This window comes from Oreochromis niloticus, linkage group LG4 (assembly GCF_001858045.2).
Source record: "Oreochromis niloticus isolate F11D_XX linkage group LG4, O_niloticus_UMD_NMBU, whole genome shotgun sequence".
In the NCBI taxonomy this organism is placed as follows: Eukaryota; Metazoa; Chordata; class Actinopteri; order Cichliformes; family Cichlidae; genus Oreochromis; species Oreochromis niloticus.
This window is the reverse complement of record NC_031969.2, coordinates 5,011,749-5,083,837: the sequence shown is the minus strand read 5'-3', so window position 1 is coordinate 5,083,837 and position 72,089 is coordinate 5,011,749. Positions and strand designations below refer to the sequence as shown.

At 39.4% G+C, this 72,089-nt stretch overlaps 1 protein-coding gene across 1 annotated transcript; it reads right to left on the bottom strand.

The window, feature by feature from the left end:
- Positions 1-31,263: 31,263 nt before the first annotated feature.
- Positions 31,264-55,445, bottom strand: LOC100695743 (beta-1,4 N-acetylgalactosaminyltransferase 2-like). The gene is made up of 12 exons (XM_019358257.2): positions 55,355-55,445; positions 52,080-52,219; positions 50,973-51,143; positions 50,695-50,801; positions 49,621-49,658; positions 47,103-47,169; positions 41,569-41,682; positions 41,260-41,346; positions 32,894-33,075; positions 32,594-32,737; positions 31,885-32,113; positions 31,264-31,799 (listed from the first exon to the last, which is right to left on the bottom strand). The coding sequence occupies exons 2-12, from the start codon at positions 52,217-52,219 to the stop codon at positions 31,606-31,608; spliced, it is 1,473 nt and encodes a 490-aa protein (XP_019213802.1). The 5' UTR covers positions 55,355-55,445; the 3' UTR covers positions 31,264-31,605.
- Between the last annotated feature and the right edge of the window lie 16,644 nt (positions 55,446-72,089).

Genomic DNA, 72,089 nt, shown 5'->3' with positions numbered 1-72,089 from the left:
GCTCTGGCCCCAGATCTCAGCCTAATATGTACCTTAATCAAGCCATGTAATAACAACATGTGCTGGAACATAATAGTGCAAAAGTAACATGATAAAACTCTGTTCAGACAGTGAATGGATTGATTCTTATATAGCGCTCTTTTACTCTGCCCTATACAACATGCCATATTCACCCAATCACACTTTCTCTAATCTGAGTGCATTCATACACATTCACACGCTTGACATGCAGACTGGAGGAGCCAGGGATCAAACCACTAACCTTCCAATCATTAGGTGACCTGCTCTACCTCCTGAGTTACAGCCACCCAATGGTAAACATGAGTAAACCCTCACTAGGTTTTGGATAGAGTGTACACTCACAAACCTGCCAAACCTGCATTTGAAACATTGACTATCATAGCAGTATAGTATTGCAACATGGCATTTGGGTCCTCTAACTAGAGCATTTCTGAAGGTATCAAAGCGATCACTATCACAGGTTCCAGAGCCAATCCCAACTCCTTCTAACAGTCTTCATGCACTGTCTACCTCTTCTGTTCGAGGAAGCAAGGCACGAATGTCCCCAGTGGCAAGTGTCTCCCCTGCTGTGTTGTCTTCAAAAGCCGAAATCCATGCTGGGGCTCCAGCAGGCAAAGGTGGTAATTTTCCCACCAGTCCTTCTATATCTCTGTGCGTAATCTGGAGATAAACTTATTCTCATGTTGTTGCCATATGAACAGCCATTCCAAGTGGCTTATGTCACTTCTTTGCCTGTAGTCTGGTCCAGTGCACACAGCTACGTATCCTGACAGATGCAGATAATTCTTGATAATCTATTTCATCCCCCCATGTCATCTTTATCCCTCTGGCTTCTCAATGTGACTGGTAAGCCATGTGCTTCTTTGAGCTCTAATTCTGATCCAGTTGTGTCCTCTTTTTGTCTCTTTGTCCCACTTTCTTAGCATTTAAGAGGCCAGTCTTTGTCTTTTTTACTTTTTGTTCTGTTTTGGAGCCGCAGTCTCCTCCTGGTCATTATCTGTGTCTTCTTCTTGATTCCCAGAATCGGAGTGACTCATCCTCTCCTTTCTTCTGATCTGCTGCATACCTACTAGAAACTCCTGATTTGTCGTTGGAGGAATTGTTATGGAATTTCCTTGTAGCTTGTCTGAAGGAAGGGAGGGACTATGGGAGTAGGAGGAGGGATTCCCTTCAGATCAGGGCCCCAACAAATGTTTCCCCATGTATTTCTACTTAACCTGATCATCGCCTGTGTGTATTTAGTCTGCTTGTTTTCATTCAGTCTTTGTCCGTTTGTCTGTGTTCCTTACGTCCACATCATGCTAGGATTTATTCTTTCATGATTCTGCTCAGGTTATGTTCATGTTCATGTTTCTTGTTCACGTTCCCTCCTCATAGTTTCATGCATACACCTGTTCAGAATCATGTTCATGTCACTGTTAATCATAGTTTCTCCCAGTCTAGGTTTCAGTTTGGTTTTTCCCTTGTTGTGCCTTGTATTCTGTCTCATGTTTTTCAGCCTCAATAAATGGCTTGCCTTTGTTGAAACTTCTGCATTTGGGTCCTCCTTTTCACTCCCACACAGTCTGCTTCTGCAGGCTGTGACAAGGTCCTTCTTCAATCTCATGGCAAGGTTGTGTAGATATCTGTGGGAAATAGGACCCAAATGCAGGACCCTTTGATATGAATACTGTGTGTTTATTTACAGTGCAATCACAACAATAGTCAGATTGTTGCAGATGAATTCTGTGCATTCTCCAAATGAGTGTGTGTCCCCGACTCCCTCCCACGACAATCTGTTACTGAAAGGCACCAGACAAGTGATCCCTACTGCTATGGACCACTCTGTCCTCATTGCCCTACATGAGGGACGGCACATGAAGCCGTCCTGATAACCTTCTCCCACCAACGATGTGGAGATCCAACTTTTTTAGATCCAATTAAAATCTAGGCACTCAAAAAGATGCTCTGGAAAAGAGAAGAATTCTTGGAACAGAGTTTAATACACTGAATCATATGAACAGCAGCAAAAAAATCATACAGACATTTAGCAACAGAATTACATAGCAGAAAGCAAACAAAGCAAAAACCCCGGGGTGTACAGCCTTAAGCACAGACAGCAGAGTAACACAGAGACGGACAGAAAGTGGAAGCAGGAAAAAAGAGAAGGTGCTGGGGTGTCCCCTGGTCCCCTAAGATATAGGGACCAGTATCCTCGCTTTTCCCACCCGTCCTCCAGCCAAAGCTGCAGGGTCAGGTTGTCAGGGCTCTGTGTGCGGGCAGGTGGAGATGTGGATCCAAGTGCAGGACTCTGAGACAGAAATGTAACTGAAAACCACAGCTTTATTGCTGGCACCAACAAAACATGAAGAGAACACTGAATACGGAGAACAGAAACACACAGGCATAATCTGATGATACAACGCAACACCGAACACGGGAAAACACAGGGCTTATATACACAGGGTGGTAATCAGGGAATGGGCAACAGGAGGGAGACACAGCTGGGAGAGATCAGGGCTAATGAGACGGGGGGAGCAAAGCTACACATACTAACATAAGACAAAGACTTTCACAATGAAATAAAACAGGACACAAGAAACCACTAAACAAAGATGCAGACACGACACTGAGAGACAGACTAGACACTGAACAGAAACTGCAATACACATGAGAACCCAAAACCTGAGAACTGATCCCTCACCAAGAATAACTGAAACAGATCTATAATGATAATAATAATAAACAAAGCACCAGAACATCAGAGAATAATCCATAATGCAAAAATAAACCAAAACATAACAACTCAAAATACTGGGTCAAACTGACCCAGAACCGTGACACAGGTAGTGGCCAAGGTACTGGCCAGAGGTCAGTCAGGACTCCGGCTACCCTTTGGCTTTGGCTTTTCACAATAGGTCATGACACGGTCAAACATCGGACATTAATCCTAATTATTAAATCTTACACAGCAAGTGGCACAATCTTATAATATACAATCTTATAACTACATATGTTACATGCTTAACATGCTGATTCTCATATATAAAAACACTTTGGTGTAGGTTCATAGTGACTGTGTGTGTGTGATTATATCATATGATATTTTATCATGATGTGTCCAGGATCTCTGTTACAATGTGACTGTTTTGGTTGTGCTGCATGAAAGACGTTTAATGTGTATTGGGGGAGGTTAGTTACTAAAGCGGGATGTAGACAGTCAGCAAAAACATTGTATTGATCTCCCTCGGTAAATAAAAGAGTCTGAACTTCACCATCAGCACTTCAATATCCGCACAATAGTGTTTCTGCAACACCTGAGTCTCCACACACACCATCTGTTGTTAATGTAAACGCATACACCGCCCCCTTTGTTTTTACCCAAGGCAGATATGTGATTTCCACGATACACGGAGTGTGACTCTAGCTAAATGGTTGAGTTTGGCACACTTGCCGTAGTCCAAGTTTCCATAAAAATCAGAGCACAGCGCTCTCTGATCTCACGTTGAGACGTTATCCTGGTTCTCAGTCCATTTATCTTGTTTTTGAGAGAGACGATGTTAGCTAACAAAAGGCTAGGCAGTGGTGGTCATGTGGCTTTAGCCTTTAATTTAGCATATAGCCCACCTCTCTTCCCGTGCTTCTGTTTTGGGTGTGCTGGTCAACAGCCACAGTACTTAAGCCCAGGGGTGTTGCAGCCTGCCTGCTGGAGTTGGTAGGATCCAAACACAGAAGAAGGCTGCAGTCCAATAGTAGTGATGTGCGATACCACTGATTTCCTTTCCGATCCGATACCAAGTAAAATTCAGGGTGATATTGACGATACTGATACGATACCGATAGTCTGTACAAAAACTTAATGTTTCATTGTATCTCATAATACAATATATAATCATATTATGTAATTGTAATAATAATATAATAATATAGCATCATAATGATTACAGGACATCAGACTACTTGTTCTTATTGCTTAATAATACAGAATTATCATATAGAAATAAAAAACCTGAAGTTGTGCACTATTTGAGCATGTTGCAGCAGTAAAGGACTCCGCAAGAGACATCTGTCTCGCCCTAGCAGCACCTGTCCCTCTCCTCCTCTTCAGTTCGCCTCAATATAAGCTCATCATATTCTGTGATATGATTTACTCTGAGGTGTTTGACAAGGTTAGCGGTGTTGCCACAACACCTCACTGTCTTGCCACATGTATCGCAAACTGGGTCTTGGCTGTTTGTGGAGGTAAAATACGTCCACACATCACTCCGTGCATGCTCAGCCATTGTTGTGAGTGTGCACGCCAGGGGCTGCGACACATTTATGCAGCCGTATTTCGCATATGACTATGAAAGGCGTAAGAGGAAGTAGTTCCTTCCAATTTAGATGATCCGAATGATATTGTTTCTTTCCACTGTGTTCCTGTTAATGAAAAACTACAAATTTACCCCAAAGTACTAAAATATTGATATTTTAATATGAGAATCGAATCTAGAACATAAATTACTGGTATTGGAAGAATCGATATTTCAATATCGATCCGCACACCACTATCCAATAGGTCTGGACTGAGCCCATGGTGAAGTTCTCCGATATTTGATGATTTGATTTGATGAAGCCTTTTTTTGTCACTTGCAGTTGCCTGCAGCGAAATTGGACCTCTTCCAACCATACATACATTACACAAACATCGCATTAGGGAGACAGGTCAGAACAGGTAGCATAAAGAAAAGCAAGGAAATGTACAACACAATAGAGCAGTGGAGGAGAAAAAAGAGAACTCTACTCAGACTGAGTTCCTGATAGGGGATCAGTATGAGAACAGAAAACAAAAACTTCTTAGCAAAAAAGCACATAAATCTTCACACAGTAACACCATGAAAACACGTGACAACCAACAGGGCTGGGTGAGTAGGGCTTGAGTAAGCCAATGTAGACAGCAGCATCTCTGCACAGTCCAGCTGACCCACTGTCTGCATCGGCTAGGGGGCAAGCAACAGAAGCATTTGGAATGCGGGAGGGGAGTGAGTGTGCATCTGTGTCAGTGCATATGCATATGTGTCCGTGTGTGTATCCTGTGTTCAACTTGAAAGAGAATGTCCTTTCATCCGGTTAAGCAAAAGTCAACAGTCCTTCAGCCAACGCAGGTGTCCTTGAAGGATAGAGTCAGAGACAGTAAACATAGTCCTGTTATCAGGGACAAGAATTTGTTGTTCCGGAGCCGTATAAGTGAGGGAGATGATTGTTTGGGTTAGTGCAGACAACCGCACCAATTTTGCAGTTGCTCTTAAGGTCCATCACTGCTCACCAGGTCTATCTATTTCCCGTTGCGAAGCCGTGAGCTTCTCCAAGATCTTCCCATATGGCGTTCAATAAACACAGTCTGAGTACTCACGGCTTGCCAATCGTCAATCATGTAGGTGAGCCTAGTGGGGGTTTTGAACAGCTGTAAGGGCTTTCTTTGTTCTTCAATGAGCCAGGTCTGAGGCAGCTCCGATCAGCCTGTTATCAAGAGTGTTACAGGCACACAATGCAACCAACTATCAGCAAAGAGTAGAGTTTTAATTTCGTTAAGTCAGTCATTAGCACAAGAATAAACAACAAATAAAGATAACATCCCTGGTAGTGTGCTGAAAGACTGCGCAGAGGAGCTGAAGGATGTCTTCACAGACATCTTTAACATCTCCCTGAGGCAAGCCACTGTCCCATCATGCTTCAAGACTGCCACCATCATACCTGTGCCAAAGAAACCATCCCCAGCCTGTTTCAACGACTACCGCCCCGTGGCACTGACACCCATTATTATGAAGTGCTTTGAACGACTAGTCATGTCACACATCAAATCCACCCTGCCTCCCACCCTGGACCCATACCAGTTCGCATACAGAGCGAAACGATCCACAGAAGATGCAATCTGCTCTGCCCTCCACCCAGCCCTAACTCACCTGGACAAGAAAGACTCATATGTGAGAATGCTATTCATAGACTTCAGCTCAGCATTCAACACCATAATACCACAACAACTCATCTGTAAACTGGACAGACTGGGCCTTAGCACCTCCCTCTGCAACTGGCTGCTGGATTTCCTCAGCCAGAGGCCTCAAGCGGTGCGTGTGGGCAACAAGGTCTCAAACAGCATCACCCTGAGCACGGGGGCTCCACAAGGCTGTGTGCTCAGTTCTCTGCTCTTCACCCTGCTGACACATGACTGCACAACAACCTACAGCTCTAACCACCTTGTGAAGTTTGCGGACGACACAACGCTGGTGGGGCTCATCACCAAGGGCGATGAGACCCACTACAGGAAAGAGGTTGAGCTCCTGACCACGTGGTGCAGAGACAACAACCTCCTGCTAAATGTTAGCAAGACCAAGGAGGTTATTGTCAACTTCCAGAGAGGCCCCACCTGTCACCCCCCATTGACCATCGACGGCGCTGCGGTGGAGAGGGTGAGCAGCACCAAGTTCCTGGGGGTGCACATCAGTGAGGACCTCTCCTGGACCACCAACACAGCATCACTGGCCAAGAAAGCACAACAGCGCCTCTACTTCCTGCGCAAACTCAAGCGGGCAAGTGCTCCACCACCCATCCTGACCACATTCTACAGAGGAACCATTGAAAGCATCCTTTCCAGCTGCATCACTGTGTGGGGCGGTAGCTGCACTGACTATAACAGAAAAGCTCTACAGCGCATTGTGAGAACAGCTGAGAGGATAGTTGGTGTACCACTCCCCTCCCTGCAAGACATCTACACCACCCGCCTTACCCGCAAAGCCATCACAATTGTCAACGATGCAACCCACCCCGCGCACTGTCTGTTCAGCCTCCTGCCCTCCGGAAAAAGATACAGAAGTCTCCGCTCCCGCACTACCAGGCTCACCAACAGCTTCATCCACCAGGCTGTGAGACTGCTGAACTCTCTCCCCTCCCGGCTCCCAGCCAGCAGAACCACCAGACTGGCAGGAGTATAGGAAGACAGACTGGACCCTACCCCCCCCACACGCACACACACACACACTCCACAACAAGGAAACACTCTCCACATTCCTGACTGGAAACGACTACCTCTGCATTACAATTGCACACACCTGCTGCTATATATTTTTAGCATTTTTAGTATTTTCTTTAGCACTATTTATATTATTTATATTACTATTACTGCTGCTACAGTCTTATGCTGCATTAAAACAAAAACACTTACCAACCACAACCTGGGACTACGTCAAGTAGACTAGTACACTACTTTCCAGGGCGCACTGTGGAACACTTTATTATATGTTATGTGTAGGTCCTGTCTTGTTATATCCTGTATGTTACCTAAATGTTGTGCATCTGCACTTTATTGTTGTCTATGTCTACGCATGGGACAGTGTGAAACGTAATTTCAATTCCTTTGTATGGCAAGTACATCTGAAGAAATTGACAAATAAAACTGACTTTGACTAAAGTTGGTGTCGGGAGGGTGTCGCAGACAGGTCTGCCACGAGGGGCGCCATGTAAGTCTGGATGCAATTTGCTAATTGTTGTGTGATTGTATGATGCAATGTAATGCATATAAATGCTAGACTACATGTCATTTAAAATTAATAAAAGTCAAAAATTAACATGTTTAGCTGTTTTCCTTATCTGTATGTTCAAATAAAGAAGTCTTGGAGCATGTTCAGTCTTCCATGAAAGAAAATTCTGGAAAGTTGATTCTGTTCATCTGGATATTTTGTCACTCATCCAAATGACTTCTTCAGTCAAGTGACCAGATTTCCCCAACCTTATAAATAGTAAATTTGCACAATGACTGAAACTAGCACTATGGCGGGTGTATTTTGTGGCTCAGCTATAGTGGAGAGGCAGAGCAATGGGTTAAGGGTGTGTAGGTGGGTGGAGCAACAACAGTAGCCGGAAAGCTGCGTCCAGCAATCTTCTACAATGGCTTGTTTATTAACAAAAGAATGAATTTGAAAGTCTGATGGTTATCCTTTTCTACCCTGGCTGGAAAACCAGTTTTATTTGTTATCTATCATCCACCTGGGCCTTACATAAAGTTTCTGTCTGACTTCTCAAACTTTTTATCTGATTTAGTGCTCTGCTCAGATAAAACCATTATTGTGGGTGATTTTAACATCCATGTAGATGGTATAGCTCTCAAACATGCACCTTAAAGCAGATAACTCATAAGCTGAAAAGGAAATGGCATCTCTGATCTTTTTGAGTTAACTTCAGTAAAGAAAGAGGGCATTTTCTACTAAATTGTCTTCTCTTCATTGGATCCCTGTTAAATCCAGAATTTAATTTAAAATCCTGCTCCTCACATACAAGGTCTTAAATAATCAGGCCCCATCTTATCTTAATGACCTTGTAGTACCATATCACCCTATTAGAGCGCTTCGCTCTCACACTGCAGGCTTACCTGTTGTTCCTCGAGTATTTAAAAGTAGAATGGGAGGGAGAGCCTTCAGTTTTCAGGCTCCTCTTCTATGGAACAAGCTTCCAGTTTGGATTCAGAAGACAGACACTATCTCTACTTTTATTAAGATTAGACTTCAAAATTAGCTTTTTGTTAAATCATATAGTTAGGCCTGGATCGGGTGACCATGAATCCTCCCTTAGCTATGCTGCATAAGGTCTAGGCTGCTGGGGGATAATATTTGTTTTGGACGTGCATGTCCAATGTAGGTACATACAATACTAAGCTGGACACGCATGTGAGGTAAAGTGCCTAATGTATAGAGTCTAAAGCATTGTATGAATTTGTGAAGTGCTTAGAGTACTTAGTAAGATTAGAAAAAAGCACTTTATAAATGTGGATATACATTGTTTGCCTTACCAGATCTTCTTGCTCTGCGAAGTTTAGTATTGTTGAAAAGTCTAAATTTGAGCAAATTATGTGTCTTTTCATTAAAGATTGTTTTCATTTCACCTTTAGGGCTGCATGCAGAAAAAAGAAACAGTTGCAAGGTTGGTATGACATCACAGATGAGTTTGGGATGCAACTATGAAAGCTTTTTTCCACCACTGAAAAACAAACAAAATTAAAAGTAATACACAAACACAACCAACCAACCAACCAACCAAACAAACAAACAAACAAAACTGCCATCTTATCATTTCTTCTCATCTTAAAGAGAAATACACTGTTTCCCTCTATCATTTTTTAAATTTCTGATTACTCTTTTTGTCTGTAAATCTGCTTTCTCTGGTTGTGTCTTTTTAACACCTGTTAAACTGTGAAGTTTAGTATTTATTAATCACAATACACTCAAAAATTATTTCTTCTGGCTGTTAATGTATAACAAAATCAAAAACCTTTGTATTTCTTTGCATTTATGCCTGATCCACTCTACTAACTACTTACACAAACATAGATAGCTCAGTGTTGTATCTGCACAGAAAGACTGTCCACAGACAGAGAAAGTTTGGGGTGAAAGGTTTAAACATTCTAAACAGTTTAAACAGAAGTATTATGGCATATAGTTGTGAGAAAAAGTGATTGTCCTCTTCCTGATTTTCTAGTGTTTTACATATTTGCCACACTTACATGTTTCAGATCATCAAACAAATTTCAATAATATAACAAAAACTACCAAAGTAAATAATGAATGCAGTTTTTAAATGATGATTTTTAAATGTTTTTAAAAATTACCCCAAAAGTAACTGGTCCTGTGTGAAAAATAATTGCCCCTTTTGTTAATTATCAGTTATTTGTGATTAACCACATTTTTTGGAAAGCTGAGTTCAATGTCACTAAAAACACTCAGGCTGAAATATTGGTAGGCCTGTTTAATCAAAAAATCACTTAAATAGAACCTGTCCAAGGATATTCCAAGAGCATATTGATGACTCATCCAGGAGGTCACAAAAGAACCCAGAACAAAATTAAACAACTGCAGGCGTCACGTGTTGTTAAGGTCAGTGTTCTTAATTGAACAATAAGAAAGAGACTAGAGATGGACCTATCCGATATTACGTATCGGTATCGGTCCGATACTGACGTAAATTACTGGATCGGATATCGGTGAGAAATTAAAAATGTAATCCGATACATTAAATATAAAAAAAAAACACCTCACAAAACTTGCGACACGGTGTAATTCGGCTCATAACCGTAGCACGTCGGAGCAGTGTGCTCACGTGATAGAGCGGCTGTGTGTATTTGTAGCCTCGCTAGCAATCCAGCAGTTCATCTCCGAGGAAGTTATCCCAGAGAGAAGTAAAGCAAGTGTGTAAGTTCATCTCTGAATGTTTGTAAAGCGTTCCCACGTTAAGCTTAACAACCGATATATGGAGCGAGTGCCTCTTCTCCCTCCCTCACCTTCCTGCGGCTACTTCAATCGTGAAACTCCTTAATGATCAGCTGATCGGCTTTTCTGTCGCGAGTCCGTGTCTCTTCTTTGTTTTTGGCCCACTTTGCACCAGAAAGAGGAAACCAGCGGCTGAACAACAGCAGCACGTTTAAGCTTGATAAGCTGTTGTTAGAATTTATTTAATATTACTTTCTACACCAGGATCCTTTTCTACGTAGCTGACAGTTGGTAACTGTGCAGGGGCGGATCTAGCAAAGTTTAGCCAGGGGGCCCGATAGGGCATTAACAGGGAAAAGGGGGCACAAAGACATACTTTTCTTTCTTATTCTCATTTAAAATGTCTAGCTTTTAATAAATAATTATCTGAATCTTACACCCAAAGTTTTAATCTGATGTAAAATGTATAGAAGTCCATTACTGTATATAGTAACTGTTAAGTCTAATATACCCTAGTAAGCTATAGTACTTTTTCCTTTGGGAAAGTACCATCTGTGCAGTCTGCAATTCTGTTGAAGAAAGATGTTGAATCTATTTAATTATTCTTGAAAAATAATTTAATTCTGTGCATTTTTTTTCACCCTGCATCAAATTAAAGTTGATTACATCGATTAAGCATCATGGGGTGGAGGGTGGGGGGTGGTTCCCTATTTTTTTTTTGCTGGGAGTTTGCAACCCTATTAGTTAGGTTGCTTAATATTTCTGCTAAGTACTCTTTAAAATACCAGAATAGGAAGGATGGAGCAGGTTTAAGTTTATTAGATTGATCAGTGTTGCTGAACTATGAAATATTTTGGGTGCAGTGTATTTTTTACATACAGGTATAACAGAATAGCTTTAGTGTTGTTGTTTATTTAAACTTGAGTATGAACTTATACAAAATGCAGCAAGATATTAAAAAAACAGTTTTATTGATTAAAAGACACACTATATCGGATTCATATCGGTATCGGCAGATATCCAAATTTATGATATCGGTATCGGTATCGGACATAAAAAAGTGGTATCGTGCCATCTCTAAAAGAGACTGGGCAAAAATAACATCCATGGGAGATTTGAGGGAGAAAACCACTACTGACCCAAAAGAACACAAAGGCTCCTCTCACATTTGGCAAAAAACATCTTGATGATCCCGAGAATTTTGAGAAAATATTCTGTGGACTGATGAGCCAACAGAATTTCACAAAAGGAACATCATGCGAACAATAAAATATGGTGGTGACAGTGTGACGATCTGGGGCTGCTATCCTGCCTCAGGACCTGGACGAGTCTCTGTGGTAAATGAAACCATGAATTCTGCTGTCTGCAAAAAACATCCTGAAGGATTTCACAAACAAATGAGTTCACATTTGTTTGTGAACTCAAGCTGAGGCACACTTTGGTTCTGAGCAGGACAATGATCCAAAACACACCAGCAAGTCCACCTCTGAATGGAGTAAGAAAAACGAAATGAAAACCTAGTAGTGGCCTTGTCAAAGTCCTGACCTGAATCCCATTGGAATGCTGTAGCATGACCTTAAAAAGGCGATCCATGCTCGAACACCCTCCAATGCGTCTGAATGACAACAATTCTACAAAGTTGAGTGGGCCAAAATTCATTAATAAAGAAAGACTCAGTTATTACAAATGCTTGATTGTAGTTGTTGCAGCTAAGGGTGGTCCAGGCAGTTATTAGGTTTAAGGGGGAATCACTTTTTCATACAGGGCTTTGCAGGTTTGGATTTTTTCCCCCTTAATAATAAACACCTTTATTTAGAAGCTGCATTTTGTGTTGTTTTATCTTTGTCTAATGTCTAAATTTGTTTGATGATCTGAAATGTCTTTTTTTTTCTGGTCAGTTGCTGTATTTTTGTTCTGGCATTTTGAGCCTGGTGACACTGGGTTTGCTGCTGTGTTTTTGATATAGTTTTTTCTTTCACAAAAGCCTGAATATTTTCCCTCATGGTAGAGATGAGTAAATTAGGCGACACACTCTCAGTGCAGTTTTATCTTTATCCACTTGGTAGAGCCCTAGATCTACTATGTATACACTTGTAGAAGCAGGAAGTTGTTTTCAGTCCTAAAAACATGACCTGCTCTGAACTAATCATAATAAAGCATTTAAATTCTGTAAAGACCATTTAGTAAAGACCAAAACCACAGCTTAAAGAAAGTGAGGGCATTCACATGGACAGAATCACACCTCCAGTTATAGATACTGGAAAGAACGGCCTACATAATCCAGCAAGAGTTAACCATTATAACAACAGCCTACATGATGAAGTGTTACACTTTCTGGAATTAAAAAATTGTGCTTGTGTAACTTTATACAGCGTGCACAAGGAACTAATGTTTCACAAAGATGTCCTACATAATTCTCCCTCTTTTCTTTTTCTTTTTGCTAATACCACAAAGATTCAAGTCCTCAACCAGGAGAATCAGCTGCAGTATGGAAACCGAAGGTACAGTCTGCAACTGTGTTGTTAGAAAAATGAGTGTGTGAGTGCATGGCACATACTTTTCAAGATATGGCTCATATAAGTAAGACTGAAAGGGGTTACTGTTTTTTCTTTAAAATGATGTTAAACCACTTCAAGCAGGTACACCCCTTAAGTGAAGCTCCCAAATGAAGAGAAAACACCCATTTGCTTTTCCCAATGACACACTCACATCTGGATATACACACACTATTTGGCTTTTGTTGGAATGTATGTTTTTGTTTTTACACATTTGTGCATTTTGTAGGGTTTGGAGCAGAATCCATGCACATGTGCAGTCAGAAGGAGAGCCTGGGCACTCTGGCATGAAAGAATCAATCCCAGTAGAAAATGATACCATATTAGTTTTGGGGAGAGAACATGATTGCTGTGGTGTCATACATTACACTAAGAGCAGTTACAGTTTAAATGGAAAATTGACTGGTTCTTATTTAACATTTACATTTGACCCATTTTAATGGAGATATGTGCAAATGAGCAACATTTCATCTTTTAAAGACACTTAAAAAAACAAATAAGCATGAAATCAAAGAAAGCCATCATATTCACATGAATAAAAGTTGACCTGTTCCTGTCTGAAAATGAGCAAATGCTCATCATATATATCTGTTTTCATTGTACAAATATACACATTTATCTACACACAGTCTGTTGTCATATTAAAATATACTTCCATATAAATGGATCTATATTATTTACCTACAGCTATCCAAAAGTGTTGCTTTTTAGAATATGTAAAGTACAACCATATCAATATTCGACATCTGTCAATACTGCTTTATGAATTGCTTTATAAACATAATTTAAAAAATTGATTTATATTTGTATATCATTTCAGATTTTCCTCCATATTATTCCACAATTCACTTTCTTTAAAATTCAGCTCTCCCGACAGCTCATAACCTGTTGTCTATTTGTGAACATTTTCTGGTAACAGATAATTTTTTGCACTGTACATTTGACCAAGTTTAAAACATTTTCAGATCCATAGGGAGTGTTTGTAATTTTAAAGCAAAAAAGTTGCTAATATTTCCAATAACTTTGTTACATTGTTAGATGGAAATTTGCAAAATTACTCTGTCATGTGTTGGTTGTATAGCTGGCAGAAAGGACCCAAAAGCAGGACTCAGCAGACTGACTTAACTGAAGCCTTTATTAGCTATATTAGCTGGCAAAAGCCTGATTACACAAAACACAAGGCAGAGATACGCTAGCGCAAACAGACTGAAGAAAACTAGCATGCTCACACTACATGGAGTGATGTATAACATGGACACAACAAGGAACTGAAGATCAGTTAAATACCAGTGTTGGGACTAACGCGTTATTAAGTAACGCGTTACAGTAACTACGTTATTATTGTGGTAACGAGCACGGTAACTAGTTATTATGCCAAAACCAGGAACGCGTTACTCGTTACTGGGATTTAGATAGGCTCGTTACTCGTTACTTCGTGTGGTGGATATCGCGGAGCTTCCACAGATTCAATAACATTAGCAAGTGGTGGAAGCCAGCAGGTGGATGACGGAAAAGGGAGGCAAGAGGAGAGACCCGAAGCGGCCGCCGGTCCGCGTGTCAGGTGAACTGAACTTCAGGTAAGAAGTTATGACCTGCAGTCTATCGGAGTCAGATATAAACCAAGTTTAGGTGGAGTTTATTTTCGGTATGCTGACATTTTCGTACTGCGTGCTAGCTAGCATGACGGAGTTTCTACTGTATACAGCTGTGTGGGTGCTATGTTACTGATGTTGACCTTTATTTTGTTCATACGGTTAATTATTAGAGTTGCCAACCGTCCCGTAAAAAACAGAATCGTCTGGTATTCAGAGAAAATATTACGCGTTTCGTACTGAGGTGAAAAGGAACACAGTTTGTCCCGGACTTCAGCTACAATGAAAAAGACACAAAGCTGAAGCTGCACAGCTGCCTCTTCTTCTCTCATTCTCTCCTGTTTCTACTTCAATCACGAAACTGATCAATGATCAGCTGATCGGCTTTTCTCTCTTGTTTATTTATCGCCCACTTTGCGCCAGAAAGAGGAAACCAGCGGATGTCGCGCTAAACAACAGCAGCACGTTTAAGCTTGATCAGCTGTTGTTAGAATTTATTTAATATTAATTTCTAGTATCAGCTGATGTTTGCTGGAGCCACAGCTGTAAAGCTGCTGGTCATGATATCCGTTTGGTTATCTGGTGAGAGGGAAACATGCAGATGAAACCAGGAGATGTCCTTACTGAATCATCAGAGCTGAACAGGTGATGTAGAAACAGGTTTACCTTTTAGGTGACATGGATGAGTTGAAGGGAAGTTATGAGCTGTTTCTGAGAGACAAATAACACCAGCATCCTTTTCTACGTAGCTGACAGCTGGTAACTGTGCAGGGGCGGGTCTAGCAAAGTTTTGCCAGGGGGCCATGTAGGGCATTAACAGGGAAAGGGGGGGACAAGGAAATACTTTTCTTTCTTATTCTCATTTAAAATGTCTCGCTTTTAAAAAAATAATTATCTGAGTCTTACAACAAACAATTGATAGATTGATACATATATACCATCAGAACAGTGTACATCACTGTCACAACAGTGTTTATTTTCATTCAAAGGCTTTATGATTTTTCCTATAATGGTGGGCCGGTCTCTAGTCAAAATGCCCCGGACGATTTTTTTGTCCCAGTCCAGCTCTGTATGCAGCTCATCTGCAGTCTGGTGTTACCTACATCTTCCTATTCAGAAAGCAGAATTTCCAAGTTCTGAGTACAATCAAAAGCACCACGACTGCAGTTTTTGTGTTGGATGTAAAAAGCAGGCTAGAATCATGGCGGCGGTCAACGACGGTCCAGGCGTGGGATTTCTCTCGTGGAAATGTGCACATTATTTTTTCCTTTCTATTGGTAGGTGGCACAGTGCACTTGTGGCAAGTAAGCAAGCTAGAAGACTGGCAATCTTGCTGGGTATCCAGTTACGGAAGCAACACATTAACAAGAGAATTCTGAGTAAAACCAAGTTACTTTCCCTAGTAACTAGTTACTTTGAAAGTAACGAGTAACTTGAAGTAACTGAGTTACTTTTTTAGAGAAGTAACTAGTAATGTAACTAAGTTACCAATTTAAAGTAACTTACCCAACACTGTTAAATACACACATGAAGTATTTATGGAGATGGAACACAGGTAACTAAAGACATAGGGGAAGCAAAACTAAACCTAATTCACACAGGACAAGAGAATACTAAGGTAAAACAGGAAATAACACTAACACACGCACATGACGGACTAGGGAGATAAAGGGACAAAACACAGAGAAATATGGGAACAGGAAAGGAAAAAAAATACCCAAACCTAGACTACAGATACATTAACTATACAAGATAGAGAATACAGACAGCCAGAGGGACAGAACACAGAGACCAGACAGCCACAGGGATACGACTGGGGAGAGGGGGACCATAAAAGGTATTAACAAAACCCAAGGAACCAGGAGCCAGAAACATGCATTAGAGTGCTGCGAAATAGTACTGCTTGAAGGATGAAACAATATAGAACTAGAACATAAATAACACAAAACCACTAAAAAAAAAAACCACTGGGTCATCAATCCAGGAACCATGACACATTCAATAAAGTCTGTTGTTGAAACCCTGTAAAACACCTATTGCTACATTTTGGAGATACCCAGCATGAAATATTTACTTGATTTTTTTTTTACATTTTGTGTTTTATATGACCTTTACCTTGGAATATGCTTTGTAGTGCATATATATTTTGAAACATGTCTCAGTTTTATTCTACTTATATAGCATTTTATTCTATTTTATACGATATGTTATTTTATTTTATATAGTCTGTTATTCTATTTTATCTTATTCTATTGTTATCTATTCTATTGTTAACCTTAATTTTATCTGCTTGTAACTTTGTACTGTTCACTTTCTGCTATGGTCCAACAAACGTCTCACGTGTGCTCATGGGAGGAGATACAAATGCTGTTGGGGCACTGTCAGTAAGGGAATCAAGTGTAAAGATTTGCCAAATCAAACATGCAGAGTGACCCCTTGTCAATATAAAGATGTGAAAGAGCTTTCTCATGAAAGCCATTCCCTCAGATGAATACCAATGTCCAGTATTTTGGTCGTCTTGTAAAATACAGGTAAAGATAGTAGAGGAGACAGTTGGGTTGGTTTGAAATCTTAAAACAAACATAGATTTTGTGAAGTTCGTTATTCTTTGGTGTCATGATTCAGCCATGTGTTAGGCAAGATGAAGACCAACAGGACTAAGAAACCAGGAATGAACTCAAGTCAAGTGGCTTTATTCTACAGTACACAGTGAAACGAGACAACGTTCCTCCAAGACCAGGGTGCTACATATAACATATGACAGACAATCAACAAAGGACTACATAAAGTGCAAGTGAAAAAATTGCAAAAAAACCAAAAAACAAAACAAAGACAGTGCAACACCAGACAGAAGAGAATGATACAGACACAAGACAGTGCAGAGACAAAAGGTGCAATAGAAAAGTGCAACAATGGCAGTGGGTTGTGCAAAAGACTGGGCATTGTGCAAAAAGTAACTTGGGTGAAGAGTGTGTGTGAAGGGTATTTGGGGTCCTCCATAATGCTGGTGGCTTCACAGATGCAGCGGGTGCGGTAGGTGTCTGTGATGGAGGAAAGAGATGCTCCAATGATCTTCTCAGCTGTTCTCACTATTAAAAAAAAAATCCGATTTAAATCGATTTTAGCTTGAATAAAGCAATATTGATTTTTGAGTCCTGAATCGATTTTTAAAGATAAATGTATCTTACAGAAATGCCAGAATCTCAGGTTAAAGCTCACAAAACGATTTCAACAACCACCAAACAGCAAAAACAGCAAATGAGAGCAAATGAACGGATTCCGCACAAAGATTTAAACACAAAGCTCGGATTGTTCACCTGACAGCACGAATGCGGACATACCATTGGGTGCTAAAAGCCACCATCTCACAGATTATGAAGCTGCAGTTTTCATTTCATTATGAAGATCAAAACAGCGCTTCACATTTGATAAACATCGTCATTATTTCACTCTTACTTTTGCCGTTTTGCTTCCACCATGATAAAATCACACTTCCTACAAAGCTCTCTCTGTCTCTCTCAAGAACAGTTTCCCATCTCAAATCTCTTCTGGGTTTTTTTCCATTACAGTGGTCCGTCGTTTATCGCAGTAGTTACATTCTACAATTTTTTTTACAATTATTATATATGTTTTAAGGCTGTAAAACCCCTCACTACACACTTTATACACTTTTCTCAAACAGACATGAACATTTTCACACTTTTCTCTCTTGTTTAAACATTGACGCGAAGCATACGTTAGTCGGGGATGATGCTAGGACTTTGGCTAACGCGTCACCCAGCTTGCGAAAAACCAATCGCGGAGCATCGGGGACTCAGTAAGTCTACCTCGGACATATTGACTGACACAATTGCCAAGTGGATTGCAACAAACTGCAGACCTGTTAATATCGTTGAGAACACGCGCTTTACACAGCTTTGGTTCCTCATCTCAAGGACTTGAAATGCCTCCCCAAGAGTGACAGAGAGAGTGGATACATGTTTACAGAGTTTTTTGTTAACATGAATGTTCAAGATGTTCAATAAACATGTTAACTGCGTATATTTTCCCTTTTTTTCGAGTCTGTTTGCTAATGCAAATGAAACGCGATTAATATAGAATGAAAATGAATGATATTTAATCGTGATTAATCAAAATTAATCCATAGTAACCCTGTGATGAATCTGATTAAACATTTTAATTGTTTGACAGCATTAATATATATTGTATATTAGTGTATTCTTACCTATTAGTATATAGGTTTTTTAAAAAGTTGAATTTCACAGGAGAGAATCTGTGCTAAAAGACTGAAGAAAACTATTCAAATTTTCTTTGAATTTAAGCGCACATTCTTTGTGTTTGTTCTCCATTTACTTCATTATATTGCATAAATGTCTGTTACAAGCTGAAATATAAAGTTGAAAAAATTTAATTGCAACCAGGCTATTGATCAATTAATTGCAATTATTGCGATTAATTACAGAAAATTGTGAGATGAATTTGTTTTTTTAAGTTTTTCTTTAGTGTTTTTAATCTATTGACAGCACTAGCACATAAGCAATTAACAGTCTTTAGTGCTGTCTGTAGCCTCGTCTATTTGTAAGACAAAATAGACGAGCGCATCAATGAGTTGATCTTCAATGTCACATGAAATATCACATATGCACCTGTGTCATTGGAGAGAGGGATGGCCTTTAATTTTGCAGCATTCGTCTTATAGAGCATAGTTGACACTGTATCTTAAGCTGTGGTGAGTATGAGGTCCTTATGAGACTTATTTCTTGTCTTATTATCTGCAGTTCCCTCATTTGTCTCAGATGCAATCCATGTCTTTTTTTATCGTAACTGTCAAATATCTCTCCGTTTTGATGACCATTCAAACCTGGGACAGCATCGGATGTGCATATTATTAACGTTGTTGTTGTTGTTGTTCTGTCGTAAAAGTGATTCCGATGTTAAACATTAGGTCGCGTGACTTTTCTGCAAGGTAACTTGCGCCCCACCAGTCATATCTCTACGCCCCACCAATGAGACACGCCACACACTGGCTGCACTTCCTCCCATTGTAAAAAATAATGCCAAAATTTCCTGTTTCTGGAAGCTGCATGTTGCACTTTTGGAGTCAGAGTCTGCACAGTAGTGATTTGAGGTGGAGTGATTGTGTCACACTCCCGCCCACACACCCGCTGGACATGACCGCAAACACGCCCCCTCTACACTTTTTACGTAGCCTGGCTGCTCCAGTTTATTTGCTGACGGGTTACCGCGACTGACGACTCGTTCAATTAAGGTAAATATAACCACGTCACTGTTATGAAAAAGACAGACAGCTTTTCATCTTATAGTTCTACAACATCTAAAATCACTCTGTTGTTAATTCGTTTGCTAGATTAGCTGTTATTATACAGACTGTATTAGAGGATTTTTGCTAGCTAGTTAGAGATGCTACACGCAGGTTACTCTCTTGTCTGCATGTTTGAATGACTCAACACTCTGTAATTTTCATTTCATCCATTTTTAGACAGAGAGTACATCAGTTGCACACTGCACAGAGGCCCAGAGCTACTGTTAATATCAGAAATGTCTAAAAATGTAATCTTGTCCTTTGACATTTTAACATAAGCCAGAGAATAATATAAAACTGGAGATTTGAACAGTTTTAGATAGAGATATATATAGATATATTACACTCACAGAGCACTCTAGAGCCTGGTAACATGTAAAGCCTGAACTTTAAATAAAAGCAGCAGCAGTCAACATTATTATCAACAGCTACATCCACCCTGGGGGTAAACTAGTGAGGGAGACCATGAGGACCAAGCTGGGTTTCCTGTAGGGCTGCCACAAACGATTATTTTGATAGTCGACTAATCAGATCATGCGTCCATTGGACGTAAAACGTACAGCTTATTGCACCATTAGCTTACATATTTAAGTGTTTACGGTATGTGCTAACTAAAAAATAAAGACAAGATGATAGTTTATTAAATTTTAATGAAATTTGCAGATTGTTTCGGTGGAGTTTAATAAACTCAGCCGTCTGCTCCTTGCTATCTAAAATATAACAGGACACCGGAGTATATTCTCAAGCATCTGACACTTATGATAATCAGTTGTCTGCTTGACGTTTAATCAGCTGTGTAAAAACTATAACTTTAATCTCAGCCAAACCGATTTACTCAGGAACAAATAAAACACTGAAAAAAGCCAAACAATAACATTTTTAAGTTATCTAAGCGACTTATATACAGTGTTGGGACTAACGCGTTATTAAGTAACGTGTTACAGTAACTACGTTATTATTGTGGTAACGAGCACGGTAACTAGTTATTATGCCAAAATCAGGAACACATTACTCGTTACTGGGATTTAGATAGGCTCGTTACTCGTTACTTCGTGTGGTGGATATCGCGGAGCTTCCACAGATTCAGTAACATTAGCAAGTGGTGGAAGCCAGCAGGTGGATGAGAGAAAGGGGAGGCAAGAGGAGAGACCCGAAGCGGCCGCCCGTCCGAGTGTCAGGTGAACTGAAATTCAGGTAAGAAGTTATGACCTGCAGTCTATCGGAGTCAGATATAAACCAAGTTTAGGTGGAGTTTATTTTCGTTATGCTGACTTTTTCGTACTGCGTGCTAGCTAGCATTTCTATACAGCTGGGTGGGTGCTGTGTTACTGATGTTGAACTTTATTTTGTTCATAAGGTTAATTATTAGAGTTGCCAACCGTCCAGTAAAAAACAGAATCGTCTGGTATTCAGAGAAAATATTATGCGTTTTGTATTGAGGTGAAAAGAAACACAGTTTGTCCCGGACTTCAGCTAGAATGAAAAAGACACAGAGCTGAAGCTGCACAGCTGCCTCTTCTTCTCTCATTCTCTCCCCTCCCTCTCCTGTTTCTACTTCAATCATGAAACTGATCAATGATCAGCTGATCGGCTTTTGTCTCTTGTTTGTTTATCGCCCACTTCGCGCCAGAAAGAGGAAACCAGCGGATGTTGCGTTAAACAACAGCAGCACGTTTGATCAGCTGTTGTTAGAATTTATTTAATATTAATTTCTAGTATCAGCTGATGTTTGCTGGAGCCACAGCTGTAAAAACTGCTGGTCATGATATTGGTTTGGTTATCTGGTGAGTGGGAAACATGAAGATGAAACTAGGAGATGTCCTGACTTGGATGGCTTACTGTAATTGATGGAACCATGTATTCTGCTCTGTACCAGAAAAACCTGAAGGAGAATGTTCAGCTATCAGTTCATGTCCGGAAGCTGAGTTTATTAGTTTTGTAATTAATGCAGTTTTTGTGCACCAGGTGGACACCAATTGCGTCAGAGTACTTTAAAACAGGAAGGTTAAGTTTATTCAAACTGTTGCAAACCAGGAGGTTTTTTGATTATGGTAATAAGGAAACCTGACTTAAAACAAATATAAATTAGACTTGTTTGTCCAGCACATCCCACAGATACTCGATTGGATTGAGATCTGGGAAAGGCTAAGTCAAGGATTGAGGCACAGACTGTCACGGGACAGGTAAGCGGCTGGTACGTTCTACTGTGTTGGCCCCTGGGCAGAGCTGTCATCTCCTTACCTGTCCAACTCACCTGGAGGTAATCCGGTGCAATCCACAGAGGGTCTCAACTTACCTTCACTGGTAACAAGTTCACACTCCCCATGTTCTATGATCAAGTTTATGTACTTACCTCGTTCTCTATGTGTTACAGCTCTCTTGTCACACCACTGCTCCACTCCTCAGCAGCCAGAGTCAGAGAGCCATTATTTCTATATATCTGTCAGTTTATGTAAGTTTATTTTTGAATTCAGAAGTTCATTACAAAATGAGAGAGAATGTTATGCTTAATTTGGTATACCTGTTTAACAGCTTTTTGAGGCAACTATGGTAAATGAATTGGGTTTTTTACAATGCTATTTACTCTACCTGGGCACTCAAAGTTGTAAAACGTGCCTCATTCACCCATTCATACAAGCACTTTTTTTAAGTGCTTTCTATCTAGCATTCACATAAATTCATACTCTAATGGAGTAGATGAGATGAACAACCATTTGATTAGTTGATGACCTGCCCTACAGCCACCCCTTAATTACCCCTTAACTATCTGATTAGGCACGTAGACATGCTCTAAACAATCTCCATGCAAACTATAGATGATTATGACTATCTGCTAGAATCGGAAGCACTGAGAAGGATTTTTTTTGCACAACCTTCTCTGCAACTGATTTCACCTGGCAACAGCCAGCAACTCACCAAACAGTTAGAAAATACACATTTTTCCCTAGTGACCAAAGGTTGCCTTATGGGCTCTATGGGCTCTATGACCTCTCTGACCGACCAGTGCATCACATGTCCGTCATTTTTGCTATTTTTTAAATTTTGTTTTACAACTATTTTGCTTACTCTCTAAACTTTAAGTAAAAATCTTGATTTGAATGTAAGTGTGGACATATTTTGAGAGAGAAACATTAGAGAAAATCCTAATGTGTTATCATAAAGCAAGTAAAGTACTGGAAAACAAAGTATCTTTGGGTATTAGTACCAATTTAGATGTAATGGCAAAGGTACCGGTGATTTTTCAAATGTCACAGGCACCTGGCCCAAAAACTAAAACAAGAGAGATATATTAAAGATAAAAGAAATAGAGGAGAAAACAGAACAATAAAACACAATAAAAGTTCAATATACTAGATTAACGAACCCTAACCCTATCAACAATATCCCACATAGCAGACAGGTCTGACCTGGATCTGGTGTCAAGCCGGCACTGCTGGCTGACTTCTGGCATGGTAAGTGATATGTCATCCAGATACGGGCCAGATGGCACTGTTTATGTGATGGCATGCCATATCTGGCCCGATTATGGTTTGGTTTATGTGGCCCAGGCTCATAGAAAACAGGTCTTCCCCGAATCCGGCATCAAGCTGGCACTTCTGACTGACTGGTGTCATGGCAGGGTGTATGTCAACCAGATGTGGGCCAGGTCTGGCAATGATGGCACTATTTATGTTCCCAATTTTCTATTTTACTTAGAAGACCCAAATGCCATGTTGCAATACTATATGCTATGGTAGCCAACATTTCAAATGCAGGTTTGACAGGTTTGTGAATGTACATTGATAGGTTTGTAGCTTGAACCTATTCGCTGGAACGTTGAAGACAATGTAATTACACAGCAAGCAAGACACGAAGTAGGCAAAGTTCTTTATGTTTCACGTGCACGGGAGAGAACTGAACAAACGCCGTTCCTTCGCTTGACCCCAGTTGCTCTCGTCCGCTCTCCCGTAACACTGCTCTTTTATTGTGGTTACATGAATATGCATAGGTTCATTAACATATGACATCTTACATAGGTATACATGTGAACAAAGAATACCGTGTGTGTGTGTGTGTGTGTATGTGTATGTGTGTATCTGTGTGTGGGGGGTCAAACTGTGACCCCAGGAAGACTCCCCAGAGCCGTCCATCTAAACAAAAGGCACTTAGACTAAAACAGTTTATCCTACCATAAAACAATAAGACAAGGTACGACCTCTCCCATGCTCCTAAAATGTGGGTGTGAAAGTCAGAGAGCTCTGGAATGCACACAAAGCCTTTTACAGCCTACTAAAGATCACACATCCTATCACTACACAATCGATTATACACCTCTAAGCATATATGGGTAGATATTTCTAAGCATAAATGACAATCACAATACAAAACCTAACATTCCCCCCTTTGACAGTTATGCTAGAAAAGTCCCCAGTTACGAATACCTCATGTCTGACAGTGTCAATGCAACCATTTTTATACTCAGCATATGTAAACGTATACAGTTTGACAAACATATTGGCAGTTATCCAAGTTCTCATTGATCTCTTTCAATGGTAAACTGCATCCTACAAGTGAACAAATGAATTGTTAATGGTCAAAATAAGAAATTAAAATTTTAAGATCACTCCAGCTTGGTGGTGCTCCTCTACAAGACATGTAAATCACACGTCTCTCTGCAGAGTGGTTTGAGTTCTGGAGGGCGTCATAAATGTCTCTCCCAATTGTTTCCATCACTGTCCATAGGACCAGAGTCCAAATGTATGTAGAATAGACATTCAAACATACCAGTTGAGTTTGTTGTTTGTCAACATGGGTCTCAGCTATCGTGAAAGCTGCAGGCCTCGTCAGTACTCTAGTTTTATGGCCTCTACCAACCCCCATCACCTCACTTCAGGCCTCCTTGTCCTGTGGGGGATACATATCCTCCACTGTCCATCCTCTGCAGGAAAACCCTCTGTGGAAAGGGTGCTGGATCCAGTTATCTTACTGCTGTTATGATCCCAGCACTCTTCAGAGTGTCATCGTATGCACAGTACAGTGACACAGCATTAGGTGATGTTCATAGGAAACTGCTGTCATCACCACCATAGCTTCTGGTTCCTGTGCTTCTCACAGAATCATGATGCCATCCTTGGACTCCCCCTGCGCTGTCGATGGAGCTTGGCACGCTCCCCTCATCCTTCAGGTGCCCATCTGTCATCCACAATCTCCTCTGTTGGCCTCTGGAAAGCCCCCTTGGCACAGCTCTCATTCCAACGCAGCTTCATGGTCCTTGCTGTGGCTCTGAAATCTGATCTCATGATGGGCCCCAAACAGCTCGATCTTTGACCTCAACCACTGCCCGGGCTGTCAGCTATGCCTGGAATGGGTTCTCGCTTCTCACTGGGCCTCTGAAGATTTCTCAGGAGATTCCTTTCAGCAATACTCTGACTGCTACACCTGTATTTCCTTGCTAGGAGGAAAAACCTCTATTTGGAAAGCATGTAAACCATCATCACACCACATTCTTTAGTTCAGTGAGTTTCACTTATGGACCATCAAAGCCTCATCTAAACATGGATGCACCACTTGCATAGGTTTAATACCCGTAAATGAACTGTTAATCACACAAATCACTGCAACAATCATAAAAGCATTGTTTAGAAAACATAGAAAACATAGTTTCATGTAATTCATGTAATTCTGGACCCCTCCTCTTGACGCATGGACACTCCCATGAGTCAACTCATCAAACCTAGATACCTGTCTTAAAGAAAAGGGTTAGCTACATCATGTCCCAGGCAACATCAGGGCGTCTCCTCTGGAGCAGCACCACCCCGGACCTACAAACCTGCAATAAAAGATGTTAGTGTGTTTTGCATATCAAGTTTGCTTAAAACCCTTGCTCTGCCTGGAGCCTAAATACACACCATCATGGCCTGGAAAACAAGATCTGGAAGTGAAATCAAACTTCACACTTATAAAGAATTGTATCATAAGAGTAATAAAGCACTCAGCATCAACAGGACAAGTATCATGTGCAGGTTTTCTCAAATTAGAAAAATACAATTATTGCCATAATTTGCCTCAGACATGGATCATCCCATGTACTCAGTTAACATTAATGTAATCGGTGACTTCCCTTAAGCAAAGTCACTCCATGTATTTAACACTAGGAGCTCAGTAGTGGCCAGCTAATGAGCCCCATATTAAACTATTCCATAAACACTGCATCATCCATAGCTGCGGAAAGAAGTGACACTAGTTTCAACAGAGGGAATGTTTTACATGTTATTCACATCGTTCAAGTAACCTTCACATTTCCCCAACAACACAGTGTAACAGCATCACCAACTCATAACCTGTAAACAGTTTTCTTCACACATAACCCCAGAAATCCTGTCATAGAAAAACATCAACCAGTTGTCCTGGTATAAATCACATAATCAACTCACATGAAGAACTGTAATGCTGTAGAAAAGAAAATGCAAATGTTAGCGCTGCGCAGGTGTATACACACTTTCTCACAGTTACCTCTGTGGGCAACACAAGGTAGTGAATAACACCCCTGATAGTTGCACAGACACAGAAAGTGGCATTTAAAAGGTTAAATCGGTACAGCCAAAGCTCACGCAACCTAAGATGTCGCTGTCATCTTTCTGCTCCTGTAAAAAGAAACACACATAGATTCATCTGCACCTTTGTCAGGTGGGGGTTAACTTCGCACAGTGATATCAGTCAGTCTGTCAGCTTCTGTCAGCTTTTACTAGTCGGTCAGTTTTATTTTCTCTCACTCATTTTTCATTCTTTCTTTCATTCATTCTTTCTTTGCTGATAGTGGAACCTATCGTCGCATTTAGTTTCCACGCTCAGCAAAATGACGTCATTTCAAAAAGAAAAGAATTTAGACTGGATTTCCTCGTTGAATCCTTTTGGACAGGAACTTACTTTCTAATTGTCCCAGATAAGTGACTGTCTCCTGAGCCCATTTTAATTTTAGGAGAAACTCACTTGCAACAGTTTTCTTAACAATGTGTCATATAGCGCTTCTGTTGTAATCGTGCAGATCTGCTCCAAACGAGATCATCAAACAAAACTTTCAGTGCACTGTGAAAGTATCAAAATAAAAAGGCCTCGTTAAGTCATGACACACGCTCCTCATCTCAGGAGGGTAAATCATACCATTAGCATGATTTATCATACCATCATACTAATTGGCAGGCTCAACTTCACAACAAAAGAAAAATCATCAGCTAGATTAATTCAAAACCAACCATCAGCCACACAACACACAACATAGGCCTAATGTCTTATTAGCTATGAATTTTAATCCCCAGGTCTGTACTTTTCACTCATTTGGGCCACAGATTTTATTTAGTTTTCCTCTTTCCCTGTCATCATAAAACATGTGACATGTTGTCATGTACTTCACAAAAGAAGTTTGTTCTTACGTATTCAGAGTTGTGTATCTGGGTGCAGGATTCACTCGCACATCACAACAGGAAACTCAGTGTTTTAGAGTCTCCACTCCAACACATCCCATTCACTCGTACTAGAATTCAATCACCTTTCATTAATCTAAGAACGACCAACTAATTTGCATATCAGCTATTAACCCACCAAGTTGACAGGACAACAGAAATGCATGTTCAAAATATTATCACAAAAATAGAATTTCCCCCATACAGTAAATTACTTGTGCTGCATCAATGAAGTAGAAAGCATCTCCCAATTTACTATATTAACAACTAAATTTATTGTCTGATCATTGGTTGTTCAAACCAGAATCTCTTTTCCCACAAAAATTAAACTGTTGTCCTGCAACCTAGAGAGTTAATTGTCAGCGTTGGATAAATTCAGCATTTGATAACAAGCGTCTGCTAAATTTACACTATTTTAACACTGATGAGAGATAACAAGCTGATCTTCATTGCATGTGTGTTTGTTATTAGGCAGGTTTAATGGATGTTTGTGGAGCTGCATCTCCAGCAGGACATGTTCTTAAAGCTGCCTTTCCTACACACTTCTCTGCTATTATTTGATCATTTTGTAACTGATGTGCTATGAGTCCACTGGTCTTTGCATCACACGAGGTGACTTGGACAAGATGATAAACAGACTCACATGCTCAAGATGTTATCTAATCTTCATGGGCTCTCTTGTGTTTGTGTTAGTAGGGTTAATGCATGTTCTGCTTGTGTGTGGTTTTGTATATGTTTCTTTTTTCAGTGTTTCAGACTCTTGCACAATTTTCCAACTTAAGCAGTCAGTTTTCTGTTTCCCAGGTTTGCTAACCCAAATTTTGATTTCCCACATTAAACAACAGCACTCTCTGTGTTCTTACCTCCTCTCACTCTGTTGTCCTCTCCCACTTCAACAGTCCAAGAGCTGGCAGTTCTTCTTCAGCTTTGTCCTGTGTTCCACTGTCTCTTCTTGCCATTTTACTCCGAAAGTGGCAAATGTCAAACTCCAACAGTCTCCCCAGTTCTCCTCAAACGTTCTTTTCACAAGCACAGTGACTTTGCAGCTTGTTGGAAACACAGTGCCATTCATCCAGTCAGGATGATGGTTTGCTCTTCTTCTCCGATGCTGTTTGTCCACACTGCTGCTGCTTGCTGGGTCTCTTTGCTCAGGACTTTGCTGCTGTCTCTTTATCTCCCATGTTATTGCTCTTTGGAACTGCATTCCTTGTCTTCAGGGAGGAGTGAGAGCTCGCTTGTGAGGTTGAGGGACACATGGTGCTGTAAATAAGTTAGCCAGAAACTTGGCCTGAACGTTTCCAATGATGTTAAACTATAACTTTCTTCCGACTGCTGCATGTGGAAAATTGATCCAGGTCTGCTTTTCATCTGAAAGTGACAAAACTAAGACATTTTCATTATTATTATCACTGCTTAACCGACACACATCTCTCTCTGTTTTTTGAACTCTCCTTTCTTAAAAGCAGAAAATGAGATTGTAATTGTTCTTGGCTAATAAACACAAAACCTTTTTCCTCTTATTTTCCATCTACAATGTAGATTCTGTCTCTTTTTTACTCTTTTTTTCTTTACACTAGCTGGTGACCTGCAGAATCACCGCTCTCACAATTTGTGACAATTACGTTTACACAATGCACACACACACTGCGATGTCAGGCACATTCACACTCACTTTTTTTTCATCTGCGTAAGAAACTATATGGCTGATGATATGTGCCATGGTGATCCATAAGTATGATCACAAGTTTATTTAATTATTTTTCAACCCAACAAAACAAATAAACACAAACATGATGCTGATGCTATGAACACTCTACACACATGAATCAAGATACAGGAAAACTGCTGCGCATCTGAAAGACGAAGCTGAACTCACGGATACGCTACATACTCGAGTTATCATAGTTCTGTTTCTCTCTCTTTGATGAGTTCTCAGCCAGCTCCCGATCTGATAATATGTAGCTTGCTCATCAGCTCAGAAGAGACCGCAACGCAACCTCACACAGTGGTTGCGTGCTTTGCCCCACAGTGGCAAAGACTTGCACTTTCATATTCAATTCAGCTTCTCCATCATGTAGTTTTCAGCTGTTTCATACAGGGTTCAGCATATTACTTGTATTCATAGGTGTGCTCTATATCTCAACAATGGCTCATAATAAGACAACAGTCTTTCAAACAGGTCAAGTGCCTCTATGCACTTCATTAGTTTAAATATTTGCCTATTTTACTTCATCTCATATGTCATTGTACAGAATTTGAGCAACCCTAAGCTTAATGCAGATTACTTTTAACAATTGGTTAAATTAATGGTCTGGAGCACAGGCTGTTGTTGATCAGGGAAATCTAAAGAATCATCTAAACATTTTGTGTCAGCAAGGGGTGGGGGAAGCCATTCACCAGAGCATATCTTAACTGCTGCTGATGTGGGCTGGCCTTCTCCACATGCTCTTCGAGGCTGCTGTTTTCCTGAAACCTTCTAACATTTGAATCTCTTCCATTTATAAGCCTGCGATTAACCGCACGGCTCAGGTCCGCATGAAACCCGCGCGACCGTGCTCGCGTGAACCCGCGCAGCTAAGGAGCCGTCACTCTTTTTTTTAAAATACTTTGCGCTCCCAGGAGCGAAGTCCAGCATAAACGTCTGTCACCCTCGGACGCACTCTTGGTTGCTTAGGAACCCAGGATAACAACAACAACCGTGTCCCAGACCACGCCTTCTCCGCAGTCATTAACACAAACACAGCAACACTCTTTTGGGACCCTAACCCAGTCGCGCGACTCAAAACCCAGTGAAGGGACGCTCGGGACACAAACCCAGGGCGATTTCAAAACCGGACACTCACCGGACGCTTGGGCCCTTGGGCGATTTTACCAAAACCTCTCTTTCGGGACCCTAACCCAGTTTTGCGGCTATAGAGTCGCTCTCTCAACTTACTCGGCGTTGCTTAGCCTTATCAGCCTCGGATCCCGCCGATCGTCATTCGTCGAGGAGAGAAAACAGACAGCTAATCCACCGGCCCGATGACAAATTCTCACGTCCCGCTGATGTTAGGGTTCTCTCCTCGGTGAATGCCGACTCCAGGGATCCGGCTCGAAGGACCAATTAATGATAGGTTTGTAGCTTGAACCTATTCGCTGGGACGTTGAAGACAATGTAATTACACAGCAAGCAAGACACGAAGTAGGCAAAGTTCTTTATGTTTCATGTGCATGGGAGAGAACTGAACAAACGCCGTTCCTTCGCTTGACCCCAGTTGCTCTCGTCCGCTCTCCCGTAACACTGCTCTTTTATTGTGGTTACATGAATATGCATAGGTTCATTAACATATGACATCTTACATAGGTATGCATGTGAACAAAGAATACCGTGTGTGTGTGTGTGTGTGTGTATGTGTATGTGTGTATCTGTGTGTGGGGGGTCAAACTGTGACCCCAGGAAGACTCCCCAGAGCCGTCCATCTAAACAAAAGGCACTTAGACTAAAACAGTTTATCCTACCATAAAACAATAAGACAAGGTACGACCTCTCCCTTGCTCCTAAAATGTGGGTGTGAAAGTCAGAGAGCTCTGGAATGCACACAAAGCCTTTTACAGCCTACTAAAGATCACACATCCTATCACTACACAATCGATTATACACCTCTAAGCATATATGGGTAGATATTTCTAAGCATAAATGACAATCAACATTACAAAAACCTAACATACATTTTATCCAAAACCTAGTGAGTGTTTACTCATGTTTACCACTGCGTGGCTGTAGCTCAGGAGGTAGATGAGGTCACCTACTGATCAAAAGGTTAGTGGTTCGATCCCTGGCTCCTCCAGTCAAAAGTGTTAATGTGTATGAATGTAGTTTGGAAGCACTCAGTTTGGAGAAAGTGTGTGAATGTGTCATGTTGTATAGAGCACTTTGAGTAATCAGGAGAGTAGAATGACACTGTATAAGAGTCAGTCCATTCACTGTCTGAACAGAATTTCGTCATGTTACTTTTGCACTATTATGTCCCGGCACATGTTGTTATTACATGGCTTGATTAAGGTACATATTAGGCTGACATCTGGGGCCAGAGCTGAAACTGTGCCAGCAGTGTGTCTGCAACTGGCCTTGTGCTGGCCCATGTGTGGGCCACCTCTGCCAAACAAGATCTAGGCCACGAAAGGGCCGTCATTCTTTGCGGTATGTGGGCCATGTGTAAGCACATTGTGTGGGCCAGATCCAGGCCATACTAATTTTGCTATGTCGGTAGCATAAGAAATCAAACTTTCTATAGAACAATAAAGAAATCAAATAAGGAACAATAAAACCCAACAGAAAGCAAAAAATAGCTATATTCACTGAGAATCCCAAGTTTTGTCATTCCTGGAGGAATAACAAAACAATAAAAATGAAAGAGAAGAAAATGTTCAGATCAAGTGCAATATGTATGACAACAAGTGACCCTTATGTTTGTTCATGGTTTTCTATCCATATCTAATGCACTTAAGGTAGTTTTTGAAAAAATGAAGCTGCAGTTTGAATTCTCCATCATTTCTTCCAGGGCTTCTGAATTTGTTGTAGGTAGGATTATGGTTTTCGGCTGTTTTAGGTTGATGGTCAATTGTCACATCACCACATGAGGCAACCATCAAAGAGCCCAGGCCATCCATGAAGAACTCTAGAGTCAGAAACAGACATTTGCCTTTTAACAAAATCATCTTAGTGCCATTTTCAATCTAAACTCTTTTGAGATCTGGATTTACCTGAATGCGCTACTCGCTGGAGCTTAGGGTCAAATCTCACCCTCTGCATGGCATCTGTACGAGCCAGGAAGAAGTTGACCACTCCACTGGCCAAATGGCATTGTGGGTAACTAGGAAGGGGGTGGAATTTCCCACCAGACTTCCTGTATAGGCAGCCACCTTCGTTTTCATCTCCTTCCTCATATAGAATAGAAAAGTGAAACGTGTCCCCTTGTACTGACCCACCAACCTAATTAGAGAAAAAACAAACAACTCATTATAAATCAACCCTAAACAGATGTAACCAAGGTTCAAAACTGGTGATTGACAAAAATAATCTTGAATTACTTTTGAAAACAAAAGACCATTTTAGTTTGTAGGATACTCAGCTCTCTGTCCTATGTGTATTTTCTACTCAGATTAAGTGCACAACATTCCTCTTTTCCCCTTCCTTTTTAACTCACTGTAGTGTAAGGTATCACCTGTGAAAATACCATCCCAACCCCTTCACCCTAACTCTTGCCTGTACTTTTTTGGGGGGGAAAAATGGAAATAGTTTTTCTGTGTGTTGGCTAGAATTGTTAGTTTATGCCATCTGAATACAAAAACCTGGGAGAAGAACAAAGGCTACATATTCTAAAAGTACAACGTTAGGGTCATAGCTGTTAGAGTTCTATTTAAAGCAGTTAAAACAAACTTAATGATCCAGCACAAGCTATTTTATTCTTACCACATCTAGTTCAGGGACTGCCTCCATCACCTCCACAAGTTTCTCTATCTTCGTCTTCTCTGAAAACAAAAAGTCGTCATCCACCCACAAGAAGTACTTGGTGGTAACCTGGGAGACAGCCAGATTTCTGCCTGCAAACCAGCCCTGAGAAAAGAAACACCCCAAATTCATATATCGGAATAGCACCTGGTTTAACTGAAATTGTACTTGATAAATCTTCCAAAAATTGAATCGACAATTGCATGTCTTATATTATATCTATATTATATATAAAATCTGAAAATTATTGCATGTGCATACCTGTGCTGGAGGCATGATGTAATGCTGGATGTTTTCTCCAGTAACGCTCTCTGGTTCTAAGCTGTCATCTGCAATAATCACTTTTATGTTACTATAGAATTTCCGGATGCTGTCCAATAACACCCTCAGTTGTTTGTAGCGCAGGAAGGTCTTTGTGACAATGGTGACTTGAGAGCTGATATCTAAGAGACAGAAGTATACAGAGAATATTCTTTTTAAAAGATGGATTGTTAGACAGAGTAGCATTAGATTTCTGCATCATTCAAACTAAGTAAAATGTGCATTCCTTCTAATTGCCAGCAGTGGGTGCATTCTCTGGTTTACAAAAAAAAAATCCTAATGTATTGAACAGTGTTGCAGAGTATCGGAATACATGTACCGCCGTTACTTATTTAAAATACAAAATATGAGTAAATGTATTCCGTTACAGTTACCATTTAAAAAGGTAGTATTCACAATACAGTTACTTTGCTGAAATAAATGGATTACACGGCGGTCTTTTCCTGTTTCATATGTTAGGCTATGCCCTCTCTACTTTTGGTAATTCCATGCCAGTGGAAACCCAAACAAAAGACGCATTAAGAGGCTCTAATGCCTGTGTCTCAGTCTTGCAGCCTATGTCACCTCTACTTGCGGTCCACATAATAATGTGAAGAAATATTTTTAAAAAATTAGAAAACTATGGCAGTCCATTCTATGTGTCTGTGAGCGCGAGGGAAGGAGAAAAAGGAGTCGAAAAGTACGAGTTGTCATCGACCAGAAACGGGAGATGGAAGCATGTAAATATAATAATAACCACTGCAGCCAAAAAGAGTGCCTGATGAGCCCAGTTGTAAGTAAGCTGTTAAGACTCGACTGTACACTGTGTTCGTGTTTTCCTCCGAAACAATAAGTTCTGTTGGAGCAGCCTTTCAACACCTCTCTCTGTCACTCGCTAGCAAAGTTGACCGAGACAACAAAGTAAAGCTACTTTTCGGTTATGAGCCCGACACGAACCCGACGTATTAGCCAGAGGTCCCTTTACTACAATTCGGAGCCACAGACCTGTTTTATATATGCACAGAATAGTTTTCTATACAAGATCGCTGCAAAAACTGCAGCCTTACCTAATGTCCACCCTACTGTTACTCATTTTATATTAAGATTTAAAAATCTTGTTGGTATTGTTATGGTGAGTAACCTTCAGTAGTAGTAATAAATCACACAGCAATAGCACATTCATGTAGTTGTAAAAAGCATAACAATATATTAAGTAATCCAAAGTATTCAGAATACGTTACTCACATTGCGTAATGTAACAGAATATGTTACAAAATACATTTTGGAGCATGTATTCTGTAATCTGTAGTAGTGATGGTAAATTCGATTCTTTTTACTGAATCGAGTTTTAATGAGTCACTCACCAAATTGAATCGGGTTTCTTGAGTCATTTGAGTCACTGAGTCAGTTGACCAGAGAGTGCAAAAATGTATATTTTCACTCAAACTTAATTTGTTTCTCTTTTAATGTAAATCCTACTGCTAAGATGAATGATTGTAAAAGAAAACAATTTTTTTAGAGCAAAAAAGAGCAAAAAAAAATTCTAAAGGGAACATTTATTTATTTTTATTTTATTTTATTGGTATTTTCCTTAAATGTGTCAAATATATCTCATCTAAATGTCCACTGAGCTGTGAGCCAGGGGGCGGTAAAGCGCCTTAACATTGGTTGCCAACCAAGAAGAAGAAGAAGCTGTGAGCCAGGAGGGAGGGGGTGAGTGAGTGAGTGATTCGTTCAACTCCTTTGAGCTGTGAGCCAGGAGGGAGGGGGTGAGCGAGTCCTGAGTGATTTGCTAACCCTACGATTCAGCACAGCAAGGGAGTGGGTGAGTAACTCAAATGTGCTGTTAGCATGCTAGCTGAGCGATGCTACTGTGAACCGAGGAGCTATTGTCTTGATGTGAGCTTCTACTCAGGGTTTTTTCTTCCAGTTCAGAGCAGAAATGTTTTTGTTAAGAAACTGGCTGTTGTTTTTTTCCCCACAATTTTAATTATAAGCTAGATATATTTCTACTAATGGAATTAGCTTGCTAACAGCAACAGGGATGAGTCAGTGAGTCAGTTGCACTTGTGAATCATGATTCACGAGTCAGTAAAGTGATTCCCGAGTATTGAGCGATTCGTTCACGAATCGAACGTCACTAATCTGTAGTGGAATACATTTGAAAAGTAACCTTCCCAACACTGGTATTAAAGTCTCAAAACATTACCGTTATGCTCACTTGATTTATAACCTCAGTAAACATTTCCCTTGAAGTTTATCATTTTCTTTTAGTCTTATACAACTCTAGGTTCTTTTCATTAATTATGATACAATTCTTTGTCATAGGAACACTGTAACTGAAAGACTTTCTCAAACCCTATGGTGAGTTTATTTTGTATTTTTGATTCCTTATGTTATATTGGAAATATGTTAAGTTCTTGTGTTTTTATAATTAGTTAGGTTTTAGTTGAGTTTTATTCTGGGTTTTGTGTCATTTGTGTCTCTTTTGTTATGTATCATGTTTCCTGTCCAGTCTGTCATGTGATTTATGTCTGTGCCCACGTCAAGCTTGTGTGTCATATCTATGTCTCTCAATGTATCCTGTTTTATTTCTAGTCTAGTGCTTCCATGTTAAATGTGTTTTGTTTTACTTTCCCCTGTGGCATCATATCAATATAAAACCAAGTAGAATAACAATTGATACAGCTACATTGATAGATAATATATTCACAAATAAAATTGACTATGAAATAGTAGGTGGACTTCTTATAACTGATATAAGCGATCATCTTCCTGTTTTTGCAATTTTTCAAAATTATTTTGGGATTAAAACTAAACAAAAGAATCAAACATTTGATATGATACAACATAGAATAACAAGAGCCATTGCTGCCCTCCAGGTGGACTTAAAGGAACACAATTGGAATGAGGTTTTTGCAAATGAAGATTCAAATAGTGCATATGATGCATTTCTATCAACTGTATTTTCACTGTATGAAAAACATTGTCCTTTAATGAAAATCGCTATAAAGCATCACAGATCAAATAAGCCATGGATCACAAAGGGGATAGAAGATGCATGTAAAAAGAAAAATAATCTATATAAGACATTCATAAAACAGAGGACAAAAGATGCTGAAATAAAGTACAAGTTATATAAAAATAGATTAGTAAATATTATAAGAACAAGTAAGAAAGAATATTACCACACATTATTGGAGCAAAGTAGAAGTAACACACAAGAAACATGGAGGATATTAAATAGTATAATCAAAAAGGGCTCAAAATTTTAAAAAAGATAAAGATATTGTGCTTGATAAAACTAAAGACATTGCAAATGAATTTAATGATTTCTTTGTAAATGTTGGCTTTAATTTAGCAAAAGAAATTCCAGAGTCAAGAAATAATAACGACCTAAATAAACATATTACTCAGAATGTGTCCTCCATATTTATTGGTGCTGTAACTCATAGAGAAATAATTAACATTGTGAAAACATTTAAAAATAAAAAGTCCACTGACTGTTTTGGTATTGACATGATATTAATTAAAAGTATTATAGAATATATAGTGAAACCTTTCGCATATATTTGTAATCTGTCCTTTCGAACTGGTGTGTTTCCCTCACAAATGAAAATATCAAAAGTTATTCCAATCCATAAAAACGGAGAGAGATGTCAATTTACCAATTACAGGCCAATATCACTACTCCCACAGTTCTCAAAAATTTTAGAAAAGTTATTTGTTAATAGACTTGATAAATATATTGAGAAGTATAATCTCCTAAGTGATAACCAATATGGCTTTAGAGCGAAAAGATCCACTTCGATGGCAGTGATGGAACTTGTAGAAGGGATATCTAATGCAATAGATAATAAGGAATATACCGTTGGTGTTTTTATAGACTTAAAAAAGGCGTTTGATACAATTGATCATTCTATATTAATGAATAAACTAGAGAGATATGGCATAAGAGGGATAGCATACAAGTGGATGAAAAGTTACCTGGATGACAGATGTCAATATGTCGAAATCAATAATGTAAAATCTAAGCAGTTGAAGGTAACTTGTGGTGTTCCTCAGGGCTCTGTGCTGGGCCCTAAATTATTCATATTATATATAAATGACATATGTAGTGTTTCCAAATTGTTAAAATGTGTATTGTTCGCTGATGATACCACTCTGTATTGCTCAGGTAAAAACCTAGAACAGCTTCTGACTACAGTGGAAAAGGAGTTAAATATATTAAAAAACTGGTTTGATATAAATAAGTTATCGTTAAATATAAAGAAAACAAAATTGATTATTTTTGGCACTAGACAAATGAAAAATGTATCTAAAATCAGGGTTATTGGAATTGAAATTGAAAGAGTGTTCGAAAATAAATTTCTTGGAGTGATAATTGATGATAAGCTGAGTTGGAAGTCTCATATAAACCATGTGAAAACAAAAATGTCAAAAACCATTGCTATTCTCTACAAAACAAAGCATGTCCTGAACAAGAAATCATTATACACAATTTATTATACTCTGTTGCTTCCATATATGACTTATTGTCTGGAGATATGGGGTAATGCATATAAAACAAATACTCTTCATATTTTCAAGTTACAAAAAAGAGCTATAAGAATTATACATCAATCAAACTACATAGAACCAACTAACATTTTGTTTATTAATCTGAATACCCTGAAATTTTATGATTTAGTTGAATATAAAATGGCACAGATAATGTATAAAGCACAAAATAACTTGCTTTGCCGCAGTACTCAGAAGCTGTTTGAAGTCAGAGAGAGTCAATATGACTTAAGGGGAACAGATTTCTTTAAAAAAAAACAAGATAAGGACAAATATAAAGCAGAGATGTGTTTCTGTTAGAGGAGTTAACCTGTGGAATAGTTATGACAGTGATTTAAAAAGGTGTAGTTCATTTTCCTTGTTTAAAAACATGTTTAAAAATAGAGTATTAGAAAAATATATAAATCAAGAATGAAAAGAGCAAAAAAAATAATACTGAAACTCTTGATTGTTTTGCTTTGATGTAGTTACTTATCTAAGGTGGAAAGTTTTTTTTGTTTTGTTTTGTTTTGTTTGTTTGTTTGTTTTTGCTTTGCTTTGTTTTATTCGTTGCTTCGAGCCCTGTGTACAGGAGCTGCATGCAAAAAGATCTTTTGTTAAAAGGGTTGGCGTAATAAGCAAATGCTTCAGCCAATACCTTATGATTAGCCTTGTCTCGTGCTTTCTTGCTTTGTGGTAATCTTTATTCACTGAGATATTTGAATGCAAATCAATAAATCATTTCATCATGTATATTTGTGTCAGCTGTGTCTCCCCAGGTGTTTCCTCTTCCCCCATTACCCTTCTGTATATTTATCCCCTGTTCTTTGTTGGGTTGTCTGTTTGTCTCCACACCAAGTCAGGTCTGGTCACAGAGTTTTCTTTCTCCTGTTCGGGTTAATGTTCATGTTCTAGTTCTCTAATGTGATAGTTTCTCATGTTCCTGTTCAGGCCATGTTCAAGTCACAGTTCTCATGTTTTAGTTTTAGCTTTTCCCATGTTTTAGTTTTCGCTTTTGCCTTGCTTTATTTTTGTTTTGACATCAGCCCAAATAAACGTCTCAGCTTTTGTTATACCTCGTTTTTCTCCCAAGTCTGCGTTTTTGGTCCACTTAATAAACACTCTGGCACACCCCATCATGACAGCACAGCCCGCCCAGCATGGACTACGCAGTTGAGTGAGCAGATTGGGAGTCTGTGCAGAATTGCAGACTTGAAGGGAGCTGCATCTCCTGTAGATTCCTCAACTGTCAGAAGTGTTGGACTCCCTGGTTCAGTTGAAAGATGGGCTCCGTGCCCTTCCACTGGCCCAGGCTGTCATGGGCCAGCTTCCCCTGCCCAGAGTCGCCTACATCCACCTCTCCGTCACAGACAAGTCACTCACCCTCACTGCCTCAGATGGACCTCCCATCGCCAGCCTCATGAGGTCAGATGATGAGGAGTCTGCTGCTACTACACCTTTAGCTCCTGCGGCGTCAGCTTCCCTCACGAAGCGGCATCTGCACCACAAGCGCTCCTCGCTGTGGTGGGAATCCCAGACTTCCCCGGAGTGGCCGAGCAGTTAACCTCTGCTCAGAGGTCGTAAAGACTGATACACCTGGGAGCTCTGCCGGGCCGTCTCAGCATCCTGTCTTGGCTGAGAGCTCAGGTGAACTCATCCAGCCTACCATGGATGCTGCATTACAGTCACTGCCTGAACAGACTGACTGCACTGTGCAGCCCCAGCCGCAGAATCCTGAGTCGGCTGTGTGAGGTCTCCACACCTGCTGGCCCTGCTTCGCCTCAGCCAGTGGTCTCCGCACCCAGAGTCGGTCAGGCTAACGCCTGTTCCGCCACCACTTTCCACGCGGGCAGCCTCCCACATAGCAAAATTGGTATTGCCCGGATCTGGCCCACACAATGTGCATACACATGGCCCACATACCGCAAAGAAGGGCCACCAAAGGGCCGTCAGTATTTGCGGTATATGGGCCATGTGTAAGTTGTGTGCAGCCACGGGCCAGTTGCAGACACACTGCGGGCCCCTGTGCTGGCCCAGAACAGTTTCACCTCTGGCCCCAGTTGTCAGCCTAATGTGTACTTTAAACAGTGCCATCATTACCAGACCTGGCCCACATTTGGTTGACATACACTGTAAGGAAGAGGACTCCCTTACTACATTTATTTATATTATATTCTCTGTATAGCACTTTAGAGCACACTTTTCACTTTATTAAAAGCACCTTATCAAGCACTTTATTTAGCATTGCACTTTAAGCATGGATTTGCACAGTAAAACATTTGCACACAAGAAGTTTAAATATTTATTGATTATTTATTGGGAATTTTAAAATCAGTTGGTAGCCTTGTTTCAGATCCTGCACAGCTGCTCCTCATCAAGGAATGTGGTGGTTGTCTGTTAGGAGAGAAGAATGGTGATTGAGATGATGATTAAGGTTTACCAGTAAGGAAAACTAATGCAAATGTGTGTGTGAAATCTAGGAATAAAAGTGGTGCAAATAAGTGTTGTTAAGATAATGATTACTCACCTTTCTTGCCTGTGTCCTCTTCAGGGTGTTTGGGCAAATGTTTCCCCGGGGGTCCAGACACCATTTAAAGGTTCCGGGAGAGACCATTGGTAAAGAGAGTGTGGTGAATCTTTTTGTGCTTGGGTTTCTGGGTTTTTATAATATTGGGTTTGGTGTAAAATTAAAGTGTGAAATATTTATTAATATAAAAATGTGAAATGTATTTATGTATTTATTTATTCTAATTGATATATTGTATACTGTGGTGGAAGGTTGGGATTTAAGAATTTACCTAAGAGTGGAATAATGGTTTAGTCTGTGACAGCTGAACATATTTAAGGCTGCTGGTTGTCATTAGAGGAGGATATTTTGTGCTGTGAAGAAGCCCAAGGAGTTAATTGTTGTGAGGAGAGCTGTATAGCAAATAAATACTTTGTTCCACTGCACTTGCCTTCGTCCAACTCACTGTGTTTCCAGCCGCTAAGGGCCGCCCTATTACATACACCCTGCCATGACATCAGTCAGTCAAAAGTGCCAGCTTGATACCGGATCCGGGGAAGACCTGTGTTCTATGAGCCTGGGCCACATAAACCAAACCACAATCGGGCCAGATGTGGCATGCCACACATAAACAGTGATATATATGCCAGGCCTGGCCCATATATGGATGACATACCACTTACCATGCCAGAAGTCAGCCAGCAGTGCCGGCTTGACTCCACATCTGGGCCAGACCTGTCTGCCATGTGGGGATCTGTTACCTGCTGCCTTTTTTAAAAATACCTTGTTTTTCTGCCATGTCTGCATTTTTGGTCCGTTTAATAAACTCACCGGCATACCCTGCCATGACAGTAATCTGTGATGCAACTTGTCATGCACCTCCCTCGAAATTTAAGTACATATAGCTGTTCTTTATTGATGTCAAAGCATGGTTTATGATTATTTGATTGGTCAAATAATTATTATATTTTTGTGGATTTCATACATCTTTTGGATGATGTTTCTTAACTAATCAGTTACTAGTTCTTAACAAAGCACAGTGTTTCAGGTGGAAACGACTAGGAATGAAAAAGATGCGAAAGAGGTTTTTGTTTTGGGGGTTTCTTTTCCACAAGGGTAAGATAATGAAAAAATCACAGTGATTGAAGGAAACAATGATTCTGCCTCAACATAACACATTTTCTTAACTGTATGCAATGAATATAATAAAGAAGCATTTTGCAACAATATTTAAATGAATATGGACTTGGCTTTTAACCCCTGATGAAGAGCTCACTTCTACCTGTTCCCATGTCATACAGGACTGGTACATGAGGCTGCTGGATGGTAATGGGAAACGCGGCTTCATAGTTTTCAAACTGGAAAGTGACTGAACACAAAAATAAAATTTGTTTAGGTTCAGAACATGTGGGACTCTTGTTTAAAGAAAAATAACAAAGAAACAATTCAGGACTTATTCTTTCACAGTTATTTTAAATATAACGTACAGAACTCATACATTAATGCTAATGTAAAATGCACATAACATTTTGCAAATTCAATTGTCATTTAAAAATTGGGGTTTATAGCTCTTCACATTTCTGACACATACCAAGGTCTCCAGTGTTTATATGGTAGATTGTGCTGGTATAGGACACTTTGGCCAGCAGATTATTGAGGACCAGCAGGCTGTTAGACTCAATAATCAGTTTCGTCCCTCCAGAACCTGTGAATTAAAACCAGACAACTTTACATCAGCCTTAAAATTACATTTAATGGGTTGTGGCTAAGTGCAAACAGATGTGAAAAATTTACTTTATGTATATTCACAGTAATATAATATTGGTAGTCATTTCTCAGAAAGGACTTATAATATAACAGGAGTGGTCTTTAATTCAGAGTAATTTATTCTGACAAATTAGGAAAGTGGCTTTCCTAATTAAATTATTCACTCATCCATTCTCTTGTGCTTATCCTTATTGGGAGGTCGGGGTGGGTCGCCAGTCGGTCGGAGGCCTAACACATACATACAGACAACCATTGGCACCCACATTGACTGGCAGTTTAGAATCACCAGTTATCCTAACCTCATTAACTTCATGTGTTTGGATTTTGGAGGAAGCCAGAGTACACAAGAGAACCAGTGCAAACACGGAGAGAACATGCAAACTCCACACAGAAATACAGTAGATGGTGGAGATGAATTCAGGACCTTCTTGCTGAGAGCCAACAGTGTTAACTACCATGCTACCGTGCTGCCCAGCCAAAATACATTAGTTACTGATAATTGACAACGAGAATATGAAGTCCTGAACTTTACTAAATAAGATTAATGTAAAACAACCAATACTACGCTGATTGAGGAGACACAATGTCTAAAATTGTATGGAGCTATAGAGGCAAGTACATGGGAAAACCATCATAACATAAAAAGATGTAATAAAAAAGGTTTTACAGGGTAGGATTTTTAAAAAGGTGTCAAGATACCTTGTAAGAAAAAGAATACATTTATGTCTTTGTCTTCTAAATTTTATCGCATTACTCTTTTATGAATTCAGTCTGTTGAGATTACAATTTTTATTTTACACAGATGTTACAGGGGAAAAAATTATAAAAATGATCTCAAAAAAGTAACAGTGGCTAGTTTAATGTGTTACTGACAGGAATAATGGAGAGCCAGCAACCTTTGTAGAAAATAACAGATAATCACCACCTAGACAGAGGAAGGATCACACACACTTTATGCTGAGTACATGAAAACCCTTAATTTGACCTTCATTGACCTTCACGTGTGAGTCAGCCGTGCAATCAACAACTGTTCAAAAGGATCGGTGCAGCTCTCCAGATTCCTCCAGATTATCAGTTCACCCAGTGTAGGAAACAGGTCAGTTTGTTTGCTCCTTCCTTTGCTACTTCTTCCTGTGTGATGACGCACCTTCCTTTGTCTACAGTGTTTCCCATCTGGCCTGAAAACTACTTTTTTATGTTCATTCACTTACCTCTGCTGGACGCCATTCATCTCTTGCTGCCTGGGATAATATCTCAACTGTTAGTTGCTGCTGTGGTTTCCTGGAGCCACTCCACACTCTGCTACCTGCCCACTCTTCATCAGCTCACTCACTGATCAAAGGCTTCACCTACTGCACTCTCCCCAGCCTCGGCCAACATGGAATCCAAGTAAGACTCCTACAATATTAGTTGCCAAGCTCATCTTCTGGATTCACTCCCCTGTCTAGTTCCCTCTCCTCTCTCACCCGGCTACTCGCTGCCTGTTTCTGTTTACTCTGACGACCCAGTGTCTCACTCAAGTTAATCTGATCTTTGTGTTTAGTCAAGACTCTTGCCCACGTAAAAGATGACTCGTGTGTTTTGTGTTTGTTCAAGTTGAATTAGTCACTCGCCCCAGTTTAAATTATTTGTAAATATCTCCTGATTGAATTAAGTCTTTAACTGATTCTTGTGCCTTGTTTTGCCTGGGTCCCGCACTTGAGTTGTGTTACCATTTGTTTTCTAAACATAAGTGTTTTGTGAAGGCACTGGAAATAATTCTTCCAAACACCAAACATGTATTCTATTAGACCACAATGTTGTATTTTGGTTTTAGCAAATAATTTATATAAATTTATAAAAGTTATTGTTCCATGGTCTCACTGAACTCCACACCTACATTTTTGAATCAGCCACATAAGACCCACAACTGTACTTTGCTTTGCCTGCCAGCACCTGTCAGTTGCCTCTGGAATCCCACAGGCTCTACAAGCCACAGCCCCTTGTTACCAATTTCGCAATGGCGGTGTGGCACATGATCCACTCAGATTCATTGTTCCCAGCCTCCCTCAGAGTGCAGTTGAGTCTCTGCTGAAGGTGGGTGTGATGGGGCGTGGTTCGTGGCATACTGCCATGGAGGCAAACACACCTGAGCTGCATGAGATCATCACGCCTCCCTCCATAAAAGAGTGAACTGGGGCCCGAGTGTTGTTGTTGTGTATGTGTGGCTGGCAGCTGAAAAGCTACAGCCAAATGTAAAACAAACGACAACTGAATAAAGAAGTGTTTGAAAGTGTGACAATGTCGTAGGGTCTGCCATGCGTATTCTACAGTGGAAATTGAAGATGGCCCCTGCGTCCAGCATACCCTCATCAGTTCTGTCCAGAATTTTCTGCTACAACTGATCACCAGGTGGTGCTCAACTAGCAGCGCATCTCATCTCTACACCTGAGTGTCCAAGACTTACGGCTGCAGATCTGATAATCCGATTACAAAATTGATCATCAACCTTCGACATAGTGTTCTGGTGCCACATACACTTATGAATACCCTTATGCTTAATCATGGTGTTATGTTGTAGTTAACACTGAAGTCCAGTAACAGAACACCATTTAGGTTCAGATATAACAGGCCATTCCTCCTTATGACACCTCTCCAGGTCACGCTATCATTGCCCACGTGGAGTCATGGAGTAGAACAATGGAATCCTCAGCTGGCGCACTTCCCAGCACTCCACCCAATGACCCCAAGAAGGCTGAGCACTCTGAACTGTCATTTGGCACACAGACGAATGATTGTTAGGACCTTTTCCCCAACCCAAGGTACAGAGAAGCAACTTCTCATCCACTGGAGAAAATCTCAATGTCCAGAAAGATGGTGGAGGGTGGAGGATTCAAGTATACTTCCACCATGGGTAGTGGGCACATAGGTGGATGGACCCATGTAGCTTCTTTGGGCTGAGGCCAGCTAGCTCCCATGGGCAAAGCCCTGGCCATCAGGTGTAGCTAGAGAAATTGAACTCAGACCCTTGAGTCATACAGTCCAGGCCACTAAACTAAACCCAGTCATATTCCAAGAGCACTGAACAAGAGGGGTGCTGTCACAACAGCTGTGACTGGTACATACTGGGCCTGCAAGGCTACTCAGTCCCCCCAGTTTTAATCAGAGTAGCTAGGGTAGGTATTTAGAATTTAGAGGCAATTAGAACTGGGGGAGTTCCCCTCACGTACTAGCTCCATCCAAGCTCTGCACCGACATAATACTCATATGATCAAACTTCCTGTATTCGGGTGCTGGTCTCACAGATCAACAAGTGCAGTTCCCTCAGTTCTGACTACCTTCCCTCTCTTTGTTACCGTTCAAATAAACTTCTCCAGTTTGAATGATATTCCAATGTAATTGCTGTAGATGCTGTACTGGTATGGATCAGTGTATGTCTTGATCAGTGTATCAATATCTTGTTCACTCCTGGCATATAATTTAACTTACACCTAGCTTTTACTAGTCTTCCACTGTTTAATTTTTCATCTAAAATAATTATATAAATATTAGCATTTTCTGTACAGTGTTGAGCCTTCTATCAGGGACACAGGAAGAAAAAACAATGAAACAAAGAGAAAAAAAGAAAACTAATAATATTCCATAATTAAAAATAACAAAAGAAAAAAACCCAAACCAATATTAATTTGGTACATACAGGGTGGGCCATTTATATGGATACACCGTAATAACATGGGAATGGTTGGTGATATTAAAGTCCTGTTTGTGGCACATTAGTATATGTGAGGGGGCAAACTCTTCAAGATGGGTGGTGACCATGGTGGCCATTTAGAAGTCGGCCATCTTGGATACAACTTTTGTTTTTTCAATAGGAAGAGGGCCATGTGACACATCAAACTTATTGGTAATGTCACAAGAAAAACAATGGTGTGCTTGGTTTCAACGTAACTTTATTCTTTCATGAGTTATTTACAAGTTTCTGTTTGTTCACAGCCATTGACATGTCGAAGAGGTTAACACATGAGGAGCGGATCGAAATCATGTTGATATCTGGTGAACGCAGTAACCGGGTCATTGCAGCAGATTTCAATGCAAGACACCCTACGAGACCACCCATCTCCCATGCTACAGTCAGCAAACTGCTTGCTACATTTTGTGAAACTGCTTCAGTGTTGGATTTGCCAAAATGTGGACGCAAGAAAACTGTCACTAATGAAGAAACATCAGTGGCTGTCCTAGCTTCATTCAGCAAGAGCCCACAGCGTAGCACTCGCCGCATGTCACTGGAGAGTGGCATTAATCGAACATCCCTTCGGCGGATATTAGCTACTCACAAATGGCACCCTTACAAACTCCAGCTACTGCAGCATCTCAACGAGGATGACCCAGATCGGCGCACAGAATTTGCAGAATGGGCAAAACAAAAATTGGAACAGGACCCTCAGTTCACGCAGAAGATTTTGTTCAGTAATGAGGCAAACTTTTATGTGAATGGTGAAGTTAACAAACAAAACCACTTCTATTGGTCTGACACTAACCCACATTGGATGGATCCCTCCAAGACTGTTGGAACAACAAAAGTGATGGTTTGGTGTGGTATATGGGGTACAACGATAGTGGTTCCATTCTTCATCAATGGAAACCTCAAGGCCACTGGATATTTGAAATTGCTACATGATGATGTGTTTCCCTCTTTATGCACTGAAGCTGGCACGTTCCCTGAGTTTTTCCAGCAAGATGGTGCACCACCACATTATGGGTGCCAGGTCCGAGCATTCCTAGATGAACAGTTTCCTGGAAAGTGGATTGGTCGTCATGGGCCAGTTGAATGGCCCCCAAGGTCTCCCGATCTCACCCCCTTAGACTTTTATCTTTGGGGTCATCTGAAGGCAATTGTCTATGGTGTGAAGATACGAGATGTGCAGCACCTGAAACTACGGATACTGGATGCCTGTGCTGGCATTTCTCCTGCGGTGTTGCTGTCAGTGTGTGAAGAGTGGGAGAAGAGGGTTGCATTGACAATCCAACACAATGGGCAGCACATTGAACACATTTTATAAGTGGTCAGAAACTTGTAAATAACTCATGAAAGAATAAAGTTACGTTGAAACCAAGCACACCATTGTTTTTCTTGTGACATTACCAATAAGTTTGATGTGTCACATGGCCCTCTTCCTATTGAAAAAACAAAAGTTGTATCCAAGATGGCCGACTTCTAAATGGCCACCATGGTCACCACCCATCTTGAGGAGTTTGCCTCCTCACATATACTAATGTGCCACAAACAGGACCAACCATTCCCATGTTATTACGGTGTATCCATATAAATGGCCCACCCTTCGACTTGGAGTCAAATTTACCTTTGACTTGGAAACTCACCTTGAACAGTGGCCTCTGCAGTTGAAGTTTCTGTGGTTAGGACACCATTTGACACAGTTAAGAGAACCTAGAATAGAAACACATGAATAAAATAAAAAGTGCTCTGAGTAATTTTAGCAATGCAAACATTACTACCACCTCCACAAAACTCCACCACCAGTCAAGCTGTCTTTTTAAACCTGAAGAAATCTTTAAAGTGAGAAGGCATTAGACATTAGTCCCGCCTTTTAGAGAACTTGACACAAAAACATATTTTTCAGTGTTCATATAGTTTTATAGCATTCAGTGCATATCAGATGCACTACACAGCCCAAAGGATGTGTGGTCCGTTTTGTTAGAGTGCAAACTATTGGGAGATGCAAGTATGCACAGCTTCTTCAACTGAGGACAGTTTGAATTATATTGTGAAACAATATAATTCAAACAATAAGAATTATATTGTGAAACAATATAATTCTGTCCTGCAAGCATAGGAATTAGTGCTTGAATCTGAAAGGTAAAAATTTAGGAATATGAAATAAACCTGCCACCCCTACTTATGTGGAGATTGCAAGAGAGAAAAGGGTGCTTTTTAACAAATGTCAAAGGCTAGTAAAGTTAAAACCAATCATGACCATATGAACTTGTGCTGTTTGAGGAATTTCAAAATCAACTACCCAAAAGGGCTGTAATTGATAATTGGCAGCTGGATAATGTAGTGGTAAGACTACACACTTTTGGCTGGGAGTCTCAAGTTTGACTCCCACCCAGTATCCAGTAAGGGTCCTGACTAGAGCCCCCATGCTAAAAACCAAGCCCTGGAATGGTGCGGCTACATCTGCAGCCTGTCCGCAGCTCGGACCCAAAACATTTCACTGCATGCTGTACTCTGTATGATTGTGTATGTGGTGAATAAAGCTTGTTTGTTTGTTTGAAACACAATTAACAGACTTGTGTGCAGGCTTGGAGACTTACTGGACCTTAGTGACTCTTATGAATGATGCAGATCCAACAAGATCACACCCAGACTTTACCTTTCTCAAAAAGAGCTTCAGCCTTCAGCCACAACACTCGGTACATAGAGAACCTCATTTAAGAAAAATTAGAAAGGCTTGTCATCCTTCTGCTCCTGTTGCTCATGTCATACATATCGTATCACAAATCAGGTGATTCCTGCTGTTTTTTTGACAACTATGCCAGGGTTAGGGGGTTAGGTCAGCTGAAAAAGGGTGGAGTGCCCACTCTGGTTCAGGGAAGAGTTCCTGCCCCAAGTCGAGGAATTTAAATATCTTGGGGTCTTGTTTACAAGTTAGGGGAGAGGGGAGCAGGAGATCGACAGACTGATTGGTGCTGCGGCTGCAGTGTTGTAGACACTGTACTGGTCTGTCGTGGTGAAGAGAGAGCTAATTATGCTTGCCATTGGAGGGCCGGCGGTAGTGCCAGCACCCATACTGATGGATGGTCCTCTGGCTAGAAGGCTCGCCTTTAGCCCTGGTCAGGTTCCTACCAGACCTTTCCTAGTTGCTCACCCTTCTCTGTGCTTATGCTTGCTATGCCCTGCCTGTGACATGCATTACTCCTAACATGCATATTCTTTTCCCCAGCCGGAAGAGCTGTAAGATCTTTGTTATTTTGGGGGTCCTGCTGTAATCCCTTTCACAGCTGGGGTTCCTTTCTGCCGAGAAAGGCCATCGAAATCTAACTGCCAAACACCTACCTATATTCTGTTCATCAATAAATCAAATCTAATGATCTCTCATATTCAGGGAATCTGTTGACTCTACTACGTATGTAACACACAATAACTTCAACTTTATGATACTTGGTAAATTATAGAAACAATACATTTCTATAAATGTATACATAAATTATTGTACATGCATAACTTGCACAGATTTACATATCTCACTAGTCAAAACCAGTGTTACCTGGTGAAATATAGGGTCTACTAAAATAAACTGACTGAAACTGAATAACAGTGTGTTATGAAAGCCCATACTGACTATGTAGATTGTATACCAAGCCTTGTTTGCCACACATGAATGCAATAATACATTTTTTGAGAATTAGTATATCGTACATTAACAATTCTCTTAGCATGAGAATGCGAAAACGTGAACTTAAATTCAGAATAAGATACCGGCTTTCAAAAGCATTTTCAGTAGCAAGCTGTATAAAAGCCCAAGGTTACCCAAGATGGCTGCTGTACATTGATTAAAAAATCATGTCAAAGAAGAAAGAAGTATTATTGCTTTTAATATTGACAAAAATCGACTGAATTATTCACACAAAAGCTGAATTTAAATTCAGTTATTTTGCCCCAAATTTTTACATCAAAATTAAAATTAAACATTCATTAATTAATGATTAATGAATGTTTTGATCATCATTGCCTTTTATAAAATAAGTTAAACATACATATCTTTGAACTTTAAAAACATTCAAGCCGCCATCTTGCATAAACCAGTCAACCTCTACCATTCAGTCAGGGAGATCTGGGTGAGATCTGCCTGTTTCTAATCTGTTATATCAGACCAACCTTATAGCTGTTTCCTTCTTCAGCATGCAGACCTAAACCTGAAATAAAAATACCTTCAGTGTCATTTAGTCCTTCTACTGAAATACACATATTCAAATCATCTTTTGACTTCACACAAGTGTTGCAAGGTAAGTTCTTGAGGAAACCTCAGCTATCTTTCACTTAGTTTTTCCTCACTGGGTGAATGCCATAGGCATTTAACCTATTGTGTTCCTTTTTCTCTTTATTCTTTAATCTTCTTATTATTCTAGTTGCTCCGTTTTTTGTCCTTTAACTACTCCCCCAGTTCTTGTACTATTTTCACCATTCAAATTTTAAAATATTCTGCCATTTCTGCTCTTACCTGCTCTATCTTTTGGTGTCATTACTTTTACACGTTTTAAAATATTAAGCTTTTTGTGCAACTTTTTGTCCCATTCACATGATTGGGACCACACTACAAGTGTGGTCGCGGGTTTAGCTCGATGGGGTGAGCCGTGTTTTAGCTCACTGAGACGAACAGGTGTTCTGAGAGCGGGAGGCGCGAGTTTGAATCTTTCCCGTGGTAACATTTTTTTCAGCAGAAAGTTCAGCTTCTTCCTCCTTTCAGTAGACAAGTTCATCTTCTTCTGCACACCGGTTTGGCTTGCTGTTTAGCTCACTGAGATGAGCAGGCACCCTGACACCGGGGGGCGTAGGTTTGACTATTTGTGGCCTTTCAGCTTTTTCACCTCTTTTCAGCACATAGTTCCGCTTCTTCAGCAGTTTTTCAAAGACAACTTCCACTACATGGCATTTACCCGGTATTTTCGCAGGAAATGCAACTTTTTCTAGTTGTGTTTTAAATGACTCAAGTTTACCTAATGCTATTGGCTCTGAATCACCAAATACCTACTTCTTTGCAGATGTATTTGTTCAGTGCTGTTTTTGATCTGACTACTGAGAGCATACTTTTATAAAAAGTGATCACTTTCATGTTATAAACAACTGTGAACCATGGCCTTGTTGCCTTCCTATTCTATTTGTACTTCTATTTTTATAGAAAAATAAAAACTAAAACATTGGTGACTGAAGCATAAATTGAGCTAGACATACCTGGTATTGCAGTGGCAGTCAAGGGTCGTACTATAACGCCCTGGATAGGATACTGCAGAGGAGAGTTAGGCAAAGCAAAAAGTAGCTTGGATAGTACTGAATTAGTCCTGTTGAGGAGATGGAATAGGGAAAAATGACACAAAAGAATTTTGAATACTCAGTATGACACGCATGCACACACACACAAACACACACACATATATTTTTCATTCTCTTTTATTACTGAACTGTAAGTCTAACAGTTCACTGAAAGCTCCCACCATATATCCATCTTCTACCTGGCTTTGTATTGCTGGAACTCTTTAGCTCGTCGCTGCATTAATTCCTCATATTGGTCTTTTGGGATGTGGTCTTTGAGAATTGTAGAGCCATCAGAACAGGTGCATGGACCAGGTAAGCGACGTTGTGTGGGCAAAGATGACTTATAATGTAGAGATCCTGAAGAGTGCCTGTAATATGAAAGTCCTGAAGAGTCACAATTCAACATCAACATTTAAATGAGTCAAGTATAAAAGAAATTATATTCTTATGTGATGTGATCCTTATGGCAGCTTCAGCATGGCCATCCTTTTCATCATTGGATTCCTCCTCATCAGTCATTTCTTGGTGTAGATTGCATAGATTACATTCCGTGCCACTTTCAGATCCAGACAATTTCTCCTCTAATGCATCCCCACCGTCACTTTCCTGGCCTCTCACCTCCTCACCAGTGTAGTGATCAAATAAGTAGTAAAGAGCCTCACTTAGGGTATATATCGCCTTGCCATGGTGCTGACACCCAGTGACCTGTCAGCAAGGCCTCAAAAAAGGATTGTACGCCAAATCTATGAGAAAAGTTCAATGATACAATGATACTGCCAACAGAGGAGTTGTTCTCGTGGAAGTGAGGCTCTATTGGGCAGTAGTTGCTAGGGAACCCAATGTGTGTGTGTGTCTGTGTGTGTATGTCCATCTGAAAAAAGAGGATGTACCTGGACTCAGTTATTTACACTAATTGTTGTCTCCACTATTCATTTCTAGTGATCGGTCATATTTGACCGGAAACAGTAAGTGTACAAATGTTGAATAAAATGAATTACTGATCATTCATGAATCTCCCAGAATATTTCTGAACATATATGCAGTGCCCTCTATAATGATCGTGACAAAGACACTATCAAATAATCAATACATAACTGACATGCAGATTCTCAGCTTCTTTTCAAAGGGTTTTACAAATATTGTCCACGGGCCCCTTTAGCACAACACTGTTTTGGCTATATCACTTTATCCTTCTCACTCAGTTGCTTCAGTCTATTTGCCATGAAAAGAAAAATGTATAACATACATATTTGAAGAGGAGGGTGTGTCCACACACACACACACACGATACAGGAATTATTTACCTTTGTTTTGATGTTGGAAGATTGTTGCTGGCTAGCTCACTTGTCCAATTACACAAATTCCCAAAATAGAATCCAAACACGATGAATAGCACACCGACAACAGCAATCGCAAAAAGCTTTGAGTTTGTAGAGATAGACATCTGTTGATACACAGAAACACACATTATAGTAGGTTGACTAGCAAAGGCAAAATCTTTTACATCTAAATAGTTAAACTTAGCAAATGGACACATTAGTCATACAGTGGCTTGCAAAAGTATTCAGCCCCCTTGAACTTTTCCACATTTTGTCACATTACAGCCACAAACATGAATCAATTTTATTGGAATTCCAGGTGAAAGACCAATACAAAGTGGTGTACACGTGAGAAGTGGAACGAAAATCATACATGATTCCAAACATTTTTTACAAATAAATAACTGCAAAGTGGGGTGTGCGTAATTATTCAGCCCGCTGAGTCAATACTTTGTAGAACCACCTTTTGCTGCAGTTACAGCTGCCAGTCTTTTAGGGTATGTCTCTACCAGCTTTGCACATCTAGAGACTGAAATCCTTGCCCATTCTTCTTTGCAAAACAGCTCCAGCTCAGTCAGATTAGATGGACAGCGTTTGTGAACAGCAGTTTTCAGATCTGTAAACTTTTTTTACAGCATTTGTTAGCATGAGTATTCACGTCAATGTATAACACATCTCATCAATTTATCATTTACAGGGAGTGCAGAATTATTAGGCAAATGAGTATTTTGTCCACATCATCCTCTTCATGCATGTTGTCTTACTCCAAGCTGTATAGGCTCGAAAGCCTACTACCAATTAAGCATATTAGGTGATGTGCATCTCTGTAATGAGAAGGGGTGTGGTCTAATGACATCAACACCCTATATCAGGTGTGCATAATTATTAGGCAACTTCCTTTCCTTTGGCAAAATGGGTCAAAAGAAGGACTTGACAGGCTCAGAAAAGTCAAAAATAGTGAGATATCTTGCAGAGGGATGCAGCAGTCTTAAAATTGCAAAGCTTCTGAAGCGTGATCATCGAACAATCAAGCGTTTCATTCAAAATAGTCAACAGGGTCGCAAGAAGCGTGTGGAAAAACCAAGGCGCAAAATAACTGCCCATGAACTGAGAAAAGTCAAGCGTGCAGCTGCCAAGATGCCACTTGCCACCAGTTTGGCCATATTTCAGAGCTGCAACATCACTGGAGTGCCCAAAAGCACAAGGTGTGCAATACTCAGAGACATGGCCAAGGTAAGAAAGGCTGAAAGACGACCACCACTGAACAAGACACACAAGCTGAAACGTCAAGACTGGGTCAAGAAATATCTCAAGACTGATTTTTCTAAGGTTTTATGGACTGATGAAATGAGAGTGAGTCTTGATGGGCCAGATGGATGGGCCCGTGGCTGGATTGGTAAAGGGCAGAGAGCTCCAGTCCGACTCAGACGCCAGCAAGGTGGAGGTGGAGTACTGGTTTGGGCTGGTATCACCAAAGATGAGCTTGTGGGGCCTTTTCGGGTTGAGGATGGAGTCAAGCTCAACTCCCAGTCCTACTGCCAGTTTCTGGAAGACACCTTCTTCAAGCAGTGGTACAGGAAGAAGTCTGCATCCTTCAAGAAAAACATGATTTTCATGCAGGACAATGCTCCATCACACACGTCCAAGTACTCCACAGCGTGGCTGGCAAGAAAGGGTATAAAAGAAGAAAAACTAATGACATGGCCTCCTTGTTCACCTGATCTGAACCCCATTGAGAACCTGTGGTCCATCATCAAATGTGAGATTTACAAGGAGGGAAAACAGTACACCTCTCTGAACAGTGTCTGGGAGGCTGTGGTTGCTGCTGCACGCAATGTTGATGGTGAACAGATCAAAACACTGACAGAATCCATGGATGGCAGGCTTTTGAGTGTCCTTGCAAAGAAAGGTGGCTATATTGGTCGCTGATTTGTTTTTGTTTTGTTTTTGAATGTCAGAAATGTATATTTGTGAATGTGGAGATGTTATATTGGTTTCACTGGTAAAAATAAATAATTGAAATGGGTATATATTTGTTTTTTGTTAAGTTGCCTAATAATTATGCACAGTAATAGTCACCTGCACACACAGATATCCCCCTAAAATAGCTAAAACTAAAAACAAACTAAAAACTACTTCCAAAAACATTCAGCTTTGATATTAATGAGTTTTTTGGGTTCATTGAGAACATGGTTGTTGTTCAATAATAAAATTATTCCTCAAAAATACAACTTGCCTAATAATTCTGCACTCCCTGTATTTTGCATGAGTCACCTTGGCACAGGTGTCTCACTGCAGGTTAGGTATGTGCCAGTCAAGTTTTACACAATGCCCATCCCAGATCTCTTTAAGAGTTCTTCATTTTATTATTCTTTTTATGAGGGGAACTGGCTGGTTTTTCAACCTCTTATATGTGCTTAGATGTCAGCTGGACACAGGCACACTACAACCTATAAGCCAGTTTTGAATAGATTACAATGCAAATACCTCCCTGCTTCAGTGACTGAAAAAACATTGTATTTGCTAAAGAGGTGTGTCTTTTCTTGTTAATAATTTCTGTATGCATTCATAAGAAAACATATGGAGACCCACAGGCTTTAAGCCTCTAACATCTTTTAAAAAATACTCTCCCAAGTCTCCACAGATGAGGGAAACAATAATGATCAACATAATTTACACAGAACAAAACTATTTACAGTTTTACTTTTTTCTGTGCTCGGAAGAAAATGTGTGCCTTGACCCACAACATTTAAGGCATAAATATAAAAATAAACATAATATTACGGTTAAAAAAAGACTTTCATTATTGTGGCTGCATATTTAAAAACAGAGCACAGCTACCTGGAGAAAGACAATTCATATGAAATAAAGATCCAGAAATTTAGTTTTAAGGTGAAACCTCAGGGGAGAGCCACTCTGTGTTGCTCGCCTCAGTAATACAACTTTTGATGTGTAGAGTTGACCATGTTTACGTGCCTAAATGCCTGAACAGATGGGTAGCTCTCAAACAGGTGTACCTAATACAGTATATAAATATAAAAGTATGGGCTTCTTTCCCTTTTTATGGTAAAGGAAATTTTACTTCAAAGATGCACTTCCTTGACAGGTGCATAATGAAACAAACTAATGAATATCTACAGCGCCAGAATCAGAGAGTATTGGAAAAATTTAAATTAACATAACTTATTTATGTAATTACAAAGATATTGGGTTTTTATTCTTGTGGTATGACAAAAGTATAGAAATAGCTCATTTCCTACCTCTTCTTCCTGCTGTTTATGGAGCGCCAATAACTAAAAAATGATGAGCGAGTGAGAAAAAGCCTTTCTTGAAAATCTTGAACAACTTGCATGTAATCGTTAGAAAGGTTGCAAGCTATGAAAGGTGTGGTGTTCTTCTTTTGAGTTAACTGGTGTCACAGAGGACAATAAGGTATTAAGGTAAAGACTGGAGGCGGAACAATTGAACAAGGTTGAAAACGGCAGAAAAAAAGCTCAACCAACTGGTACATCCACAGATCTTCATGCATAACTGACAGAAAAAACCCAAACAACAAAACCAAACAGAAAAAAAATATCTGAATAATATGTCATTTACCTTTTCTTGTTGTTTTAGATAATTTGCGGATTTTGATCCTTATGTAGCACTATGTAGTATGTGCATGGCATACTGAGATACGCCCAGAATTGCAGTACAAAGAAGCAGAAGTTTCTCTCGCTATATGTGAAACAAAAAACCTTCAGGGTTAGTTAGATTAGCCGCTAGCATACGCACTGTGTTGGAGGCTTGTTGCTAGCTAGTTAGCGATGCTACACACCTAATACTCTTAATAGTCTGTGTTATTGAAGGATTCAGCACTTCTTATGTTTGTTATCCATTTTTAGACAGCGATGAGATCATCTGCACACTCTACAGAGGCCCAGAGTTGCTGTTAATATCAAAAATATAATGCTGTCCTTTGAGATTTTAACTCAAATAACACTGTGAGTGTAATGGACCTAAAAACTGTTTAAATCTCCAGAGCCCTCTACAGCCTGGTAACATGGAAACTTTAAAAACATCAGCAGAACGTTTCAGTAGTGTAGTCTAATTTGTTCTTTTCATTTAATAATAGAGTCCATATTTTGTCAACAGCTACATTCACCCTGGAGAGAAACTAGTGAGGGAGACCATCAGGACCAAGCTGGGTTTCCTGGGTCCAGAGGTTTGGAGAAACTTCTTCCCTTTCTTTCATCACAGCTGTCCTGTGCCAGAAGTTCTGTTGACCCACTGAAAGAGGCTTCATTTAAGAAACACCAGGAAGACTGAAGCTCATCGCATAGATCAAGCAGGACTCATGATCTTCACCAGCAGCTCCCTCACAGGGAAATCTTGAGCACTCCTCTGTAGGCCCGCCCCAGGAGATGGATAAACCTAGCATTTCATGAACACAGTGATGGAGACCTTTGGTTTGTGTAATGTTATAAATACTTGGATACTCCCCAGAGGCTCCAGACTTTTACATAAAGATATTATATTCAGTCCTGTAGAAAGTTATATATTTAAAAATATATGATCCTCTCTGGTTACTCTGGTATGAACAACTCTGAATCACTTTATGGTAAATAACACACTATGTGCAAAAAACTGTGAAAGAATTCCAGATGACAAGTTTGTAGTTCAACATACAAGTGACGACCTTTGACCTTCATCAGGTTTTATTTAATTGTGAGAAAATCTCATATGCTCTTCATGCAGCTGAGTACATCAAGTGTTTAAAACGGAAGCTGTGCAGATCTGAGATCAGCAGCTTTGTGAAACACCAAACTGAGGTCCTGTTAATGCTGATATATAGTGACACAGTTACAGGGGTGATTAATCCTTTTGTTTTTTGTCTTTAACTTTATCAATAAAGCTGCAGCTTTCACTACAGCACGTGTGGTACTTTAACCTTTGCACTGTTTTCATCAGTTCATTTTGCAGTTAACATGTGAACATGTTGGATGATCTGTCTGCTGTCACTGGGTGGTGCTGAGGTCTGAATCTGAGGGCAGCCCCTGTAATCACAAAGAGAACAGAACCATCAAACTCGGATATAAATTTTATCCCTCAAAATTGAAATAAAGCTGATTCTTCTGTCCTCACACACCCAGGATCTGAAGTTCTTCTCTTACATTTTTTTCAGTATTACAGTACACTACAGTACTTTAATCCATAGTTCCTGATTAATGAGGAGTTACTGAAGTACAAGCTTTTTAAAAAGATGTTACTGTCTTTACAGATGTGGCAAGAGACTGAAAACATGCTGTTGTTTGCACATATTTAATATTCAGCTCTGCACAGGAGCTGCAGCAGGGTGCAGCCTGTTGCTTTTACAGTAGAATACTTGTAATAAAAGTACAGTAACAGTAATTAGTGACTGAGCAGCCCGGGGCGTTTCTCTTGATTTCTTTAGTAAATTCATTCACCTGCACAGATTAGCTAAACGAACCCCGACAGCCGAGTGCTCATTTTAGCTAGCTAGGTCTCAGGACCTAAGGACAGTAGTTACGGATTAGTTTACAAACACGTTTAACTTACCGAAAAAGTGCAGCGGGGCCTCGGGTCCTTCTGTCGGGTAGTCCAGTTTACTGAAGAACACCTCAGGCTGTCAGGTTAAAACTTATGGGAAAGGAGACCCCTTGGACATCAATCAGCATGATGAGAACTATTGATAACAAAAGAAAGAATCTTTGGAAAAAAATTATCTGAGGAGAATAAATTTATTTTAGTCTGACCCCAGTCCCATCCGCTAACATGGAGGAGGCGGGGTTTATGACCTATACTGCAGCCAGACACCAGGGGGCGATAGAGACGTTTTGGCTTCATTTTTGGGGAGCTGTCGCATCGTCTCCCTCTCCCCCTTGTAGAAACAGTTTTTTGTTTTGTTGTGTTTTTTATTTGTTCATTTCAGGCACAACAAAATACATATATTGAACATAAAGTGCACAAAAACAAAAAACTAAATTTACCTGAAAAGGAGTGGGACGAAGAAAACTTATTAAATCCCACCCCTATACTCACTCATCAACAAAAAACAATAGCTTCCCACAGCAACGCCCATCATTGCAAACCAGACAACACATCAACAGCCCCGGGCATCTCAACGGCAGCTCGCAAACAACAAATAGAACCTTCATAACTGAATACAAAATATATTAATTATAAATTGCGTTACCACAGGTAACAGGCAATAATAATTACATAGTAACAAACACACATACATACACATACATACACATACATACGTATATATCTACACACACATGTACATATATGTACATACATACACACACTTTTTTTTTTCTTTTTTTTTGGAATCCGTACCAGCAATGGTAAGAGAACAGACATTACAGAGCACACCAAAACCATCATTGAGTATACTGTGACCAGACCAATTGTTTGTAGAGGAATTTAAATTTATGAATATTTTTGCATTGTTTCAGTTGTAAACTCAGACTGTTCCAGATTTTCACACCACATACAGACACACAAAAACCTTTACGGGTTGTTCGAGTTCTGGGTAATTTAAATTCTCTGAAGCCTCTCACATTATAAGCCCTTTCTCGAATTTCAAATATAGTTTGTAAATTTGCAGGTAGAAGTTTATTAAAGGCTTTGTATAAGATTATGGATGTATTGTAATTAACCAGATCCTGGAATTTAAGTAACTTTGCCTGAAGAAAGAGTTTGTGAGTATGATCTAGATAACCAGCCTTGTGAATAATACGCAGTGCTTGTTTCTGTACTGTGACTAATGAATTGGTTGTATTTTTATATGTGTTTCCCCACACTTCCACACAATATGTAAAATGTGGAAGAACCAGGGTACAGTACAGAGTATGAATTGCATCTTTATCAAGGTATGGTTTCACTTTATTCAAAACTGCGAGGCTTCAGGAAATTTTGGTTTTTATGTGTCTGACGTGGGGTTTCCATGAAATTTTGTTATCAATTACGACTCCCAAAAATTTGTTTTCACTCACATTATCAATTGGTACACCTTCAATGGTAATTGGCAATTCTATATTATATTTTAAATTACCAAAAAACATTGCTTTAGTTTTATTTATATTTAATGATAATTTATTTATATCCATCCATTTTTTTATTAATTTTAGCTCCCTGTTTACGGTCATTACAAGATCAGTATAATCATCGCTACTGAAAAATATGTTGGTATCATCTGCGAACAGTATGAGTTTAAGTACTTGAGAAACATCAAAAATATCATTTATGTATACATTGAAAAGTTTTGGTCCCAACACTGACCCTTGGGGAACACCACATGTAATACCAAGTTTCTCTGAATGGTAATGCCCTATGCTAACATATTGTTCCCGACCTGTTAGGTAACTTTTTAACCAGTTACCAGCTTTCCCTCGAATACCATATCTTTCCAATTTATCCAATAAAATTGAGTGATTGATTGTGTCGAAGGCCTTTTTGAGATCAACAAATATACCAACTGCATATATATTTTTATCCAGTGCATTGGTAATTTCTTCTACTGCCTCAATTATCGCCATTGAAGTGGTTCTTTACGTTCTGAAACCATACTGACCAACATTTATTATTTGATGTTTTTCAAGGAATTTTTCTAATCTTGAATTAAAAAGTTTTTCTAAAATTTTTGAGAATTGAGGCAGTAGAGAAATAGGCCTATAATTGGTAAAACTGTGTTTGTCATTACTTTTGTATAGTGGTATTACTTTCGCAATTTTCATTTTTTTTGGAAAACAACCGGACTGAAATGATAAATTACAGACATATGTTAAGGGACTAGCAATATTCAGAATAACCTGTTTAACTACACACATATTTATGTCATGATAATCCATTGAAGACTTACTTTTACATTTTAATGTGATATTTATTACTTCTTGCTCATTTGTAGCTGAGAGGAACAGTGAAAAAGGATTTGATTTTATATTACTGATATTTTCATTTTTTTGACACGGGATGTCCGCTGCTAGTTCAGGGCCAACATTTATAAAAAATTTATTGAACCCATCAACAATGTTACTCATGTTGTGATTTTCACCATTTGCATCAATGAAATATTCAGGATATGATGTTCCAGAAGATCCTTGTTTAATTAAGTTATTTAATACATCCCAAGTTCCTTTTATATTGTTTTTATTTTCATATAATCTTCTTCTATAATAAAGTTGTTTACTCGTTCTTATAATATCAGTCAATTTATTTCTATATGCTTTATTTCTACGTTCCACTTCTTATGTTTTTACTTTGATGAACTGTTTATACAGATTGTTTTTCTTTTTGCAAGCATTGATGATTCCTTTTGTGAGCCAAGGACTTTTTATCTTTTTTTCTTTGTCCTGTGTTTGTTTACAGGACAATGTTTATTGTACAACATAGTGAAAATATCTAGGAAATTGTCATAAGCCTTGTCCACATCTGACTCTTCATACACCGAACTCCAATCTTGTTGTGCTAAATCGAAATTGAAGGCATGAATTGCTTCTTCATTTATTGTTCGCTTTGCTATCGTAATCTTGGTATCTATTTTTTTTAAATCACAGTCACACAAAGTAAAAACTGGTAAGTGGTCAGTTATATCACAGACAAGCAGGCCACTATTAATTTGGAAATCCATGACATTAGTATAAATGTTGTCAATAATAGTGGCGCTATGTGATGTTATTCTGCTTGGCTTTGTTATTGTTGGATATAGTGATAAGCTGTACATCGTGTCAGTAAAGTCATCAATGGCTTTTAACCTTGTTGGGTTTAGCAAATCAATATTAAAATCATGTTGATGGAACCATACTGAATCTAGCCAGATAAACACACACACACACACACACACACACATATATATATTATATATATGAAGAGAGAGAGTATGCTTGGTATGCAAACGGCTAACAAACAACCATTTTAATTTGAGAATAGGACAAATCAACAATTGACAATGGCAAATTAATATAATAATATTGTGCTGAACACAGTCCAAAAGATTCAATAAGCTACATCAGTGTCTACTGCTTACTATCATAGCCAAGTGGCTAACAAACATAAACAGAAGTTTTCACTATTCCTACTAATTAATGTTATCTTGTTGTATCTCTGTTGTGGTCAGTGCTATCCTCTTTGCTGTTGCATGCTGGGGCAGCAGGTTGAGGGTCACAGATGCCAACAGACTAAATAAACTGATCCACAAGGCCAGTAACATTGTGGGGATGGAGCTGGACTCCATTAGGGTGGTGTCTGAGAGGCGGATGTTGTACGACACAGGAAATCATTCCTGCCTGTGTCCATCTCCCTGTACAACTCCTCCATCTAATACACTGTAAACACTGCAATAGTTACACCCTTTTTACACCCACTTTTTTCTACTCTGTTATATTCTTGTCAATTTTCTTGATATGCATTTATAATCACCTCTGTTAATCCTCTGTTAAAAAAGTGCTTGTCTAAATGGCTGAATAGGTAAGTAAAGGCGCTTTGAGAGCTCAGTTGGAGTAAAAAAGTGCTATATAAGAACCATTTACCTTTACCTAAGTGTGAATATCTCTGTGCCTATCTCTCTTTTTTAGACTGTGACAGTCTGGGATAGGCTCCAGTCCCACCTGCAACTAAATAAGTGGGAAAAAATGGATGGCTACTGTTACGAGTTCAAAGTATTGGAGATGGATACAAGAGGAAAACCACAATAACAACACTGGTCCGGCCGGGTTGAGTCAAACGATGATTTTAATGAACACACGTGTGGGAGATGAACACTGTACGCAGACAGCATAAGATCTCGCCCCAAAAACCACACCATAATAGTTTTATGAAATCAGGGTATTAGAACGCCCCCTCATGCGTAAAGCAGGTACAATACAAGCAATGTTGACAACTCTTGACACAACAAGGGAACATTCTCTCCGTCTCGAGGGCAGGCACTGACTCTCCTGGAGCCAACTGTCCCTTATGGAGACACAATATTGCAGCTACAAGGTTTTGCAGATTGTTTGTTGATCTCTTACCTAAACCTGAACTCACTAACTGTGTGTGTGTGTGTGTGTGTCTGTATCCTAACCTCAAATGCACCCTCTTTTACCTCTCAGCTCGTGTGTAATAATCTGAATCAGGTATGTAATATTGAATACATGTTGTTTAATCAACTGCCACTACTTTAAAACTTAACAAAAGATATAACTGAATAAAAGATTATAAAGAATAACATGATACAAATGTTTTGTAAGCGTGTGCGGCCTTCTATGCTCTAAGTCACTTCACTCAATAGATCAGCCAGACATCCCGCTGACTGTAGCTTTTAACCCTTACTAACTTGAGCACAACTCTATAATAAGCACCAAACTGCAATGTGTATAAAGATGATCACGGTTACACCTGCAATGAAAGATTATATGATTATACTGACACCTGTAAATAGAAGATTAACATGAGGTTATAACAATCACTGTAATACAAACTTTAATGTAATATCAATAGCTTTAATAAATGCTTTACTGCAATGCTTGTTATATGATTCTGATGCAATGATAATGCTGATGATAAAATAACAGCAAAATACCCCTTCTTATCCCACACTACATAGCGTGACAAAGAAAAAAACATTATAACAACAAACAGGTTTTCATTAACTGCAAAGCATGAATTACAATACAATCAACACCATATATGTGGAATGATGGTGGTAGCAAGGCAAGGCAAGGCAAGTTTATTTATATAGCACAATTCAACAACAAGGTGATTCAAAGTGCTTTACAGAGACAAAGCAAAAGACAGAGCAAAAGGTGTAACAACTCAAATTTTATACACTATATAATGTTACACTCATTGCTAATTGTTAACAAAGGAGAAAATACAGAGAAATGATACTTAACCCAACCTAGAAAACTGTAAAACCTCTAATTATTTTTGCAAAGTGTGGGTTTCTAGATGAGTCAGGTTGTACTGTGTGTCCACAGATAACATGTCTTTATGCTAAAAAAACAAACAAAAAACAAAACAAAAAGAAAAAACATACTAACACATGGTTCTGTGAAAGGGTCTATTTTAACCCAAAACTTTACAAAACTAATCTAAATCTTATTGAATAGTTGAATAGTGCCAGAAAACTTGAGATCACAACAGATGGTCAGCAGCCTCCCACAGGGTAGATTTTCAATTTATCAGTGAAAGAATTACAATAATTGTGTCAATAATAATAATCATAGAATCTAGTAATCATAAGTATAGCGGCAATCTTCGGCCCTTCTTTGCTGCTTCTGCAGGACATAAAGTTTCTGACTCATGCTTTTCTAAGACAGCTTGTATGCCTTTCAGGATCAAAAAACAAGGCAAATGTGAAAAAAGTGAAAAAAATATTTTTATTTAATCCACACAAAACCGAAAACTCCAAAAAAATGTCTCCAGTTGGAGCTCTCTATAATTTTTCATGACACTATATCTAAAACTATAAACAGCGACAGCCAGAAAGCCTGTTTTCTTGCCTAACCCTTCATCACCACATGGCCAGCCCATACATGCCTAGTTTATGAAACACTCTACAATAACACAATAGATTAACAAAGCAGGGCAAATTACTGGAGCATTGTATAATGCATTACAACATAAAATAATCAAGATTTTAACTACAAACAACAGGAATTAAAGATCATAACAAAATACTTCAATAAAATATTGGCCTGAATTGTCTAAGCTCTAATAATAAAGACTCACAAATGTCAGGAAACTCCGGAAGGGAGACTTCTGAAACAATCAGAATGGATGTGTAGAAATGTATAAAGAAGTGGACAAACTTGGGGGACAAACATGGTTACTCCTGTTTATCTTACCACAACAAAGAGAGGGTACCCTGGAAGGAAAAAAAAAATCCAGCATTTTATTTGTTTCTTTTGGCACCGCAAACACCATAAATACCACAAATACATGCCTGTATTGCTTGTTGGGTGGCCTTTTGTGTCTTCTCAGGGACATTTGAAGTCATAAAAAAACAGCAGAGCAGGTTTTTCAAGGTGCTATGTAGCACTAGCTACCTAACACTCGACAGAACATTATATTCATACTGCATTAAACTGATGAGACTGGAACTTTATTAATGGGAGAGTGGAGCTTTAAGAAGGAGAAATGGTAAGAATTCAACCATTTCTCTACTTTCATCATTATATATTTATTTATTTATTTATTTTTCTCATGGGGCTATTCTATTGTCTGTAGGTCCCGTGTAAAACCTCAGTAACTGATTAATTCACACCTACCTAACTGATAAGAATGGAAAAGATAATATGGTCACACTATGGTATGATAATAAAATGTGATTGCACAAAAACAAACAAACAAACAAACAAACAAACAAACACACAGACTTTCTATATTTAAACTATTGTAAATTACTTGTTGTGCCAGTGTGGGGACAAGCATTGTCCTGCTAAAACAACTAGGATGGGGTACTGCTGCAAGAACAGCACAAGAAATCAGGGCAGACTCTACTGCCTGCTGCATTCCCTGTAACCTGTGTGCCTGACAAACTTTTTCAGGGCATAACCTGTTGATCCTCCAAGACTGCACGGCACTGGTTCTTTGGAAGAGTTTATATACCGACAAGTTTACTGGGAGTTTTTATATCACAATAGTCATGTTAGGCTTAACATGTCATTAGAAATCTATTTGGATTTGTCTCATGGGGAGATAATCCCTATATTAACCAAGCATTCAAGCTGACTTAAGCAACATCTTTATTATAAAATACTACCTTCCAGGTCATCTGTTTCTAGGAACCTGTCAAAGGAAAATTGTGTATTTTGTGATCAGCTAACATGAAATGTATTCTTTTATTGATCATTAAGCACATGTCTACGTGACTTTTCGCCTAATAACTTTTGACATGAACTCTTCTGTGATAAACAACTTACAGTTTCCTCTTTCTGTTTTGGAACATAAAGACTTAGAAAAGGGGAACCTCAGCTCTGAGTTCTAAGAATAACTCTGTTATCTTTGCACACTTTGAAAATACTTCGTGACAAATCAGCGCGCAAATGTCTATCTGTGTGTATGCATATGTGTTTTGGAAGTAAGTTGATTTTACAGCACAATAAGCTGCTGAACTACTTCCATTGTTTTTATTGTTTTCTTTGTGTATCTTGCATAAGCCCAAGTACTGGTGGTAAAAGGGAAAGGTTGAGCTCTGTCTCATAAAACTGACACCGCCCTGTGGATAGCACAGGGTAGAAGGGCGTGTCAGCAACCACCCCCGAGTCTAGTACCAGAGAAAGCTTTGCAGTTCTGTGATAATGGGGAATCAGCCCACCAAACTCACTGCTGACGAGCAGTGGTTAGAAAAGAAATGTCCAGGCACCGGACAAATTAGTGCTTGTAGATGGAGAAAGCCTAAGAAAACAAAACTCACTATACATTCACCCATATCAGGAAGAACATAATAATCCCTCATCAAGTAAAAGATTAGAGATCAAAGTTTAAAAAGGGCTGGATACAGACCCAACTGAATACACATAAATACAAGAGGAATGCATAGTGGAATAGACAAAAGGTTAAATTAAATTAGAGCTTATCTCTACTATATTCAAACTAATAATAGGAAGGATAACAACCTGTAAATTGGTATTACCAAAAGAAACAAAATTGGGTAGATAACCATGCCCAGAATGAATAGAATGAATGAAAGCAGATAATTCACACGAAAACATATTAAATAAAATAGAGAGATGCATAAGGTATATTAAGGCTGTGTCATTGTTCAGCCAAGGAAAAGGTAAATGTCTCCAGCTTGGGAGGGGGTGAAACTGGAGATCACCCCCAGCCCTGGATGGATACATAATAAAATATAAAATAATAAACTATTGTATATTAAGTAGTATATTGTAATATACTAATAAATATTGTAATATACTATAGCTGTTATAAAAAAAGGAAAAACAAAACAATAATAACATTAATAATGACATACTATTAATAAGAAGAGGCACCTCAGTCAGTTATGATGTGAGGTGGATAATTGTTAAAAGTAGTCTGATTCAAGCTTAAGGTTGCTCAAATTCAGTACAATGATATATGAGATGAAGAAAATAAGGAAAATAACTAAACTAATCAGGTGCATAGAGACACTTGACCTGACTGAAAACCTGTCATCCTAGACGAGACATTGTTGAGATATAGAGCACTCCTATATTAACAACTACTAAGCCGAACCCTGTATACAACAGCTAAAGCTACAGGTTTGAGAAGCTGTCAGGCCTGAGAGTGATTGTAAATAAAAGACGTCTGTGTAATATAAAATAAGAGATCTTTGTGTGAAAGGAGTCTCTGTGTCAGCAGTGTACTGCCTGTTGACTTCTATTTTTAGATGGCGTGTGTGTGAATGCAAATGAGGAGCGGTGACGCGCATGGAGATTGTTGCTTTCCGTTTAGAGTGTTATTGAGCTTTATAACTATTGTTTGCAAATGTTGCTAAATGCCTGTGACTGAGATGCTGGTTTTGCTCACTACAATTGTATAAATAGAGTTTGAATTCATTACTGTGGATGTATAGTAATTGACCACTATATATCTTTCAGTAGTAACCTCTCTTGAGCAATAAATGCTGGTGTGTTTTAGTTTTTTCTCCAGTTTATGTGTGTGCTGTGAGAATGATTAGAGGTTTCAGTTGTTCTTCTTTGACTTGCTCTTTCTGATTATGAAAAGCATGTCTAAAATACTCGTATGAAAGCATATTTTGAGTGATTTTAACTGTGTGAATGCTGTAAGTATTTGATTTGAGTGACTCTGTGGTGATGTGATTTGTACTAAATAATAAATAAGTAATGATAAGACTAGGGAGGTTCGTAGTAGGGTGAGTGAAAAAGTGCAGTGTGTGTGATGATTCCTGATGTTTGAAAGAGCTCTATTCAAAAGTGTGTGTGTGACATAAAGGTGTATTGTTTTAGATCAAGATTTAGTAGAATTAAAGAGGGTTTGTAGGCTATAAATACAAAGAAAGACAAAGAGTCTGCAGAAACAGGAAATGTGTGCCTGTGGTGTGTCTGGGACAGGAAATCGTGTGTGTAACAGGAACTACATGCCCATAAAAGGAGCTGACTGTGTCAAGACAGCTCACAGAGAGAAACAGACGAGTTAAACTCTAAGAAGATGAAGCGAATGAATGTTTTAAGAAAAGTAATGAAAATGATATTAATTGTATGCTTTAGTGTGTCAATACAGGTGGATTTCTCTCAACCTGGAACCTTGAGTACAGCGGCAAAAGCATAGATTAATTGGGAAAATAAGCCAGTCTTTGGCTAAAATTTTATAGCTTGACCTCTAACTTTGTCCTTTACCCTGAGAAGAAGCTCAAAGGACAGTTAATCTCATGATGAAGACCAACAGAACAACATGGACTTGAAGAACTAATAGCAGGCAAAAGACAGTGCAAATAAGACTGACTGACGACTCCAGAAGCAGAATGAAAGAAACGTGATGAAAACATGCACGGGGAAACTGCAGGCTGCATACACAAATTGTTATATGTGAAATTATTTTTGGAAAGAGTCAGAAGTGAGATAGTCTGAGTTTAGAACTCTGTGATAAGATGCATGAATTAAACCTTATTAACAAATAAGTAACAATAAGTAACAAACACTTGCAATGAAGAAAGCAGCTTACACTCAATTAACATGAACGCAAGGAACACGCGTACATTTATACACTTGTACACATGACATAATGGGTATTTCTGACCAGAGAGAGAGAAACGGGTCATTTAAGCACCAAATAATAATGAAAATGTCTCAGTTGTGTTATTTTTTAGGCGCAAAGCAGACCTGGCCACATGCAGCTGTCTGTGAGCTCAGTTTTTTTTCCCCTCACACTTCTGCTTTGTTTCTGGCAGCAGTTTTTCTTTTTGTGTCCTGACTCATGTGTGTAAAGCCTTGATGCCATAGGCAGTTTGTTTTTGTTTTTGTTTGTTTGTTTTGTTGGCTTGAAAAAAACAAATTTGTGATCATACTTGTGGATCACAATGACACATAATGATTAGGCATATGATTTACTAATGTCTAGTTTTAGAGCTGTAAGCAATGCAAAGTTTTTTTCCTAACTTAAAAGTTTGAAATATGTAAGATGTGTGAGTTCTTTGAAAAAATAGAAATGACCTAAATGCCTTAAGTAAAAATGTAGTGTTCTCAGGTGGTAACTGGCGTCTCACTACTGGCAACGGCTCTGCTCATCACACTATCCACCCAGGAAGAAGGAAGAATTCAAACTCTGGACAACTGGACGAAAGGTACTCAACTCACTCTTCCTGTGGGCAGGAGTTGGGAAAACGTGCTCTCAGAAGTGAGATACTGGACTACAGATTCGGCTTGTTTCTCAAAGCATCCTGGAAGGTCAACGAGGGACAAAACCAAGAATTAGACACTCTCAGAATTGCTGTAATGCAACATCGTGTAGCACTGCACATGATCCTGGCTGAGAAAGGAGGATTGTGTGTCTTATTCAACACCACATGCTGCACTTACATACCAGATAATGTACATTCTTCAGACATGACTTCAGATTTTAAAGAGACTGTTGATTGTCGTTGGACTTTTCCTGATTTTATTTTCTTTTCTTTATTTGAGTTATTCCTTGTTTAAAAGCTGTAATTTCACAGATGATAAGTTTATCATTCACAGCATATGCAGATGTACTGAAATCAATGAAGATCATGAAGACTTCTTTTCCTATTTGTCAGATGAAGATGAAGTGTAACTAATGATGTAGTAACTGAGAATGTGAAAGACAAGTAGTTACTCACTGATGAATTGTACATTTCATTTCGTGATCAACAGGAGGAAATGTCAAAGGAAAATCGTGTATTTTGTGATCAGCTAACATGAAATGTATTCTTTTATTGATCATTAAGCACATGTCTACGTGACTTTTCACCTAATAACTTTTGACATGAACTCTTCTGTGATAAACAACTTACAGTTTCTTCTTTCTGTTTTGTTTAAAAAAAGGGGAACCTCAGCTCTGAGTTCTGAGAATAACTCTGTTATCTTTGCACACACACACACACACACACACACGCACACACACACAGAAAAGTATAAATAAAAAACGCAGACAGAGATGAGGAGCAGATCCTGCGTTTCATGGCTGCCCTCGCGAGTTAAAGAAAATCTGCAGTGTTTGTGTGTTTTCTAACTCAGGTGTCTCAGCTAAACAAAGAACGGCAGGGTGATTTAAAGAAATCCCCTGTCAGAACCTTTCTTTACCTGGTCCATGTGCATGTCCTCATGGCTCACAGATTCTCAAAGATCACTTACCACAGGAGCAGTATGAGGAGTTGGTGCAACAGCGAGCTAAAGAGTTCCAGCATTACAAAGCCAGGTAAAACATTTAAAGTTTTGCCCCTAAAATATAAAAGTCAAGTTTTAATGCCGTGATGATGTGGAAAATCTTGAAGAAACAAGATAATTGAAATGCAATTACACTGTCAAATATACTAAATTATTAGTCTTGTAATTTTATTGAAAACACTCTCTCTCTCTCCCTTTCACACACACACACACACACACACACACACACACACACACATATATATATACTTACACCTCACTTTTTCACCAGGACAACTTCTGTACTATCCAGGCTGCTGTTTGCTTTGCCTAACTCTCCTCTGCAGTATCCTATTCAGGGTTATGTAGTATATCCTCTGACACCTTCTCTCACACCAGGTATGCTAAACTTAGTATCAAGCAATTCGTCATTTCAAGGGTTTTTACAGTCCATTATAGAATGACTTTGTTGGAGAATTGTCACAATTTTGCTGACAGCTAGACACTTCTCAACTAAGAATGGAAACCATGAGTAATTTAACCACCTTTTCAGTTCATCAAGTAAACTCTCTGAGAGTTTAAACCAAAATAGAAAATACAGTAACTGAGAATGGTAAAGAACATAAGCCAATACTACAACAAATGAAAACAGCAACATGAAACCTTTATTTTCATTTAGAAGAGATGCCATACTAGTGAGGAAGCTGAACAACACTTTTCTGATCATGCAAATACATGCCTTAATGTGTGCTTGAAACGTTTTACAGTTGTTAATAACTTTGATCTGTGGCACTGCTAAGATGAGATGTTTCATGATGCTGCATGCTGGAGAGATTACGTCTCTCAGCTGGGTTTTGGATGTGTCTCTCTTCCCTTGGTAGAACTCTTGAGATTAGCTTATTTTGTGTTATGTGCATTGAAACAACACATTCATTTGTTTCATTATGTTAGCCTGACATAACCTCAAAGATTTTCCTTTGTCGATAACCAATTTCTTGTATTTAGAATCTATATCATACATATTTACATGTTTTTTCTCAATTATTTCTAATTTAGGTGTTATTAAGTGTGTCTAAAGGCATCCTGACAATAGACATTTCACATCAAGAGGCAGTGGTCAAAGGTGAGATTATATATATTTATATATATATATTTTTATTAAGATACAGACTAGTGACAAATTAAAAATATAAATAAACAAAGAAAAAAACTGAATGCAGCTGCAGTGAATCTAACTCAAACTCAGACTTTAGGACATGTTTTGGACTCAGTCTTCACTTTTGACATTTACATAGAAAAAAGGATTGCATTTAGTGAACAGAAATGTATTTTTTAATGTTCTTCTTTATGTTTATCTTTTTACTCAGAATCATAAAAGTCTGTTTTAGGTTGTAAAGTAGCAGAGCAGCCAAAGGTTCGCCATCGAGCCCCGCCCTCAACAGAGCAATCGAAGTTACATTGCCCAGCCTCGCCCCCCTTAGCTCCTCCTTACCACCTTCATGCTCTGTCTCCGCAGTCTGATGTGTGATGTGTGGAGGGTCCGGGCTGCGAGGATTATGACAGTGGTGACTTTTCCCAGGAGAAGCTGGGACCCTGTTTACTAGAAGGTTTTAAAATTTCTGTACTTTTAGGTGACAGAAGGAGACATGTGGCCTGGTCAAAACACAGAGCTGAACTCTAAAAGATCTTTAAATATAGTAAACATACCTTGTGTGCCACAGACTGCTCCCAAACACGAGGGGGCAAATAATACCTCTAAAACACTTAAGTTGGCTTTATTAAACGTTAGATCTTTAGCTGGGAAAACATTTTTAATTAATGATTTAATCACTGAGCACAGCCTTGATTTTATGTTTTTAACTGAAACTTGGTTGGACCAAAGTAACAGTGGAGCTGTTCTCATCGAGTCGACCCCTCCTAACTACAGTTTTATCAGTGAGGCCAGGGACAGCAGGAGAGGAGGAGGGGTTGCTGTCTTATTTAATGAATCATTTCAATGTAAGCAGCTATCTCCTGGAAGTTTTCAGTCTTTTGAATATGTGGCTTTACAGCTGAAGGCCCCATCCAAAGTTGTTTCTTAATGTTTACAGGCCTCCCAAATACTGCACAGACTTTTTTAATGACCTCAGTGAACTGCTGTCTGTGATCTGTGTTGATTTCGACTGTGTAATTATTGTTGGGGATTTTAACATCCATGTCGATAACCCTCAGGACAAAGGGACTAAAGACCTGAGTAACACTCTGGGCAACTTTGGGCTGACTCAGCATGTAACAGAGGTCACACATAATAGAGGACACACTCTTGACCTACTGATCTCCAAGGGCCTGAGCATTTCAAAGGTTACTGTGTCTGATGTGGGCCTGTCTGATCATTACTGTGTTTTCTTTGAAAGTAAAATTTCAGCCCACACAAATATATCAACAGCAGTGATCACAAAACGGTGTATAACTGAACACAGTAGTGAGATCTTTGGATGATCTGTTATCGTCGTGTTGGTGTTGTTCCCAGATCATCATGAAAATGTTATTCCAGGTTCAACATTGCAAGTGACCAATTACATTGTTGTGACATTATTCTTTTGCGCACCAAGCCATTCGTGCATTTATGAAATTCCAATGTTGCAAGGACAATATCAATTCTGCTTACCGTTAGGGTTAGGATTAGGGTCAGGGTCCGTTGATC

Excerpts from the sequence above, each read along its gene's own strand:
- LOC100695743 (XM_019358257.2), bottom strand. The coding sequence starts at position 52,219 with ATGTCTATCTCTACAAACTCAAAGCTTTTTGCGATTGCTGTTGTCGGT. Across the intron at positions 49,659-50,694 it reads GACTGCCACTGCAATACCAG|GTTTAGGTCTGCATGCTGAA; the intron begins GTATGTCTAGCT and ends TTTTTATTTCAG. Across the intron at positions 41,347-41,568 it reads TATAAACACTGGAGACCTTG|TCACTTTCCAGTTTGAAAAC; the intron begins GTATGTGTCAGA and ends TTTTGTGTTCAG.